This window comes from Chiloscyllium punctatum, chromosome 46, assembly GCF_047496795.1.
Source record: "Chiloscyllium punctatum isolate Juve2018m chromosome 46, sChiPun1.3, whole genome shotgun sequence".
In the NCBI taxonomy this organism is placed as follows: Eukaryota; Metazoa; Chordata; class Chondrichthyes; order Orectolobiformes; family Hemiscylliidae; genus Chiloscyllium; species Chiloscyllium punctatum.
In genome coordinates, this window is record NC_092784.1 from 31,964,315 (window position 1) to 32,036,403 (window position 72,089).

Genomic DNA, 72,089 nt, shown 5'->3' on the forward strand with positions numbered 1-72,089 from the left:
AAATGAATGATAATCAGAATCCAACCAATTCGATTCAACGGAATCAAATAAAACAAATTCAAAAGCCAATCAGTGCAATTCAACAAAATCAGTAAAAACAAAGTCAGAATCCAATCAACTCAGTTCAACAGAATCAAATAAAACAAACTCAGAATTTAATCAACAGAATGAAATATAGCACCGTAAGAAAATTTTATGACAGTTTCTAACCTGCTTGTCATTAGAAAAATTAACAAAATAAACAACAAAATGCAATCCTGGTAAGAACATTATGTATACTGGGAATATATTCAAGAAATTATTAATGATATTTTAGCACATTTTAATCATGTTTGCTAATATTTCAAACATCTTTAAATTATTATCATTTATTGTCGATAATAAAACTCACAGGAAGGGTGGCACTGACATTAAACATTATCTATACCTTCATGATTAAGAAACTTTAGGTGTTTCAAGAAACTCAGCCACACAGAATGTTCATCTGATCAGAAAAAAGAGATAAACCGAGCAACTGACTCCATCATCACCATTTTAGCTATTTGCTGAGCTTTAATTGAAGCCTAAAATCAGCTTTAACAAAAATCAATCTGAACCAAACCTAACTCAGCACGGAATCTGACTTTTATTTAATTCAGGAATTATTCACATGAATAGAACATTAAGAGACAAAGTCATTAAGAAAGGTCAAGGTTCTTACCTGAAGTCACCGTCGCCATGATCCCTTGGCCCCAGTCAGCAATACCCACTTCTCTTGCACAGTAATAGATGGCGTTGTCTTCGATCTTCAGGTTACTCATGTCCAACACAAAAATGTTGTTTGAAGTGTCTTTGGACGCAGTAAGTAAATCGACCCTTAATCGCTGGTGCATAATTATTGCTGGATGAACTATAGTCGGACAGCATCCACTCCAGACTTTGTCCGGGAACCTGTCACACCCAGTGCATGGAGCTGCTGCCAAGATTGAAGCTGCTGGTTTTACAGGTCAGTCTCAGGCTTTCTCTGGGACAGCCAGTCTCTGCCTCTGGCTGCATCGAAACAACCTCTGACTGGACAACTTTAAAAAGAAAACAAATAAACCTTGAGCATTAATGCTGATTTAATGAGGGCTGTGTCTTTTAGATTCCTGCGGTAGACTAACATTGAGATAGTAACAAAGGGAGACTTGAACAAAAATCACTCACATGATAAGAAAGTCAGTAACAAACTGAGAAAAATTGTCGACATAATCATTCTGATAACTTGTGGGAAACGGTTCTATCAAGATCTTTCTAAACAAAGCCCATCCAGCAGTGTTGAATTACGGTCCAGTGCCCAGGATTTATATGACTATCGGAAGGAGCAGGTTTACACATTCTGCGTGTTGGTGTCCTGCTGGAGGCTGAGACCAGATCCTGGTGTCAGCTCGCACAGCCCGAACACATGGGCCCATGAGGTTATGCTTAAACACAAGCATATACACATCGTGGAATATTTGTTTTGCTGAATTGCTTCTTTACAAGTTTTTTTTAATGGTGGAAGTAAAATTGATGTACCTTCAGGTCTGTTTCAGGTGATAGTTGCAAGTACTTTGCCAAAAAAAACGAAAACAAATTGTGCAGAATAAGGGAACAGGTGTTGCTTCTGCAAAAGTTTACATTATACAATTAGTCTGTGCATGCAAATACTAAACAGTGAGAAGTGAAAACAGGTAGAATTATCTATGACTAATAGGGCAGAGCGACCGTGTAGCAGGATGTAGCAGTAACAGAAGAATAGTGTGCCAGCTTCAGGAGGGATGTGGCCAACGGATGGAATTTAGTTTGGCAGGATGATCACATGAAGACAACAAACTATGCCAGGATTGTCACATATAAGGAATGAGATAACTAAGAGTAAGGGGCTACAGGCTTAGAGAAATGGGAGAAGTTAGACAAAGGTGGAATGAAGCTCGAGATTGAGATAGGCTACGCACTACAGCAAAAGTAACCAATGGGGTGAAAGGGGAGACTGAGAGATGCAGCTGAACAGCATAAATCAGATTGTAACCCTCAGATCGGGGTTCTTACTTGTTCGGCACCCATTCTTGCAAGTGCGTATCACTAAAAGTCGCTGCTTCAGAATTTGACTCGGACTGAAACTTATTAATATGTGAATTTTGTTTCTCACAGTTTGGGGGCTCGTCCGGGATGTCCATCATCACCAGTGGGGTAGGCACCATCGAAAGCTGGGAAGACACATCTCATTCCTTTTGGAACGGTCCTGTGTTCCTCGGCGGTGGGTTTCCCCTTCTGGATGACTGATTGAGATCCAATGGGAGTCTTTCTAAACCAGGCAAAAGGTTGTAAGTAGGCACAGGGAGCCAGGCAACTCCATGCATGGACCAAGGTAGGAAAAAAGATTTTTAAGTACTGCCTTGGTGGCTGGGATTGAGTCCTCGTAGTTAATAAGTGTCTAATGAAGGAACTCAATATGGGCTGTGCCGGGAGTAAAGTAAAAGCCTCTGGGGGAAATAAAATGGAAATGGAGGCGGGGTCCCTGACAACACACCTCCAGAAAGTTCATTGGGCAGGATGTTGTGAAATTGGAAAAATATTACTTGTACAAGGGAAAAAGATGATTAAATATTGCTGCTTTGTATGGACTAAGGAATCCATTCGTCATCCCGCCATCTTCTGGCCAAAGTATGGGTCTGACGAAGCCTGTGTTTGTAAATATTTGAATTTATATGTCAACAGAAGACAGCCTCTCTGTCAGGAGGGATCAGATTAAGCTTTGTGTTGAACAGGCTAGTAGCTGAAGGGCTACTGAGGATACACTTCGTAACTAAATCATGGCCAGACATCCAGAAAAGAAAATTCAGAAAATAGATCGGTGGAGTGAGAAATCACTTGATGAATTATTAAGTGAGGCACAGAGAGTGTTTGTAAAGAGAGAGGAAGAGAAGCCTCTAGAGTTGTTGTTGCGGGAAGCTCAGAAAGTGTCTATGAGATACGGTGTGTGTATGTGTAAGAGAGAGAGAGAGAGAGAAAAGAGCTGTACAGCTAATTGAAAGTTTAACCGTTTGTGATTCAGTTTGAATGCACATTTGTTTGTTGGTGATTGAATGTTTGTACTTTGTTCCCTGGAGCTGGAGATTCGGGACTGTTTTGAATCTGATTTCTATTATGGAAATTTAACATGATTTATTTTAAGGTTAAGGATTTTACAGTGATTATGGAATAAAATGTTAACTCCTTTGCTTTTGGCAGTTCATGACTGCCTTACTATCAGTTTCTAACTAATCTCATTTCACCTTACCCAAAAGCGATTTCAAATCAGCTTAACACGAAGGAAAACAACATGATCACCATTTTTTGTGTTTCAGACACATTTGTTTTCACTTAACTTTAAGCCGTAGCTTTATTGAGAAAGTTCCCTCCCTCAATGACAGTTGAAGTTTCAATTCAACATTAGTTTGTAACAAAACAATTCTATTGTTAATATCTGTGACCTTGGATTCGGCCATTATTCATGCTTTAGAAGATTTTTTTTAACTTGAATCGACAAATCCTTTTAAGACAGCTCTGGTTATTTCACGACCTATAGCATTGTAATTGAGCAATGACTGGTCAGGACTACTTAAGAAAAGAATTTTGGATGTAAATTAAGGGACTAAAACCGGGTCATAATAGGAGATTTCAAAGTTAGGAACTGTATGCATTTTACATTTTAAATATTAAATACTGAATTAAGAATTTATAAAATATAAATACATATTTCAAAGTAGGATTCCAAAATGTACAGTTAGAAGCAGTCTTTAAAGTAAGACAAGCATAAATTGATAAATTGGTATTTGAAGCTATGGGGAGCAAGAAATATTGCAATATTTCTTTTTTTAAAAAAAACAAGGACTAAACAAAATATTGGGTGATGAAGAATGGTCATTAGCTGGCCCTAAAGCTGTTCAATGGTTAAATCGGCTCAGCAATTGATCTGGCAATGTCACATGGGAGTGGGAACGAAAGAGTTAATTGGACTGTGGCGACAGTTTTGTGATGAGAAGCACGAAGAATCAGTTTTGTGCTTATGACAAGATACTGCCACCAAATTGGGGATTGAATTAACTGCAAATGGTGCTGTGGAATCTCTTGAGGGTCTTAAAAACGAATGTGCTCGAGCAAAACAATTACAGAAACAGGATGAGAAAGCACAAGTGACTGGTAAACAAACAGAACGGCAAATAACGGTTTTTAAAATGTTTTAGTCACTTGTTGCATTTCCATCCTGAATTACAGATAATGATTATTTTATTTATATAAAATATATAATTACGAATTAATAATTATAATAAATTAATTGTATTAGCCTGACTCAATATTAATTGGCAGGATTCCTTCACACATTCTCATTGACCTGTCATATTGATTTAAAACATGACAGCATTAATTCATTGTTAATTAAAGAAGGGAAAGCTACATTACTGGTCAGAGTATGTGCAGGCAGTGGCAGCAACAGCCTTATGGGAGAGGAGAGTCGGGAACTTACTTTTAGGGGAAGCCTTAATAGTCAATCAGAAAGCAGAGCGGTGGCTTACAGACTCTAGAATTCTAAAATATGAAGCAATTCTAATAGAGAGGGATGATCTTACATTGTTCACAGACATTTGTCTGAATCCAGCTACCTTTCTCTGGAAAGGGAAGGATGAAGCTCCCTCAGACCCAGAACATGACTGCCTTGACATTATAGAATATCAGACTAAAGTAAGAATGGACCTTAGAGATATCCCTCTACATGCAGGGGCCAGGCTGTTCATTGATGGGTCCTCCAGAGTGATTGAAGGTACAAGACACAATGGATATGCAGTAGTGGATGGAATAGAAGGGAGTGTTATTGAGGCGAGTAGACTACCCAATGATTAGTTGGCTCAGACTTGCGAACTTTATTCACTAAGAAGGGCCCTTAAGACCTTGGAAGGCAAAGAAGGAACTGTATCCCCAGATTCTAAGTCTGCCTTCGGGTTGGCACACACATTTGGGAAAATATGGCAGGAGAGGGGACTGATAAACAACAAGGGCAAAGAACTAGCTCATGAGGAATCGGTAAAGCAAGTATTGGAATCCCTTTTGTTTCCATAGGAAAGAGAAATAGTCCACATCAATGGAAATCAGCAGGGAAATGATTCTGAAGCAAAGGGAAATAGATTGGCGAATGAAGTCGCTAAGGAGGCAGCTCAGAACCCTCAGCCCACTACAATATATATATTTTGGTACCTATGGTGCAGGAACCTGAGGGGAGACCGATATTTAGCACTAAGGAAGAGAGAGAGAGTGAGAAGAACTGGGCGCTACACAGACAGTAGAGGGGCACTGGATGTTAACTGTTGGCCTGGTGATGCTAAATAAGATGATGATGCGAGAAATTATGGATGTCTTACACCCGGGGAGCCATGGGAGTGCAAGGAATGTGTGATTTGGTCTCAAGGAAATATGGATGCAAAGGGATCTATACACTAGCCAAACAGATATGTGAGGGATGTATAGCATGCAAGAAAGTCAACAAGAAGGTATTGAGGAAACAAGTCCCAGGAGGGAGAGAACCTGGGCTAAGACCATTTCAGAGCATTCAGGTAGATTATACCGAATTACCCTGTTTGCGAAGACGGACATATATGCTGGGAATGGTTGATCACTGATCTGGATGGGTGGAGGCGTATCCTTTAGCCACTGCCACTGCAAGTGGGGTGTCCAAGATAATACTTGAACACATAATTCCCAGATACGGGAAAGTGGAATGTATAGATTCGGATCAGGGAACTCATTTTAATTCCTGGGTACTCCAGGGAGTAATGAAAGGGTTAAGAGCCTCCTGGGAATTCCACACCCCTTGGCATCCACCTTCATCAGGAAAGGTTGAGAGAATGAACCAGACACTCAAAAAACAGTTATCTAAATTAGTAATAGAAACCAGACTCCCTTGGACTAAGTGTTTACCTTTAGCCCTTTTGCGGGTACGAACAGCCCCAAGGAAAGATATGGAGCTGTCCCATTATGAGATATTGTTTGGCCTGCCCTATCTGGGTCGAAAGGGGAACTGCCAACCCTGGAGACTAAAGATCTGTTCTTAAAGAAGTATATACTGGGCTTGTCCTCCTTCTTGTCTTCCCTTAGCAGACATGGATTACTGGCACAGACTCCGCCCCCTGAATTCGCCGTTTATCCCATCTGACCGGGAGATTGGGTCCTAATTAAGTCATGGACAGAAACTAAATTGCAACCAGATTGGGAGGGACCGTACCAGGCTCTTTTGACTACTGAAACAGCGACACGCACGGTGGAAAAAAGCTGGACTAACCAGGATTAAAGGACCGGTGGAATCCCCGGTTAAGAAAGAAGTCTGGACAGCTGCATCGACGGGAGAACCACTGAAACTCAGACTCAAAAGACTTTAAGTAACTGATTTTTATGTGGACGCGGGATAGTTTCTTTTTGATATCTATATATTGTTTTGCATGTTAAATCTCTCGGTCCTTTAATACTATTGTAGGATGCTGAGGATGCTTAGGATTACCATATTAGCTTTTTGAGCATTGGGATTGTGTCAAACGATGCTGTCATCTCCATATTTGTTGTTAATGGTCCCTGAGTCTGAATATCCGCAAGTAATAGAAGTCGATGCTTGCAGCTGAGTAAAATGCGCCGATGTAAAGTATCAGAGGGAGTATATTTCCTCCGGAATCCTTCTTATGACCCGACCAGACACAGGGTATGGTTCGCAAAAACCGCCACCTGGCATCACTATGCATAGAGCCCCCTTTCACCCAGCCCTAGACTGTCCTGACAAAAAGTGTCACCCGATATATCTCACCATTAAAAATACCTCCTCTGAAGATTCCTTTCGCCGTAAAAACGGGCCTTCGGTATACCAGTTACCTACATAGTCCCCTTTCCGTTTGGGTGGAACCGAAACAGGAAGGGCATGGAATGTATGATCTCTCTGTATCAGGATAAAACTGCACGGAATGATAGGAATTGTATATCCCTATCTCTAATGTTACCTCCCTTTGAGAAGACAGATTTGAAAGGTCCCCCTCTATTTTTTACCACGGTGAGGAATTACACATTTTGTATAAGCTTAAGGGTACAAATCAGTCTACAAACTTGGGGGAGCTGAGGTTATGTATAGAAACTCAGAATGACACCGAAACAGACAAAGGACGGAACTACTCAGCACTCTGGGTTCCCCGAGCGGATCTCTGGTGGTACTGTGGAGGCAGAATATTGCTAACTCCCCTACCTCCTGACTGGAGAGGGATATGTGCAATTGTAAAATTGGCAATTCCATTCACCTTGGCATTTGAGAAGGAGAAGGTGGTAGTAACAAAGAATGGGAGGAGTAAAAGGGCACATTAGATCCTTCCTTTGATGATAGGATTTATCTCGACTCTATAGGAGTTCCTTGAGGGCTCCCCAATCAGTTCAAGGCCTGCAACCAGATTGCAGCAGGTTTTCAATCGGCCCTGTTTTGGTGGGTAACAGTCAACAAGAATGTGGATTGGATAAACTATATATCTTTTTACAACCAGCAAAGATTCGTCAATTACACTAGAGATGCTGTCAAGGGTATTTCTGAACAATTTGATGCAACCAGCAGAATAGCCTGGGAAACAGAGTGGCCTTCGTTATGATCCTAGATGATAAAAGGGGGTGTATGTGTGATGTCAGGAGGGAGCTGTTGTACCTTTATTCCAAACAATACAGCACATGATGGGTCAATCTCTCGTGCCTTGTGAGGATTGACCATCTTGGCGGAAGAGGAGAAAGTGACGATAGTAGATGCTGGAGATCAGAGCTGAAAATGTGTTGCTGGAAAAGCGCAGCGGGTCAGGAAGTATCTAAGGAGCAGGAGAATCAACATTTCGGGTATGAGCCCTTCTTCAGGAAGGGCTGATGAAGGGCTCATGCCCGAAACGCCGATTCTCCTGCTCCTCGGATTCTGCCTGACCTGTGCGCTTTTCCAGCAACAAGTTTTCAGCTCTGATCTCCAGCATCTACTATCGTCACTTTCTCCTCTTCCGCCAAGTTGGTCAGGAATGGCACCGGATATCGTGGATGAGCCAACAGCCTCAGTGCTTCCATGGAAATGCTTTGTGGCTCTCAGTGACTCTATCGGGCTCAATGTGAAATGCCTCTGGATGAACTATGTTTGCTTGTGGCTTCATAATGGAGCCTGAGATCAATTTGTCACCAAGGGCCATTGCTTCCATCTGTGAACTGGCTCCTACATCCATCCCTGCCTCAGCTCATAATTGGCAAACCAGTCATTCATTCCATTGTGATCTCGGGACCCTCATATCCAGCGCCATATCAATCTGCGAGCAGTTTATAAACTCCAAACATTTGCTCGATCCGGATTTCTTTCTTTATCTTGATTTGCTTTCCCAACAAATCCTAATTCATAATCAATGCAGTTAATGTAATAACCATCCTCCTCCTCGAACCAAAAAAAAACTATGTGCACCAATTTGGTATGGTTACTACTTTTATTTTTTAATTGTCCCTTTGTGTGAGAAACAAAACTCACATATTAATAAATTTCAGTCCGAGTCAAATTCTGAAGCAGTGAATTTTATTGATACGAACTTGCAAGAACGGGTGCCTAACGCGTAAGCACCCCGATCTGAGGGTTACATTCTGATTTATGCTGTTCAGCTGCGTCTCTCAGTTCTCCCCTTTCACCCCATTGGTTACTTTTGCTGTAGCACGTAGCCTATCACAAGCTCCAGCTTCATTCCACCATTGTCTAGCTTCTCTCCGCCTCTCTTTACTTCTCCCATTACTCTAAGCCTGTCGCCCCTTTCTCTTATTTATCTCGTTCCTTATATGTGACTATCCTGGCATAGTTTGCTGTCTTTGTGCGATCATCCAGCCAAACTAAATTCTATCCATTGGCCACATCCCTCCTGAGACTGGCACACTATTCTCCTGTTACTGGTATATCCCACTACACGATCACTCTGCCCTATTAGTCATAGATAATTCTACCTGTTTTCGCTTCTGTCTTCCTATGCCTGCTGCATACTGCTACACAGTTGCTCTGCGCTATTAGTCATAGATAATTCTACTTGTTTTCGCTTCTCACTGTTTAGTATTTGCATGCACAGCCTAATTGAATAACGTAAGCTTTTGCAGAAGCAACACCTGTTCCCTTATTCTGGGATGATTTTTATCTCTTTGAACAATTTGCATATATGCTGCGGAGCCTAAATTGCTGCGCAAATGCATGTATTTATGCGATGACGCAGAAAGCATTCAGAGTCTAGTTAAGGTATGCCATAAAATATCCAGTGATAAAAATAATTCAATTGCTGAATGAATCCAAATAAATTAGAGCCAACATTAGACGCAGCAGATAATGGAACAAGGAGTCCATGTGAGGAAGGGACCGAAAAGAGGAGGAGGATTAGTACCATGATAACACTCCTTTTCAAATGGGCAAGGAATGACCATAAGGAGCAATAAGAAGATGACTGCAGTTGCAAAGTAAAGTGCTGTTAGCAATGAGCAACAGTGCATCGAGTGTTGTACAAAAAAAAGCATAACCGAAAGAGAAATTAGATAGGCCTGAAAAAAGACATTCATTCCAAATAATCACTTCTCAGACAGTGAACCAACACCAAAACAAAAAGATCTGAAGGAAAGTAAAATCATTCATTGCATGCCAATCTGGGAACAGCAATGATAGACTCCTGGACACTCCTGCTCACGGAATTCTCTGATGCGTACTTCCGGACGGAATTTAAGAATGCAAGAAGTTTCCCTTTATAAAGATTAAATAATATACTGTGAAAGATATCTGTGTGTTTTGATTATAAGTGTATTTTCAGCAATACTGGTGTTTCCAGTCAGTTCCCCCCGGCCTGATACTGATATCACTTCCTTTGTCATTCATTTCTTTCCACGAATCAGCTGCTGTGTTGATCAATAAGAATACAAGTTCCAATCAGAGAACACAGTAACAGATCAGATCCACAATAAAAAGTGACAGTAAACCAGACAGAACAATCAGTTGCTATGATGTTTAGGACATATGTAACACAGCAAACAGGAACGATGTCCAGGAAACATTATGGATAATAATAGTAGCAAAACAAACTAATTATGATGTCAAAGAAAATGAACAGTAGGTCAGACGCTGCCATGGCTAACAGATAGCAAGTGCTACATTTAGAAAGACCACACTTGCCCCAACATAGGAATATAATCGTCACAAGACTAACTGTTAGGGAGATAAAGGAAACGATAGAGACTTGAAGTCACTGATCAAATATTCTTTGGTTGAGTACAGACTGTAAGGAATGGTTTTCACACAATGATAATTGTTGTTCCATGCCACATCAAGATAAAGAATTATAACCACAACATCCAAGCTTCTGAAAATGAATCAAATGCACTTACAAAATAGATAGGGAAGACCATTTACAAGAATAAAATTTAGAATTATGGATTCCCGATATAAGGAAATATTAGAGACTTTAGGTTTGCTTCTTCTTGAAGAGAAAATTAAGAGGTGACCTTACTGAGGAATTCAAAATAATGAACACCTTTGACAGGGTAAAGAATGATATTTTAATCATTGATGTGTCAATAACTAGGGATCACATCTTCAGGATTGTCAGCAAGAGAGGTGGGAGTAAGATTAGGAGAAAGTTCTTTATTCAGAGTTGTTAGGATTTGGAATGTCCTGCCTGGGAGAGTGATGGAAGTGAATTCCATAGGAGCTGTCAAAAGGGAGCTGGATATATTTTTGAAAGCGATGAAATGAGAGCCCTACAGCGACGCGGATAGATTGCAGGACAAGCAGGGGAGCTCATTTGGGGGCCAGTCCAGACAAGGTGGGTAAAGTGGCCTCCTACAATTGTGTGATTCTTTACCATGAGCAGCAGATCAATCCCAGAAACACGGTCATGTACTGGAGGTTTATTGGGATCAGCAGTGGCTGATTTCTTCGACTATGAGGTGACTCAGAATGGCTGGAGATTCCCTTTACACCACCATCCACACAAAGACACTTGGATCAGTAAAATAAGAATGGGTGACACCTCATGCAGATATTGACTGTGAAATTTCTGCATTCAATTTTGGAGCCTCCACAGCTCAGATTCCCTCTAGAATTGCACATCTGCACTGGAGAAACTAAATGTATGGGGCACTGAAACACTCCACAGTGCCCAGAAATGGAGGGCCTCCACAAATGACGAGACATTGAGTTCATCCCTCAGAATATCCTGACAATCTGAACTGCAAGTATTCAGCAGTGAATACCACCACCATAGCTCAGATTGGATACCCAGTACAATCAGAAGAACTTCAATATTTGATATGGCCTTCTCTGCCCCACAGCCACCCTTCCCCACACATGTCCAAGACTGTACGCCATAGACCCAATTCAAATTAAATCTGAATCCGTGCAGCATTGGTTATTGAAACCTCCCAGTTGAGAAATCACACTCTATATCTGAGATTAAGCAAAGCTTTCTAACTGATGTCCAGGCTTATGCTCCGAAGCTCTTCTGTTAGGCCCCGCCTTGTGAATAGCGACCCCCTTCCCAGATTTGGAGCCCGTAACGTGGCTAGAAACCACCTTGTTTTAACCAGCATTTTCCGTGGAAATCACAAGAATTGGACAACAGCTTGTTCCAGGAAACCCCATTGTATCATTGCTTGGCATCAGGATCTCCTTTCTTGGATTCAGGCCAATGCTGAAGATTAGGGGAAACATTGATCGAATGGGCTTATCAAGAGATGATGAACTCACAGACTTGGAAAATGTACCAATGACAAATGGCAGAAATTGAATTGATGAAAATATGGACTTGAGAGTCGAATGACACCCATTAAACTGGTTCAGAGATATCCTCATGCAAGTGTGGAAATGGTGATTATTTTTAAAATGTGATCACATCATGGTTTATGGACTGGCTAAATATTCATTACCCAACTCTATTCGCCTTTCTGTATGTGCTGGAGATCTGCCTCTTTGAACGTCTGCATTATATCTTGGGGTGCAGGATACCCCACAGTGTTCTTGGACAGAGTTGCAGAATTTTTCCCCAAAATTTTCTGGGTGGTGGACATGGATTGGAGAGACAGGTTTAGAGTTAATTTTAGTAATACTTCCCGCAGAAAAGCTATGGGGTGTGGCGTTCCAAATGGCATGGGGAGGGTAATTGAAGCAGGAATACTCAGAACATTCAGAAACTGCTCAAATGGGCACTTAAAATGACCTAACATTGATGGTTACCATAGAACGAAGAACATTAAGTGCGTTGCAGGACCTATGGCCCTCGATGTTACACCAAACTGTGGAACCAATCTGAAGCCCACTTCTCCTTCAATATTCCACGTTTATCCAATGAACATTTAAATGCCCTTAAATTTGGCGAGTTTAATACCATTGCAGGCAGTTCATTCCACGCCCTGACTACTTTCTGAGTAAAGAAACTGCTATGATATCTGTCCTATATTTATCACCCCTGACCCCTCAATTTCAATCCCCTCGTGTTAGCTGTGACCAATGTCTCAATTAAGTCACCTCTCAATCATTTCTCTCGAACGAAACAAGCTCAAATCCCTCACCATTTCCTCATAAGTCCTTTCCTGCATACCAGGCAACACTCTACTGAATCTCCACTCAACCCTTTCCATACCATCCACACACCTCGTAAAGTATGGTGGTGAGAAATGTATGCAATACTCCAACACTGACCGCACCAGGGTTTTTTACAGCTGAGGCACGACCTCGTGGCTCCGAAACTCAAACCCTCTCTCAATAATAGCCAATAAAAGAATATGCTTTCTTAACAACCCTGCCAAACAAGATGACAACTTTCAGGGATCTATATACATGGACACTGAGTTTCCTCTGCTCATCCACACTACCAACAATCTTATCATTAGCCCAATACTCTTTATGCCTGTTGCTCCTTCCAAAGTGAATCACCTTACATGTTTGCACATTAAACTCAATTTGCCGACTCTCTGCAGCTCATCTATGTCTCTTTGTAAACTGCAACATCCTTCAGCACTATCCACAACTCCAACGAACTTTGTTACATTCACAAGTTTACTAAGCTATCCTTCGACGCCCTCATTTTGGTCATTTATAAAGATGACAAACCAACAGTGGCCTGAAAACAAAACCTTGCAGTATACCACTGTTAACTGAACTCGAGGATGAAAATTTCTCATCAACTACTAACCTGTGTCTTCTTGCAGCAAGCCAACTTCTGATCCAAACTAAGTAATCACCCTCAATCAAAATTGTTGTGTTTTTTTTGCAATAACCTACTGTGAGGAACCTTGTAAAATGTCTTACTAAAATCCATATACACCACATCAACCGCTTTACCCTCATCTGCCTGTTTGGTCACCATCTCAAATAACTCAATAACGTGGTGAGTCGCGACACACTTCCACAAAACCGTGTTGACAATACCTAATCACGTTATCTCTCTCTAGATGATTATAAATCCTATCTCTTATAACTTTTTTTCCCAAGAACTTACCCACAATCAAAGCAAGTCTCACTGAACTCAGCACCGCCTTCCTAACCTGCAATCTTCTTCCTGACCACTCCGCCCCCACCCCACTCTGGCCTATCACCCTCACCTTGACCTTCCTCCACCTATCGCATTCCCAACGCTCCTCCCCCAGGTCCCTCCTCTCTACCTTTTATCTTAGCCTGCTGGACACTCTTTCCTCATTCCTGAAGAAGCGCTTGTGCCCAAAACGTCGATTCTCCTGTTCCTTGGATGCTGCCTGACCTGCTGCGCTTTTCCAGCAACACATTTTCAGCTCTGATCTCCAGCATCTGCAGTCCTCACTTTCTCCTCACTGTCAATAATTACCAACATCGTCTCTATTCCCTTTGTTTAAAAATGGGATAACATTTACCATCCTACAGCCCTCTGTCACTAATCTTGTAGACATTGACGACACACTGAAAAAAGCAAAAGGCTCTGCAATCTGCACACTACCTTCCCATTGAATATAAGGATAATTCCTATCTGGCCCAAGGCACTAATATGTTTTCATATTTTGCAGAATTGCTAACACCTCCACTTTGTGAACCTCAATGTTGTGTAGGCGAGTAGCCTGTATCTCAGCAGTCTCCTCTACAACATTTATATGTTTTCCAGTGTGAATGCTGACTAAAAATATTCATTTATTGCTACCTCTACTTCCTCGGGCTTCACGCTCCACTTCCCACTACTATCCTTGATTGGCCATAATCTTTATCCGGTCATTACTTTATTCCTGACTTACCTACAGAAAACTTCAGGGTTTTTCTTGATTCTATTTGCCACTGACTTTTCCTGACCCCTCTTGGCTCTTTTTATCTCTCTTTTGAGGCCTTTCCTGTCCAGTGTGTAACTGTCATGCACCCTAACTGAGCCTTCACATCTCATCCTGCTTTGGAATTGTGACTACCAGCTGAACAAGAAGAAATAAAAACCTGGATGCATTATTTCTATTGACAAAGATTCAACTTCATTAGTAAACCACACGCCCTTGCTCGACCACTTCCTCGCTGCTGACAGATACATACTTGTCAATGACGCAATTGCTGTTCCTTGAATAAGTCCACATTTGAATGGTACCCAATCCCTGAAGTTTAATTCTCCATCCTATGCATCCTAAATCTTGCCTAAATGCATCATAATTGCCTTTCCCCAGGAATAACTCGATCCCTTTCCATTGCCAAATTAAACAAAACACAAGAGTGGTCACTATCACCAAACTGCTCACTTACCTCCAAATCTAACACTTCGCCTGGTTAATTACCAAGAAACATATCTAATTTGGCATCATCTCTTGTTGCTTGTGTTCATACTGTATCAGGAAACCATCCTGCACGCTTCTCACAAAAGCTGATCCATCTAATGTACTTGAACTATTATATTTCAAGTCAAACTTTGGAAACTTAAAGACTCCCATAATAACTACCCTGTTACTCTCGCTCCTATGCAGAATTGCCTTTGCTATCCTTTCCTCTGCATCCCTGCAAACATTCGGAGGCCTCTATAAAACTCCAAATAGGATGAACTCTTGTGTCCCGTTTCTAACATCAGTTCATATTACCACAGTAGACAAATTGTCAAATGTCCTTTCTCCTCCTGTAATAGTGTCCTTGACTAAAAATGCCACACCTCCCCCTCTTTTACCATTTCCTCTCTTCTTGCTGAGACATCTAAATCCAGGAACTTGCAGCAACCATTCCTGTCCCTACTCAATCTATACCTTCGAAATGGCCACAACCTCGATGACCCAGGTACCAACCCATGCTGCAAGTTCACCCACCTTATTCTGGATGCTCCTGGCGTTGAAGCAGACACAATTCTCACAATTTCCTGCTTGCTGGTGAGCTCTTGCCAAAAAGAAACTATGGTTCTGACTTCACAATTCTCAACTTCCTGAACACTGGAACTACAATTCCTACTGTCGAATTAGTTTAAACACTCCCGAATATCATTAGCAGATTCGAACCCCTACCCCCAAGGCTATTGGAACACTCTGGATTAGTGGTGCTGGAAGAGCACAGCAGTTCAGGCAGCATCCAACGAGTCGTGAAATCAACGTTTCGGGCAAAAGCTCTTCATCAGGAATAAAGGCAGTGAGCCTGAAGCATGGAGAGATAAGCTAGAGGAGGGTGGGGGTGGGGAGAGAGTAGCATAGAGTACATTGGGCGAGTGGGGGAGGAGATGAAGGTGATAGGTCAAGGAGGAGAGAGTGGAGTGGATAGGTGGAAAAGAAGCTAGGCAGGTCGGAAAAGTCAAGGAGACAGTAACTGAGCTGGAAGTTTGAAACTAGGACGAGGTGGGGGAAGGGGAAATGAGGAAACTGTTGAAGTCCACATTGATGCCCTGGGGTTGAAGTGTTCCGAGGCGGAAGATGAGGCGTTCTTCCTCCAGGCGTCTGGTGGTGAGGGAGCGGCGGTGAAGGAGGCCCAGGTCCTCCATGTCCTCGGCAGAGTGGGAGGGGGAGTTGAAATGTTGGGCCATGGGGCGGTTTTGTTGATTGGTGCGTGTGTCTCGGAGATGTTCCCGAAAGCACTTTGCTAGGAGGCGCCCAGTCTCCCCAATGTAGAGGAGACCACATCGGGAGCAACGGATACAATAAATGATATTGGTGGATGTGCAGGTGAAACTTTGATGGATGTGGAAGGCTCCTTTAGGGGCTTGGATAGAGGTGAGGGAGGAGGTGTGGGCACAGATTTTACAGTTCCTGCGGTGGCAGGGGAAAGTGCCAGAATGGGAGGGTGGGTCGTAGGGGGGTGTGGACCTGACCAGGTAGTCACGGAGGGAACGGTCTTTGCGGAAGGCGGAAAGAGGTGGGGAGGGAAATATATCCCTGGTGGTGGGGTCTTTTTGGAGGTGGCGGAAATGTCGGTGGATGATTTGGTTGATGCAAAGGTTTGTAGGGTGGAAGGTGAGCACCAGGGGCGTTCTGTCCTTGTTACGGTTGGAGGGGTGGGGTCTGAGGGCGGAGGTGCGGGATGTGGACGAGATGTGTTGGAGGGCATCTTTAACCACGTGGGAAGGGAAACTGCGGTCTCTAAAGAAGGAGGCCATCTGGTGTGTCCTATGGTGGAACTGGTCCTCCTGGGAGCAGATACGGCAGAGGCGGAGAAATTGGGAATACAGGATGGCATTTTTGCAAGAGATAGGGTGGGAAGAGGTGTAATCCAGGCAGCTATGGGAGTCAGTGGGTTTGTAAAAATTGTCAGTGTCAAGTCGGTCGTCACTGATGGAGATGGAGAGGTCCAGGAAGGGGAGCGAGGTGTCAGAGATAGTCCAGGTAAATTTAAGGTCAGGGTGGAATGTGTTGGTGAAGTTGATGAATTGCTCAACCTCCTCGCGGGAGCGCGAGGTGGCGCCAATGCAGTCATCAATGTAGCGGAGGAAGAGGTGGGGAGTGGTGCCGGTGTAATTACGGAAGATCAACTGTTCGACATAGCCAACAAAGAGACAGGCATAGCTGGTGCCCATACGTGTGCCCATGGCTACGTCTTTGGTCTGGAGGAAGTGGGAGGATTCAAAGGAGAAATTGTTAAGGGTGAGGACCAGTTCGGCCAAACGAATGAGAGTGTCAGTGGAAGGGTACTGTTGGGGACATCTGGAGAGGAAAAAAACGGAGGGCTTGGAGGCCCTGGTAATTGCGAATGGAAGTGTAGAGTGATTGGATATCCATGGTGAAGATAAGGCGTTGGGGGCCGGGTAAACGGAAGTCTTGGAGGAGGTAGAGTGTGTGGGTGGTGTCTCGAACGTATGTGGGCAGTTCCTGGACTAGGGGGATAGGACAGTGTCAAGGTAGGTAGAGATGAGTTCAGTGGGGCAGGAGCATGCTGAGACAATGTGTCGGCCAGGGTGGTCAGGCTTGTGGATCGACACTTCCACTGACACTCTCATTCGTTTGGCCGAACTGGTCCTCACCCTTAACAATTTCTGACACTCTCTCCCTATTTCTTGCCTCCCTTGCACGTGGCACAGGCAACAAACCAGGGATAACAACTCTGCTTGTTTCAGCACTAAGCTTCCACAAAACTTCCCTTTCCCTGCCTAGGTCGGTAGTACCTATGTGGACCACGACTTGGGGCTGCTCACTGTCCCCCTCAAGGACGCTGGAAACATAATACAAAATATCACTAACCCTGGCACCCTGGATGCAGCATCCAAACCGTGAGTAACTCTCGTTCCCTCTGAACCTCCCATCTGTCCCCCTAACTATGGAGTCTGCAATGCTCTGCTCACCTCCCCCTTCCCTTCTGAGCAACAGCGACAGACTCTGTGCCAGAGAACAATTCCCCATGTAAGCCGTCCCCTCCATCATGTCCAAAACACTGGATTTGTCACTAAGGGTAACGTTCTCAGTGGATCCATGCACTGCCTGCTGGTTCCCTTTCCATTCCCTGATAGTAACCCGTCCGTCTTTTTTCTTCCAGCTGAAATCTGACTACCTCCCTGCAGCAGCTCCGATTAAACTTCTCCACCTCCCGAATGATCGAAGTTCATTCACTCCAACTTCCGTTACCTGATGCGGTTTTCAAGGAGCAGGAGTTTGTGCACTTCTCGCTGATTAAGTCATCAGGAACACTAGTATTAACCCTTATCTACCACATTCTGCAGGAGAAACAGACAACTGCACAAACCGCCATTCCCACTGTTCTAAATTCTCAAACAGATGGTAGGAAAATAAACAATAAAGGAAACCTGTTACCCTTACCAATCTGGCACACAGAACCTTATTTTTAGTTAGAGGCGAAGGAAGGGTAGCTTATGTTAGCTAAGTAGTGTTTTGGGTAACACAACCACCCAAATATATTACTTGACTTCCTCAGCAACCCCGTTAAGTTGATATAATTTTACATTTACCATCCCTGCCAGTCTCGGGTCCTCGCTGACGTTCCTCCCACTACTGCTGCTACTGGCAAAATTAAGACAGTTCAACACACGTGGAATATTTCGATAATCTAAAATTTAATTTCTCAGCAGGGCCCTAGTTCTCACTGTTTTCCCTCTGACTGTTACTTCTACTGGCAAAATGGACACCGCTGAACACATGATGTAACTTTCTCTAAGTTTTTTTTGGTTATAGATCTCGTCCTGGAAAGAGTGATGAAAGTTTATTTAGCGTTGTTTTGGTTGTACGACTCAATGGGAAGAAGTGCTTCTTCTGCACTTGTGATGGTGTGATTCTATGATTAGAGCCAAGATGTATTCAATGTGACGATGTTGTCACTTTGAAAAGTTTATTTTGCCGATGGGTGTTTTGAAGTGAGGTTGCAAAGGCAGAGGTACCGAAGAGACTAGCTTTACGAGGCCCTTGGATTTTTTTCTCAGAAGGTTTAACAGTGGAAGGGGAGTAGCTAGTTCTCACATTTCGGGGTGCATAACGTTTTTTTTTCTTAGCTGCAGCTGTTACAAAGTATGTGATTTCTTATGAGTTGCAAACTTCAGTATAGGTTTGGACTGACTGTCTCTGAAATCTCTGTCTGCATACTGTTCTCTCCTCCCTGTAACAATATGATCGGATTTATCTTTTTGACAAGATCTCTGTTTATAACGTGTTACTGTATTTTACCAGTTAATTGCTAATACTCACTGTATTATGTCAATTACTTCTTCCAGTACATAATTCATTCTAAATTCTGCTGTATTTTGCTCGGGTTTCAACTGTTGTATTTAAATAAATTCCCTTTTGCTTGAATCTAAGTGTTTTGACCAGTTGCATCATAGCTGGAGAACCCATTTCAAATCTGCCTTTAAAATAAGGAAACGTTAGGGTCGAAGTGACATTCTTTGAGTGTCGGGTGTCTGTCCTGGACCATAACAGATTAGCAGAATAAGTCTATAATTCCAGGTTGTGTTTAGCATTGTTGGACTCAAAGATGGCAAGTGTTAGGTGTTAGTAACTTCTGTTTCGGATGTTGAATTCATTTGGTTTGAAGAATTTTCTGGGGTTGGAAGAAGTGACTTGAGGGTTTTTTACAAAATGTGACTAAGGCAAAGCTGTTGGAATTGCAGACAAGCTGGAGTTGGGGTGCCTTTATCTGTGAAAATAGGTGAGGTAATTGCAGTAATTAGATTTGCTGGAAATGATATCAGAATCTGTGGAAATGGCAAGAATTCAATTGGAGATAAATCACCTTAACCATGACAGGGGATTAAAACAGTTTGAGGTATGTTTAAAATTACAGCAAAGAGAGAAGGAAATAATTGTTATTACAGAATAATACACAAAAGAGAGAATCGTCCAGGCAGAACACAAAGAAAAAAAGATGAAGGTCCTCGCAGACGTAAGGGAACTAGAGAGAGAGAAAAATGGATAAATCAAAGACCGTGAAGTCCAGAATATGGCTACTACACAGGAAAGCCGACTTAAATGTACAAATGTTATCACATAGCCGGTCCTTTTTCTCAAAGCTGTACCTTTTCTCATGGATACTGTGTCTTTGACTGTTAGTCACAGGTGTCATAAGACCTTCCTGTCTCCAAAGTCACTAGTTTGGTACAGTGATGGAAAAGGATTTTGAAAGACCTTTTGTTTTTATGTAAACATATGAGTCTTCAGGCTAAACTGGTCGTGCTTTATAAGTAAGCTGTATAATGAAAGGAGGGTGGTCAACTCTCTAACTGAGCAGTACAGACCAGAACTGGTTGGGAGTTCGGCAATGTTGAAACAGGTTGTGAAACTCACTTTTCCCTTCTGCTCTTCTAACTTCAACCTGTCAAAATTTGTTCCATGTTTACTCTTTATTTTAAGGGGCTTTGCTTGTTGGGACTGTTGTGTATATTTGGAACAGCATAATTACATCTAGTTTGTAAAGACTGAGTTCTGTAGGCGTTCCTTACTCTCTTCTTCCTGCTTCGGTTCTTAACTTGTGAATACTTTTTTTTTGTTTGTTTTAAAACTTAGCAGTCATTTGAGCTAAATTACTCCGGGTAATTTTCACTGTCAACTTATTGAAACAAAGTGCAATGTTGTGGTCTTGGCAGCCTGCTTAAGAATGTTTTGAGTGTTTTGGCCTCGTTCATAACAGATCTAGCTAACACCCATTGTTACAGTTTACTGGAGAATGCAACTTAAAAAAAAGGCTTTGTGATTTCCACATGAAAGAAGTAAAATTATCATAGTATTCTAACAGATGAAAGCCTCAACAAACTGATAAGGTATTACTTAATGTATACTTTCAGTTACATCACACTGTAAAGTTTTGCTATATATTCTGTTTGACAATTGTGCCCTCCACAACTACCTGATGAAGGAGCGGCGCTTCGAAAGCTAATGAGTTTCCAATTAAACTTGTTGGACAATAACCTGGTGTTATGTCATTTTTAACTCTGTGCACCCCTGTCGAACACCGGCATCTCCCAATTAATGAGGAAAAAGGCATGCAATAGGGATAGGGTTGAGTAAATCCTTAGAAGAGTATAAAGGCAGTAGGAATACACTTAAGAGGGAAATCAGGAGGCAAAAGGGGGACATCAGATAGGTTTGCCAAATAGAGTTAAGGAGAATCCAAATGATTTTTCACAATTACATTAAGGACAAAAGGGATACTACGGAGAGATAATGGCGCCTTAAAAATCAGCAAGGCGGCCTTTGTGTGGAGCCAGAGAAAATGGGAGATATACTCAACGAGTATTTTGCATCAGTATTAACTTTGAAAAGAATATGGAATATATAGACTGTAGGGAAACAGATAGTAACACCTTGCAAAATGTCCATATTACATAGGAGGAAGTGTTTGATCTCTTGAAACACATGAAGTTCGATAAATCCCCATGACCTGATCAGGTGTACCCAAGAACTCTATGGGAAGCTAGAGAAATGATTGCTGGGCATATCGCTGAGATATTTGTATCATCGATAGTCACGGATGAGGTGCTGGAAGACTGGCGGTTGGCTAACGTGGTGCCACAGTTTACGAAGGGTGGTAAGGACAAGTCAGGGTACTATGGACCAGTGAGCCTGACGTCGGTGCTGGGAAAATCGCTAGAAGGAATCCTGAGGGACAGAAAGTACAAGCATTTGAAAAGGCAACACTGATTAGGGATAGTCAACATGTCTTTTTGGGTGGGAAAGCATGTGTCACAATCTTGATTGGTTTTTTCGAAGAAGTAACAAAGATGGTGATGAGGACAGAGCAGTGATGTGATCTATATGGACTTCATTAAGGCGTTCGAGAAGGTTCCCCATGGGAGACTGATTAACAAGGTTAGATCTCACTGAATACAGGGAGAACTAACCATTTTGATACAGAACTGGCTCTAAGGTAGAAGACAGAGGGTGATGGTGGAGGGTTTGTTTTTCAGACTGGAGGCCTGTGACTAGTGAAGTGCCACAACGATCCGTGCTAGGTCCTTTACTTTTTGTCATTTACTTAAATGATTTGGATGCGAGCATACAAGGCACAATTAGTAAGTCTGCAGATGACACCAAAATTGGAGGTGCAGTGGACAGCGAAGAAAGTTACCTCAGATTGCAAAAGGATCTTGACCACATGGGCCAATGGACTGAGAAGTGGCAGATGGCGTTTAATTCAGGTAAAAGTGAAGTGCTGAATTTTGAGAAAGAAAATCTTAGCCGGACTTATGCACTTAATGATCAGTTCTGAGGGTGTGTTGCTGGACAAAGAGACCTTGGATTGCAGGTTCATAGCTCCTTGAAAGTGGAGTCGCAGGTAGATAGGGTAGTGAAAAAGACGCTTGGTATGCTTTCCTTTATTGGTCTGACTATTCAGGACAGAAGTTGGGATGTCATGTTGCAGCTGTACAGGACACTGGGTATTCCACTGTTAGAATATTGCCTGAAATCCTGGTTTCCTTCATACCAGAAAGTTGTGAAACTTGAAAGGATTCAGAAAAGATTTACAAGGGTTGGAGGATTTGAGCAATAAGGAGAGGCTGAACAGTCGGGGGCTGTTTTCCCTGGCGAGTCGGAGGCTGAGGGGTGACTTTGTTGAGGTTTACAAAATTATGAGGGGCATGGAGAGGGTAAAGAAACAAAGTATTTTCCCTGGGGTCGGGAGGCCAGAACTATCGGGCATAGGTTTAGGGTGAGAGGGCAAAGATGTAAAAGAAACCTAAGGGACAACCTCTTCACACTGAGAGTGGTATGTGTATGGAATGAGTTGTCAGAGGAAGTGGTGGAGGATGGTACAATTGCAACATTGAAGAGAGATTTGGATGGATATATGAATAGGAAGGGTTTGGAGGGATAGGGGCAAGGTGCAGGCAAGTGGAAATAGATTGGGTTGGGTTATCTGGTCGGCATGGACATGTTGGACCAAACGTTGTGTTTCCTTGCTGTACATCTCAATGACTCTAAATAAGGTTTGCCAACATGACAGAGAATGGAGAGACTGCGAGTAGTGCATGCGTCACCACTTAGAGGTCATTTGGCGTGAGGAAAACACTGCATAAATCAAAAAGATATCTTGACTGGCCTGGACTACACGAGAACGTAGTTGAATTTTTCCTGACATGTCATACATGTCTGCTAATCGGAAAACCACATGCTGTAATAAATCCTGCACCTTTAATTCCTTTTCCAGCATTTGAGGAACCTTTCACAAGGGTCCTGATTGATTGTATAGGTCCCCTACATCACACAAAAAGTGGTAATAAGCATTTAGTAATAATGATGGATATGTCAATGAGATTTCTAGAGTCAATCCTGTTGCTCAACATCACAGCTAAAAGCGTTGTACAGGAGTCACTTAATTCTTTTTGAGATTGGATACGGATTGTCAATAGGGACCCAGTCAAATCAATGATCAAACTTCACATTCAAAGTATTTTAGGAGATTATGGGTAAAATTCGCCTCAAGCTATTCAAGGCTACTGCGTACCATGCAGAAACGCACAGACCATGACAGAGATGACATCAAACACTAACAACCATGTTGAGGACATATGTTCTGGAGTATAAATCTGATTGGTATAAGGGGGTTCCGTTTCATTTTTAGGGATCAGAAATGCGCTAAATGAATCGTCAAATTCAGTCGATTTGAATTAATTTTGTGGCATGAAGTAAGAGGACCATTACAATTTATTACATAGAAAATAATATGTCAGAATTCAGACACATTTGGAATATGTGTAAAGTTTTATAGAAGGATTAAATAGAGCTGGAGAGTTGGCTGGACAGACTTTCGAAGTAACACAGCATACAATGAAACAAGAAGTGAAGAGGAAATCAAAAATTTCCAATTTTGTAGTTAGGCTTAAGGTATTGGTGTTACTCCAAGAAACAGTTGAGCCTTTCAAAGCAATGTTTCTGGGCCAAAATAAAATCGAGAGGATATTGAGTGAGTTGAACTACTTGACAATGACTGCAGACAGGAATAAATCTCACAGAGTGTGTCATGCGAATATGCTCAAAAGTTATTTTCATAGGGAAGGAAAGCAAGAGGAGAGGGGGTTAATGATTACAGCAGGAAGAACCAAGTTCAGAGGATTCTGAACTGGACATTCCTCAAATAAAATTGGACAATGAGGAAGTTAACAAAATTGGGATAAATTATTGAGGTACATTTCACAAGAACATCGAAATGACCTGAAAGAGTTATTAATATCACAAGGGGAGATATGTGAAAATAAACTTAGAAGTACTAACGTAATTCTGTCTGATGTAAAGATAGAAGATGTTGTTCGGATTAAGCAACATTCTTACAGGGCATAACCCTCTAAACATTGCCACAGGTTCAGAAGGAGATAGACGGCATGCTCCAATAATGCACAATCGAAGTGAGGTACATTGACTGGAGCTCACCCATCGTCATGGTGCCAAACTAAGTTGGTACCCAACGGTTATGTGTGGACTATCGCAAAGTCAAGGCAGTTACAAAGACTGATGCATATCAAATTCCACGGTGGGAAGACTGTGTCGAAAAAGTGGGAAAAAAGGAACTAACCTTTCGAAGTTGGACTTGCTCAAGCGATACTTGCAAGCACCTGCCAGAGATAGCAAAGATGATTTTAGTTTTCGTAATGCCAAATGAACTGTATCAGTTCAAAGTCATGTCATTTGGTATGTAGCCATATTTCAGAGAGTGACTAATAGGGTCATTGCCCACTTACCCCATTGTGTTGTTTACATTCACAGAACATAGAAAAGTACGGCACAGAACAGGCCCTTTGACCCATTAAGTTGTGCGGATATTCAATCCTAATGTAAACTATAGTAACTTAAACTAACTCACTGTTATCTATGTGCATATCCAGCAGTCGCTTAAATGTCCCCACTGACTCTAATTACACCAACACAACTGGCAAAGCATTCCAAGCATTCACAACTCTCTGCGTAAATAACCTACCTTTGACGTCTCCCTTATACTTTCCTTCTAATATCTTCAAACTATGATTTCTCATTCCAGTCGATCCTGCCCTGGGGAAAAGTCACTGGCTATGACTCTATCTATTCCTCTCATTATTTTATGTACGTCGATCAGGTCTCCTCTCTTCCTCCTTCGTTCCAGAGAGAAAAGTCCAACTTATTCAACCATTCCTTATAAGGCAAACCCTCCAGTTCAGGTAGCATCCTGGTAAACCTTCTTTGCACCCTCTCTAAAACCTCTGTATCTTTCCTATAGTAGGGCGACCAGAACTTTACACAATATTCAAATGTGGTCTCACCAGGGACCTGTAGAGCTGCAGCAAAACCTTGCGGCACTTAAACTCGATCACCCTGTTAATGAAAGCCAAACACCATATGCTTTCTGAACAATCTTATCCACTTGGGTGGCAACTTTGAGGGATCTATTTACTTGCACACCGAGATCCCTCTCTTCCTCCACACTGCCACGAATCCTGTTTTTAATCCTATAGTCAGCATTTGAGTTCTACCTTCCAAAATGCATGACTTCGCATTTATCCAGGATGAACTCCATCTGCCATTTCTAAGCCCAGCTCTGCATTCTGTCTATGTCACGCTACAGACTGCAGTATCCCTCCATACTATCGACGACACTTCCAACCTTTGGGTCATCGGCAACTTTACTAACCCACCCCTCAACCTCCTCATCCAAGTCATTTATAAAAACTATAAAGAGCAGAGGCCCAAGAATATAGCCCTGCGGGAACCCACTCAACACTGACCTCCAGTAAGAATACTTTCCATCTACAACCATTTTCTGCCTTCTGTCAGCCAGCCAATTCTGAATCCAGGTAACCAAATCTCCCTGTATCCCATACTTCCTGACTTTATGAATGAGCCTACCATGGGGAACCCTATCAAATGCCTTGCTGCAGTCAATATGCACCACATCTACTGCTCACCCGTCGTCGACCTGTCTTGATACCTCCTCAAAGAACTCAATAAGATTTGTAAGGCATGACCTGCCCCTCACAAAGCCATACTGACTACCTTTAATTACACTGTGCTTTGACAAATAGTCATAAATCCTATCCCTCAGAATTCATTCCAAAACTTTGCTCACCACAAGTGTAAGACTGACTGGTCTGTACTTGCCAGGGATTTCCCTATTACCCTTCTTGAAAAGAGGAACAACATTCGCCTCCTTCTAATCCTCCGGTGCGACACTTGTGAAGAGTGAGGAGGAAAATATCCTCATCAACGGCTTAGCAACCTCCTTTCTCACTTCACGGAGCAGCCGAGGATAAATCTGTTTTGGCCCTGGAGATTTAGCAATTTTAATGTTTTCCAAAATTTCTATCTCATCAACTTCATCAACCTTGATCTGGTTAAGACTGTATCCCAGATCCTCTAAGCTTTCATTTACAACAAGTTCCCTTTCCTTGGTGAAAACCGAAGCAAAAATCTCATTTAGGGTTTCCCCTATCTGCACAGACTCAACGCACAAATTCCCTATGCTATCCCTGATCAGTTCTAGCTTCTCCCTGATCATTCTCTTATTCCTCACGTACGAGTAAAATGCCTTTGGGTTCTCCCTAATCCTTCTTGCCAAACCTTTTTCGTGCCCCTTCCTCGCTCTCCTCGGTCCAATTCTGAGCTTCTTTCTAGCTAGCCTGTAATCCTCTAAAGATGTGTTGGATCCTGGCTTCCTCCACCTTACAGAAACTGCATTCTTCCTTTTGACTAGAAGTTCCTCTGTCCTCGTCATCCAAGGATCCTTAATGTTACCCTTTCTTACCTGTATCAGGGGAACAAATTTGTGCATCACTCGCAACAACTGCTCCTTAAATAGCCTCCACATGTCTGCTGTGCCCTTCCTGTGGATCAATTGTTCCCAGTCTGTACTTCCGAACTCCTGTCTGATAGTGTCATAATTTCCTTTCCCCCACTTAATGTCTTCCCTTGGTAACTGCTCCTTTCACTCTCCAAGGCTATGCTAAATGTGAGGCAGTTGTGATCAGTTTCACCAAAGTGCTGTCCCACCGCGAGATCTGACACCTGTCCTGGCTCATTGCAGAGCACCAAATCCAAAATTGCCTCTCGCCTCATTGGTCTGTCAGGCATAAGCCCTTCTTCAGGAAGATTCAGGAAGAAGGGCTTATGCCCAAAATGTCGATTCTCCTGTTCCTTGGATGCTGCCTGACCTGCTGTGCTTTTCCAGCAACACATTTTCAGCTCTGATCTCCAGCATCCGCAGTCCTCACTTTCTCCTCCAAGATGAAATCACCCATAACACCAATTCTGCTACTTTTGCATTTTTCCAGAATCTGCTCGCCTATGAGATCTTCAACCTCTCTATTGCTATTAGGAGGTCTGTAGAAAACCCCCAATGTGTTGGCAGTTCGCTTGCTATTCCTAACTTCCACCCATACTGATTCAGTAGACAAACCTTCCTCAATCACCTTCGCTTCTGTAGCTGTGATGCACCCTCTGATGAGCAATGCTGCACCACCTGATTTTTTTCACCCTCCATGTTCTTTCTAAACGTTCTAAACCCTGGAACGTCAAGCAACCATTATTGCCCCTGTGAAACTTACGACTCTGTTATGGCTACAACATCACAGACCCAAGTACTGATCCATGCTGTAAGTTTATCACTCCTATTTTGGACACTCCTTGCATTAACCGATCCCTTTGTTTCATCGCGTGACAAAACTTCCTGATTGATTCAAGAAATCCTGTCACTGTCCCGTCTGCAACTGACCCCCTCTTAACATATGCCTCTGATTTCCAACCCCCTGCCAAATTAGTTTAAACCCTCCCGAATCACACAAGCAAATCTCCCACCCATGACATTTGTGCCCCTCCAGTTCAGGTACAACCTGTCTTTCATGTACAGGGCCCACCTGCCCCTGGAGTCATCCCAATGGTTAAGGTATCTGAAGCCCTCCCTCCTGGACCCGCCTCGTAGCCACGTGTTGAGCTGCGTTCGCTGACTGTTGCATATCTCACTATCTCATGGCTCTGGTCGCAAACCTGAGATCACTGCTCTGCTCGTCCTGCTCTTCCGCTTTCAACCTAACTCTCTGTAGTCACTTTTCAGATCCTCAATCCCTTTCCTGGCTATATCATTGGTGCCAATATATGCCATGATTTCTGACTCACCCACTTAAAAAATTATTTTTAAGGTTAGACACACCTTCCCAGAATTTCTTCGCTCCTCCCTCTCATCTCTCGGCAAATGGAGGCTCCGACGCCTGAAGTAAGTCCTTTAAATGGTAGACTCACCTTCCCAGAATTCCTCCGCTCCTCCCTTGAACCTCTCGGCAAATGACCTGGTGATTTTTAGTCTCGCGTGGAAGTTACATATATGGCATTTGTCAGACTTGCTGGATCAACTTTGGAATGTAGACTTGCTGGTAAATCTAGCTAAAAGTGAAGTATCCAAAGCCCAAGTCACCTTTCTGGAACATGGTATTGAACATGGACAAACGGCCCAACGGGATGCCTCAACGAAAGTAATTGGGGAATTTTCTACATGTCGACGCAAAACACTGTACTATGGATCCTGGGATTGAGTGGGTTTTCCCAGACGTTTGTGCTGAATGTTAACAATGTGGTTGCTCCGCATGCTGAATTGTTAAAATAAGAGCAAGAAGTTTCAGTGGATAGGAGACTGTCATAAGTCATTTGACAGTCTGAAAACTGTGTTAACCACTGCCCAATTATTACCCACACCTGATTATGTAAGTCTTTTAAAGTGGTTATCAACGCCAGTGATGCGGGGGTCGATGCACTGCTCCTGCAGGAGGATGGCATGGGGATAGAAAGACCCATCGGATATTTTTCCAGAAAGTTGATCGTTCGTCAACAGGAATGTTAAACGGTGGAGAGACAGCCTTTAAGCGTGATGTTGTGATTACAACATTTCACTGTTTTTGTTACTAACAATTCTTCATTTGTGGAAAAACTTAAGAACAAAAATGCTAGACTGTTTAAATTGAGCTTGTTGCAGCCATTCAATTTGACAATTGTGCATGCGGCAGGTCTTGAAAACGTGATTGCTGAATTGCTGATGTTTTATTGAGACTCGAATGACATACGGGGGTATTCGGTAGTGGGTGTGCCACGGCCTGAATTCGCATGTGATGGCGCATGTTTGCTTGTGTATTATTAGAAGAGCATACATGTGCGTTTTAGATTACTAACCAGTTTGTTGTTGAAGGTTTTAAAAATGAAGGCATTTTTGATAATGATTATTCTTTTTTTGAAAGGGGGAGATATCATTAAGACGGTGTAATTTCTCAAAGCTGTTCTTTTCTCAAAGATGCTGCGTCATTGATTTTTTCAGGGGATCATTAAACATCCCTGGCTCTGACGTGTCTAGTTTGGTACAGATATGAAAAAAGGATTTTGAGAGACCTTTAGTTGATATGTAAACAGATTAGAATTGTTGCCAAAGTGGTAGTGTTTTAGAAGAGACCTGTATAATGAAAGGGGAGCGGTCAGATTTCGATGTTAGCAGTTCAGTCCAGAGCTAGTAGGATTTCAGCTGTGGCAAATAGGCTTCGAAAGTGTCTCTCTCTCTCTCCATCTGGTCTTAGAACTTCAATCTACAAGCATCTGCTCTATTTTCACTGTTTAGATTTCATGGAAATTGCTTATTGGCACAGTTCTGTACATTCAGAACAGCACAATTAAGTCCAGTTTGCATAAACTGAGTTCTGTAGGGGTTCTTTATGATGCTCTTTATGTTTCATTGTGTAATTTTCTGAATAGATTTTTGTCTGTTTTAAAACCTGGTAGTCAAATGAGCTAACTTACTCCAGGTAATTTTCACTGTACATCTGCTGAAACAAATTATCAAGTTATTGTCTGGGCTGCCTGCTTAAGCATGTTTTGAGTGGTCAGTCCCAGGCCATAACAAGGCAAGGTAGAAAGTAGGCTGAGTGAGAAAGGTAGTGATGATAAGCAATTCCAACTTTTTAAATATATCCAAACATTACCTTATTTTGATGACAAGAATTTCGAAGACGTTTTCATCTCACTTGAGACTGTGGCAAAACTAATAAAGTGGCGAGTGATCATGTGAGTACTGCGATCCGAAAAACGTGGTAGTGAGTGCGGATGACGTATTTGCATCACTATCAGGGGGAAAACTGGTCAAACGAATATTGAAAGAATAAAACAAAAGTTTTCATAGGTGAAAAGGGGTATTGAACACAAATTAAACATATGACGTTGTTCACAAGATGATATTTTGGAGAAGTTAAAAAAAATCGCTTCCTGTTATAGTGAGAACTCATGTGGAAGAGCAAAGAGTGAAAACGGTAAGACTGGCAGTTGAAACTACTGATGATTGATGAAACCTTGGCTTCCAGTATCATTTTCAATATGTATGGGGCAGAAATTGGGAAAAGAGAAATACACAGGTGGTGAGGGAAAAGTAGATCACTGCGAAGATAATAAAGATCGCTTTTTCAGGATAACAAGAAAACCCATGAAGGAGAAAGAGAAGATAGAAGGCTCAGGTGTTTTCACTGAAATAAAGTAGGTCACATGAAGTCAAGGTGTTGGCTTTTAGAAAAATGACACAAGGAAGACGAATGTAGGAAAACAGAGTAGAACATAGAACATAGAACAATACTGCACAGAACAGGCCCTTCAGCCCACGATGTTGTACTGAACATTTGTCCTAGCTTAAGCACCTATCCATGTACCTATCCAATTGCAAACCAGCGAATTTCATTAAAATGGTAAAGGAAAGCACAGTGAGACTTCAAAAGCTCCACCAGAATGTACTGCCTGATCGGACATTAGTTTAGATGAAGTGTCACATCTTCTGAAAACATTTCCTTCCAAAGACAAGGCTGATACACTGAGGCGGAGAACAACAGGTAAAGAAGATACAATATTAACAGATCCGGGATCATGTCAATATTTGATGATGAGAGATGAGGATACATGTAACTCAGAAAGGCTATCACCAGAAAAAATAAATGCAGCTAAGTTTAATTCATAGTGAGACAACAAGAGCTCTATTATGGAGAATGAAGTTGAAGTATTTGGTGAAGAGTGGAGTAGTGGGTGGAGGAATACTGGAGAAACTATCTGCTCCAGGAATAAAGTTTATCATGTGTAACAATATAGCTGGATCAAAGGTAGGAGAGCTGAATACTATTTTTGAAAATCCAGTGTAACAACGGGCAACTGAGGTATTACAGGAAGTGTATCCTGAGACTTTCCTTGACTATGAGAATACGAAGTCACCAAGCCATCCATCGAAACAGGAGGGGAATTCAAAGAATACAGTTACGCAATTGATGGAGAATTATCAGAGGTCATGTCTAATCGAATGTTCGAACATAGCAAGAACAGGTGCAGGACGAAGTGGATATATTAAGTTCAGAGAAATTAACTGAGATACTGCAGAAAGATGTGTTCTGAAAAACTGAAGGAAATGTATTGAAAAGCATACACGGAGGAGAAATCAGAGTGCACCCACAATGTTAGTATTTTAAAAAGCTATTACACAGTATGGCAGCGAAAGGATTGTAATAAGAAACTCAAATTTTGCGCTCAATACGAATTACTCAGAGATATACAATTAGATCAAAGGTGAGATTTTACATCAAAGTAATTCAGAGAAGTTATCGATTGCTGAGGAATGAAGCAATTCAAATTAACTGGATACCATGCAGAATGGAGAGACCATTATATAGGTGGCATGAAAATTTTAAAACGATGTTGAGGGCTCATAGTCAAAGATTACCCAGACGATTGGGATGAAGGGATTACGTTTGTACGTTTTACCATTAGATGCACACAAAATTAATCAAACAACTTCAAGCCATTTGTATCTATTTTGTGCATGAAGTGAGATGACATGTGATATTACTTAAGGATAAACTAATGAGCTACAATTTAGAGGCCATATGTTTGGCCGACATGACCAATTTTAGAGAATGATTAAATACAGTGGTGAAGTAGGGTCAACAGCCTTTAAAATATCACAGCATAAGATGAAATAGGAAGCAGACAATAAATCCGAAACTCACAATTTTGCTAATACAGAAAAAGTGTCAGATTTATTTTCAGTGATAGGTACACCATTTTAGAACAAGTTTTAGTGGACTTTATCAACTCGAAAGGAAATTGAGTCATTTGAATTATTTAACAAGTACTCGAGATATAAAGAAATGTTACAGAGCGTGTCATGTGAATGTGCTGAAATGATATTTTGACATGAGAGGAAACAAAAAGGAGACTGTGTTCCTGATTACAACCACAGAGTGAAGAATCAAGTTCAGTGGATTTTCAATTGGACATTGTTCAAACTAAAATAAAAAATGAGGTAGTTCTCAAAGGAAAGGAATCAGTTGTTCAGCTCTCTTCCAGAGGAAATTCCAGATGACATGAATGAGTTATCATATGGACAGTTATGTTGAAATATGCTGGGAAGTACAAATCTAATTATGAATATGTAGATTCAGAAAATGCTGCTCCAGTAATGCACCATCCTTAACCCTCTAAAGTTGGCACAGGTTCAAAAGAGATTCAATGCATGCTCAAAAACAGTGTAGTCGAAATTAGTTGCAGCAACTGGAGCTCACCCATGGGAGTAATTAAAGAAAGCACAATGGTGCCCCACGGTTATGTGTATACGATCACAAAGGCAATGCAGTTACAACGTTTAATTAATATCTGATTACTTATTGGAGAGTTAGTCAGACCATCGACAAACAGAACCTTATGACAATTTCTGCTATTGAGTGGGTTTATCAAACAGTCACACATAATGTTGGCATTGTGGTTGATCAACTGAATGACTTATTGCAGAAGTGCACAATATTTCAGTGAATGGCACAGTGTCAGAAGCCACTTAACAACCTGAAAGGTGTGTTAACAACTTCCTCAGTAATAGCCACGCCTTATTTCATGAAATGAATCAAGTTCACTATCGATGCAAGTGATGTATTCTTCCAAGAGGACTATGAGAAAATACGAAGTTCAATCTCGGAAATTAAACATTTATCAACATAAATATTCCACAATTGAGAACGAGTCCTCGAGCTTGGTGTTGGTGCTGCAAACTTTCAACAGTATTTTTGCCAGCAGTACTGATGAGCCAATTGTATGTACTGATCATGAACCATTGAAACTTTTTTTGTCTGAATTATACTCAAAAAATCTTGAATTAATGGACTTATCACTGTAGTCATTAATTTCAAAATTATGCACATGTCAGGATGAGAAATTGTTATGGCTGAAATGTTGACAAGACTAGGAGAGAAAAATGCAGAGGTGTTTCTTGGCAGAAGTAAACAGACTGAAATAGAATATAGTGGCAAATATTTGGAATAATGTAATAGTTATGTATGGTCGTGCTTTAATAGTGTGAGACTGAGGGTTTTGAAAATAAGCTATTTTAAAAGCTGAATGTTCTTATTTTTAAGGGGGAAGGTGTGACGATGGTGTCAGTTGAAAAAGGTTATTTTATAGCTTTTCTTCAGAGAGGTTGCACAGGCAGAGGTGTCAAAGAGTTTCTGGTTTTTACCAGTTTCACGTTGAAAGGGGAGTGAGCATTTCTCACAGTGCAGGCTTTATAGTTTTTTTTTGCTGGAGTAGTCACGAGTTGTATGAGCGCTGGAGCTTCAGTAAAGGATTCCACTGTCTTTCTCTGATATCTCTCTTTGGATGTTGTTCCTTCCTACGTGTAACAACCTGTGATTGACTTTACCTTTTTGGCAAGAGGGGTGTTAACAGGATGTTACTGCATTGGAATTGTCAATTAGTAATTTTTTATGTATTGGATCGAAAAATTTAAACGAGCTTAGCCGGGGGATGGGAAACGTTGGTGGAGTTCCACTGCCCCGAGGATGTGAGCATGGAGGGCATGGGCAGGATTTCATGGCAACAGGTGTATGCTGGCACATAGCAAACTGGTTTAAAGTGTGTCTACTTCAACGCAGAAGTATCCAGAATAAGGTAGGTGAGCTTGCAGCATGGAAAGGTACCTGGAATTTCGATGCTGTGGCCATTTTGGAGACTTAGATAGAGCACGGTCAGGAATGGATGTGGCAGATTCCAGTGTTTAGATCTTTCATTAAGATTAAGGAAGGTTGCAAAAGAGGGGGAGGTGGTGGCTGTTGTTCAAGGACAGTATAACGGTGTCTGAAATAACTTTAGACAAAGACTCATCGACTGAGGTAGTATGGGCTGAGGTTAGAAACAGGAGGGGAGAGATCACACAGCTGGGATATTTTTATAGGCCTCAGCAAAGTTCCAGGGGTGAGGAGGAGAGCATTGGAAAAACGATTCTGGGTAGGAGTGAAAAGAACAGGGTGTTCATTATGGGGGATTTAACTTTCCCAACATTCACAGGAAATGTGATAACTCTCCTATGGAGTTATCAGATGGATTTTTTTTCCAGTATGTGCAAAACGGTTTCCTGACACAGTATGTAGAAGGGCCCACAAGAGGGGAGGCCACACTAGATCTGGTACATTTTAATAAACCAGGCGAGGTTCTTGATTGAGTGGTAGGTGAGCACTTTCAAGCGACTTACCAAAGTTTGGTTACATTTAGTTTAGTGATGGAAAGGGATAGGTACATACCACAGGGCAAGAAATACAGATGAGTGAAGGGAAGTAATAATGCAATGAGGCAAGACTTAGGAGGCATATAAAGGAGTAGTAAAATACAGGAATTGGCGAAAATCGAAATGCGAAGCTGATTTAAGGAACAGATATTGCGTGTTCTTGATACCTAGTCCCTGTCAGGCAGGGAGGAAGTGATAAGCTAAGGGAAACGTGGCTTACTAAAGAAATTGTAACTTTTGTTAAAAGGGATGCTTATTTAGCGTTAAGACAAAATGGTTCAGAGGAGGCAATGGAGAGGGACAGACTAGTTGGAAGGATTTAAAAAAAAGTAAAGAAGAGCAAGGAGGGAATATAAGCAGTCTTTAGCAGGTAGAATGAAGGAGAACCCTAAAGATTTCTAAAGGTTTGTGAGAAATAAAAGGGTGAATGGGATAGGAATTGGGCCAGTCAGAGGAAGAAGTGGACCCTATAGACATCAGAGTGGTGCGAAACAAATATTTCTCATCTGTTTTCACTCAGGAAAAGGAGAATATTGTAGAGGAGAAGACTGAGATGCGGATTATTAGATTAAAAATGAATAGGTGTTATCAATTCTAGAAAGCAAGCAACTAAGTTCCCTGGGCTGGATAGGATTTAGCCAAAGATTCTCTGGGAAGCTAAGGAGGAGTTAGTGGAGGCTTTGGCCTTGACCTTTGAAACGTCATTTTCTGCAGAGCTAGTACCAGAGGACTGGAGGATTGGAAACCTTGTGCCCTTGTTCAAGAAGGGCAGTAGGGATGACCCAGGTAATTATAGACCAGTGAACCTTTCGTGTGATGTAGGTAAAGATTTAGAAATGATCATAAGAAATAGGATTTTTAGACATCATGCAAGCAATTATTTGATTAGAGAGAGTCAACATGACTTTGTCAAGGGCAGGTCGTGTTTCACAAACCTCATTGAGTTTTTTTGAGAACGTGACCAAGCAGGTGGATGATGGTAAGGCAGTTGATGTTGGGTACATGACTTCAGTAAAGTCTTTGATAATTTTTCACATGGTTGGCTGTTGGATAAAATGCGGAGGAAGGGGATCAAGATGATTTAGCAGTTTGAATTGGAAACTGAATGTTTTTAAGAAGGCGGCGAGTGGTGGTTGACGGAAAATACTCAACCAGGAGTCCTTTTTGCTGGTGGTATTCCACAATTATCTGTTTTGGAACCACAGCAGTTTTTCATTTTTACAAATGATTTGGAAGCAGGCAAAGGAGGATAGGTTAGGGAGTTTACAGATGACACCAAAGTCACTGGAGTAGTGGGCAGTGTTGAAGAATATTTCAGATTGCAGTGGGATTTGGATAAACTGTAGAATTTGGCTGAGAGATGCCAAATTGAGTTCAATGCAGATAAATGTGAGGTGATTCACTTTTGGAAAACTAAGACAAAGGCAGAATATCAGGTCAATGCAAAGACTCTTGTTTGCGTGGAAGTGCAGGGGGATCATGGTGTCTGTATGCATAGATGTTTGAAAGTTGCCACCCAGGTAGATAGTGTAGTGAAGAAGGCATATGGTATGTTTGGTTTTCTTGATGGAGTGATTGCGTTCCAGAGCTGTGATGTCATGATGCAATGGTACAAAACAACTAGTGCGGCCTGAGTTGGAACGTTGTGTACAAGTCTGTTCGACCTTTAATGGGAAGGGTTTGGAAGCATTAGAAATGGTACCGAGGAGATTACTAAGGTGTTGTCTGGTCTGGAGGGAAGAAAGGCTGAGGGACTTGGGTCTGTTCTCATTGTAGGGTTGAAGACTAAGAGGGATTTTAATAGAGACATTCAAGATTATCAGAAGGTTAAATCGGGTGGACACTGGGGGTGTTTTTTTTCCTGGGATGTTGACGTTGGATTTTATGACTGGGCATGGCTGCAACTTGCGGGGTGATAGATTTGAAACAGATTTCAGAGGGAGCCTCTTTACTCAGAGAGTTGTACGGGCATGGAATGCCCTGTCTGCCAGTGTAACTCAGCCACATTCGGGGCATTTACACAATCCTTCGATAATCATATGTTTGATGATGATGGGATGAATTGGCGGATAGGCTTATGTTTGTTCAAAGGATAGCCTAATTTTGAGAGCCGAAGGTTCTGTTCTACGCTGTAGTGTTCTCTGCTATATGCTATTTTAATTGCTGCTTTCTTTTGTTCGTGTTTGAACTGTAGTGTTCAGATAAATCATGTTTTGCTTCAAGCAGAGTGCTTTGAACAGTTGCATCAGGTTACTGTCTTGAAGTATTTTGTGAAGGGTCTATCCTGGTCCATAACAGATTGGGAACTCGTCAGGGATGGTTCTGTAATTCCAATTTGGCTTTAGCATAGTTGGACTCAAAGGTGGCAAGTGCTGGGTGTTTGCATCTTTTGTTTTGGGTGTTGAATTTGGTGAGTTAAAACAGTGCTTTGCATAGTAATTGTTAATTCAGTCACTTTCTTGGTTTGGAAGAAGTGATTTTGGCAGTTTTATCAAAGGTGAGCAAGGCAAAGCTGTTGTAATTGGCAGACGACCTGGAGTTGCAGTTGCCCTTATCTATGATAAATAAGATAGGTAATTACAGCAATATCTTGACAATTAGATTTGCTGGAAATGCAAACAGAATCTTTATAGATGGCTGGAATTCAATTGCAAGTAACAAAAAGTGAATTTCTACTCAACCTTCTTAAAATACTTTGAGGAATTTGGCCTTATCAATAACATATTCTGATTAATCATTTTTACCCAATAGGAGAAGGCCATTTTCATCAGGAAGATGAAAACTCAATCACTTTCTCATGTCAATGAACTTTTCTAATCTCATACATATTCATGTGTGATAATCGCACCCTTATTATCATTTTTTACTGATCTAATATGTCTGATCACTTCAGTTTACAATTGGAAATTGGTAAACAGATACCAGAGTGTTTAAGGCAATTGAAGTTAATGGGGCTGCACTTCAAGTCATTTTGGCGGCACGGTTACTAGAAGATCAAATCTGGGAATAAAATATGCAGAGGCATGTGACATTTCCATCAAAAAGGTTTGAAGTGAGGGTTAGTGCAAAAGTACGGTTCATATAAGTTGGAATAAGTATGAAAACAATATCTCACTATCAACTGAATGATGTCGAAAGAACCTTGATCAAGTAAGCAAAGAATAAATGGTTAAAGACACTTGGGACCATTCGGTCTAACAGTAGTTGTCCTTTCGGATAGAGATTAAATCAGGAGATAATTAATTCATATCAAAGGATGTACATTAACTGCGGGTTCCTTTAATGTCCACTTGGATTGTGGAATCAAATCAGAAAATCGTAGCTACACTAAAGACTTGTCGGACTGTACTCTGCCATAATGGGGTGACATTCAGGCGAGATAGATAGATTTTTAAACAATCAGAGATCAATGGTTATGTGTATAAGGCAGCCAGTTGAAGTTGAGGATAAGCAGACTGCCATAATTTCATTGAATTCCAGATCAGGCGAGTCGAGCTGTGTCCCTGTAACTGTTCTATAACCTCCGGTGTTATGATCTGATTGAACTGTGAAGAGCAAATTAACCCAAATGATACCCCTTTTCATCAAAGATCTCAGCAACTGACACTCCTTCGATGAGAATATTTAAACAGCTGAAAAGAACATCAATACCTCCAATTTGAAACTCAACTCCTGTTTAGAGCTTTGATCTACCAGCTGCCTGTGTACATTGTTCAAGGCTCTTCTCTGTCTGTGACTTCCACACAAAGAGTAACATTTCTCCAAACAAAAATCAAATGAAGTGTGCATGCTGTAAATTAGAAAAAAAAACAGAAATTGATGTAAAAGTTCAGCAGATCTTGTAGCATCAGTGAAGTGAAATCAAAGATAATATTTCCGGTGCACTGATCCTCACTCATTCCTGATGATCCTCATTCCTGATGTTTTTGTTTGTGAATAAAATGTGCCTACTTCCGTCCTCCTTAAAATAAAAGGCAAAAATTCCATTAATGTCCCAATCTCCTGATCGATCTGTAACGTTTTGTTGTGATTCTTGCACAAGAATGCACAAATGGTTCCCTATCACATTTTTAAAACCTTTTTATATTTTACTCTACTCCTACCACCTCCACCATCAGTCAAGTGAATAAATGCACATTTTCCTAAATTACATGCCATGTGAAGAAAGAATTGTGGCCACTCAGCTAATGTGTCTTTATTCTTTTGCAGACTCTCTAACTTCTCGTAACAACTTACCTGCTTAATTGTCTGAGTGTGATCTATAAAAGGTTTACCATATCGTTGGCTTCAGAGCCAGGTCAAGTATTTAAGTGACCCTGCTCTGATCGTTTAAGCAACTCGCTCTAGAAATATGCCCAACACGAAAGAGACTGATTTATCTCTCCTTTCTGTTTCTTTTCTGTTCGCCAATCACGGGATAGGAAGTTGTTATTCTTTGATTTGGAGATGCTGGTGTTGGACGGGGTGTGTAAATTTAAAAAGCACACACTATGTTATAGTCCAACAAGTTTAACGGGAAGCACGAACTTTCAGAGCACTGCTCATTCATCAAGTGGAGAGCGTTTCTGTTGTAGACCAGAACGTTTATGAGATCTTGAACTTTATCTTTGTAACTTATCTTGCCTGTGACGAGGAGAAGGCTTTAACTTGTTCGTAACTGCTTACTCAATTTCCAAAAAAACAGTGGTAATTATCTATTGATAAGCTGATCTGTTCTCAGAATGCTTTGTTGAATAGCATTGATGAGAGAAATGCATATGAACAAAATAATTTCAAGTAATCATTCAAACCATCAATCACATATTCTGGTGCAAGCTGAGTTCAGTTCTTCATGTGATGTATTTGACTGCACTAAGGTTTCTTCCAATAAGGAGAATATAACAGATTGGAATTCTTTGACAAAAGTGTTTGTGGTGCACCGAGGCTGTTGACAATTAGAACTTCTCAGATGAAAATTGAAAACTTTGCTCGACTTCCTATGAGCAAATTATTTGTAAAGTCTGACTTGAGAGTTTTGGTAACTATCTTCGTTCATCGTCTTAATTAATAGAATGTATCCTTGGAAATGCATTTCAAAATAATAAGTATGAGGAAATTCACATTGAACTTACAGTTGAACAATAGTCGCCAGGAAACACAAAGACAGCAACTAGAACAAGGAACATTACAGCATAGTACAGGCCCTTCGGCCCTCAATGTTTCAATGTACTGTGAAACCAATACGAAGCCCATCCAACCTACACTATTGCATTCTCGTTATTATGTCTATCCAATGACCACTTAAATGTCTGTAAAGTTGGCGAGTCTACAACTGTCGCAGACACTGTGTTCCATGTACACACTACTCTCTGAGTAAAGAAACTACATCTGACGTCTGTCCGATATTTAACACCCTTCAATTTGAAGCTGTGCCCCCTCGTGCTGGCCATCATCAATCCGAGGAAAAGTCTCTCACTGTCTATCGGATCTCAACCATTTTCTCTCGAATAAAAACAGCCTCAAGTCCCTCAACTGTTCCTCATAAAACTGTGCATCCACACCAGGCAACACTGCAGTAAATCTTTTTGGAACCCCTTCCAACCCTTCAACATCCTTCCTACAATGCAGTAACCAGAACTGCACACAATAATCCAAGTGCAGCCACACCAGTTTTGTACAGCTGTAGCATGATCTCATGGCTCCGAGATTAGATCGATCAACTAATAGAAGTTACCTGCATGCCTTCTTAACAATCCTATCAACCTGGGTGGCTACTTTGAGGGATATATGTACATGAACACCAGGATTTCTCTGTTTGTCTACATTGCCAAGCCTCTTGACATTCGCCCAGTACTCTGCATTACCGTTAATCCTTCCAAAGTGAATCAACTTACCCTTTCTGCATTAAATTCTATTTTCCAACTCTCAGCCCAGTTTAGCAGCTCATCAATGTCCCTCTGTAACTTCCAACGTACTTTGGTACAATCCACAAGGATTGACCTTGGCGTCATCTGTAAATTTACTAACCCATGCTTCTAGGAGAAAGTGAGGACTGCAGATGCTGGAGATCAGAGCTAAAAAATGTGTTGCTGGAAAAGCGCAGCAGGTCAGGCAGCATCCAAGGAGCAGGAGAATCGTCGTTTTGGCCATACTCCCTTCTTCAGGAAGAAGGGCTTATTGCCAAAACATCGATTCTCCTGCTCCTTGGATGCTGCCTGACCTGCTGCACTTATCCAGAACACATTCTTTGGCTCTAACCCATGCTTTTACACCCTCATCCAAGTCGTTCATAAGAATGACAAACAGCAGTGGACCCAGAACAGATCCTTGTTGTGCACCACTATTAGCGGAACTCCAGGATGAACATTTCCCATCAAACACCACCATCTGTCTTCTTTCAGTGAGCCAATTTCTGATTCAAACCCATATATCGACCTCAATCCCATGCCTCCATATTTTGTGCAGTAGCCTACCATGGGGGGATCTTATCAAATGCCTTACTGAAATCCATGTACACCACATCAATGACCTTACCCTCATCCACCTGTTTGGCCACCTTCTCAACGAAGTCAATAAGCTTTGTGAGGCTACTAATCACAAAATCGTGCTGACTATCCCTAATCGACTTTTTCTTCTTGAGATGATTGTAAATCCTATCCTCGAGAACCTTTTCCAACACTTTACCTACAACCAATGTAAGGCTCATTGGTCCATAATTTCCAGGGTTGTTTCTAATCCCCATCTTGAACAAGGGAACAACATTTGCTATCCTCCAGTCTTCTAGTCCTATGGATATACACAATGACGAGATTAAGTTCAAAGCCAAAGGCTCTGCAATCTCCTCCGTGAAATCCAAGAGAATCCTAGGATAACTCCCATCAGACAAAGGGGAGTTACCTATTTTCACAATTTCTAGAATTTCTACTACCTCGTCCTTGTGATCCTCAATCCCACCAGGTCTCATAGCCAGTATTTTGCCAACAACATTGTGTTTTTGTGAATTCTAACGAAAAATATTCGTTAGCGCTTCCCCTATCACCACTGACTTCAAGCACAACTGCCCACTGCTGTCCTTGATTGACACTAATCTTTATCCAATAGAAATCATTCAGGTTTTCCCTGACCTTATCCATGAACCACTTTTTGTGTCCCCACCTCGCTTGTCTTCGCTCTCTCTTTTGGCCTTTCCTGGCTACCTTGTAACTCTCAGTCGCCCGAAGTGCACCTTTATGTGTCATCCAAACATAAGCCTTCTTCTTCCTCTTGACAAGAGATTCAACTTCTTTCATAAAGCACAGCCCCTGTGCTCGACAACTCTCTTCCTTGTCAGACAGATAGATACTGATCAAGGGCACACTGCACCTGTTCCTTGAATAAGTTCCTCATTACTATTGTGCCAATCCCCTGCAGTTTCCTTCCTTATCCTCTGCATCCGAAATCTTGTCAAATCGGATTGTAACTCTGGTAGTTCAGTGAATGGATTAAGGTCAGAATATTTTACGAACATTCAAAGTGTCATAGTTTTCTGGAGCAGTGTGCCATAGAGCCAAAATGGAAGTCTCTCTTGATCCGGTAATTGGCAATGAGGAAGGTTTATTAAATGACCTCTGACAAAAATGCAATGAAGTTCTCTTCATCATAACGCGACTGAATTTAGTATTAAGTAGCAGAGCGAGTAGCTCGAGCTGAAAATTGAAGTTTTTGAAAAAGAAAACACTTGAATGAAGGGAATTACAATTAAAAAATGACAATTTTACGTAAAGTGAAATGGGATTAGACATTAACAAGAATTATACTAAGCAAGCTGTGGCAGTGTTTTAAGAATGTAATCCATTGAAATATGTTCCTGTAAAGATGAAAGATTTTAAGAGAGAACTAAATTAAAAATTGTTAACCAAGGAAGTTAGGAGTGTATTTTTGTGAAAAAGAAAGCAGTGAAGGAGGTCTTGTGACAAGTACCCTGAACATTGGAATAAATTAGAAATCCGGCAAAGGAGCACTAAAAAGATAAACAAAGACAGACAAAATGAGCTCCGAAGGCAAAGTGATAAGGAAAATAGGAACTGATAGTAAGAGTTTTATTTTAAATACATGAAAATGTGAAGCGAGTGGTCAAAATAAACATAGCCACCCAACAACACCTGAACTTAATGTGGAAGATTGTTTTCAGCTACAATGCAAGAGAAGTTGAGCAGACATTTCTCATCAGTATTTGAGGTGGAAGATATTTCAAACAAGCCAATAATGCTGAAGAATATGAGGGAGGAATCAAATACCATTGACATGACTAAACAGGTAGTATTAGAAATCTTAATGTGGTTACACACAAAAATTCCTCCTGGCTCTGATAGTGACCTGGATCGATAAAAGCTCAGTAAATTGCGAAGTACCGGAGGAGACGTGATGTACTCATTATGGGAGAAATAATTTTCAATAAATAATTCTATGAGTGAGATGAAGACAACGTATCATACAGAATGTTAATGGTCTAATTGTGCATGAGGATCAAATGTATTGCACAAGGCACACTATTTTGTGTTTCTTACAGATCAGTTCGGCCTCCAAATAATTATGAGGTAGGAATCAAACTTTCTTGCTCAAAGCTCTTTCTTCTTTCGAAAGGCATAACTTAAGCAGTGAGTTACTGAGTTTGTGTACCGACTGCCGAAGGAGATAAAGCAGTTCTCTGATAATTGACATCAAACACATTCTGGCAAACAACTTCCACAAATGTTGATTTGTTCAAGGTGGCATCAGTGGAGCAAGTGACCTCCTAACAGAGAAAAGTATGAATACATTCAAGAAAGTACTTCATGTATCTCAGCTGCAACATATCCCTGTCAGAAGGAAATCTTCTAAGAGAGTAATAAATGGGCAATGGATAACTAAGCAAATTAAGGAGACATTATGGTGAAAGGAAAATAATATATATACTGTATAAGGAGGCCTTACAAGGATCGCCTTTAAGGTCTGACTTACTCTTTGCTGTTTTGGTCACTAATGATTTGAAGTGCAGAATTTAGTTCCAGACTGTTTTGAGAATTTGCACGAATTTGATCTTTCGTATTGGAGATTCTCTTCTGAGCAAAGATTAATTAGTTTGGAATTCTACTTTTTGGACTTCAGGACAATGAGCGGTGATCTCTTTGAAACATAGATGACTGTTGAACGGTTTGATAGGCTGAATGCTGAAGGACTATGTCCCTTCATGGGAGAGTCTACGACCAGAGAAAAGACGAGTCTTAGAATAACGAGGAGCCAGTTTAGACTGAATGCCTTCTTTCAGAGAGGTGTGAAATTTTGGCAATATTTGGTAGTGGCGTTGTCGTATTATCCCTTGACTATTAACGTTCAGGGGAGTTGGGTCCTCGTCCCACAACGGCACATGATGAAATTTTAATTCAATGCACATCTTGAGTGAAGAATCTAATGATGGCCACAAACCATTTGTTGATTGCTGGAATTTCCCACCTGGTTCATTAATGTCCTTTTGTGAACGAAACTGTCAACCAAACTCTGACCTGGTCTGGTCTTCCCATAGCTCCACACCCACAACAATGTGGTTGACTCTGAATTGCATGTATCTCAGCTGCAACATATCCCTGTAAGAAGGAAAGCTTCTAAGAGAGTGTTAAATGGGCAATGGATAACTGAGCAAGTTAAGGAGACATTATGGTGAAAGGAACATAATATATATACTGAAAAAGGAGGCCTTACAAGGATCGCCTTTAAGGTCTGGCGTACTGTTAGCTTAGAATGGGCGGCGAATGCTGCAGAACCAACGTTACCTTCATCCTGTGATTGAATCAAGGAATAACATCTTGCCACATCTAAATTATGGTGATTGTTCTTGTATATGTATAAGGTCAGCATGAATTGTTTTTGATCAGTAGGGGAATTAAGCATTACTGGGGAAAGGCATGAAAGTAGAGGTGATGACTTTCGGGTAAGGTGTGTTCATGCAGATTGGTTGAGCAGACTTGTGGGGATGAACGACCAAGTCATGTTTCTATTTCTGTGGTGTTAGGGGTCTAGGGCACAGAATAGAACAGAGATAAAGAGAGCTCCTGAGGATAGTGTCGAAGCTGTACTGACGAATTCGAGAGTCAATGTAATCATTCATACAGATATTGGCGATGGCAGCACAAACAGAAATATATATACAGACAACAATTTCAGTATTCACTTCTATAAATATGTACCTGAGTGTGTATGATTCGCTTAACTCGGGTCATAAATAATGATGAACAAAGTGAGAGAAATCTTCGCCTAAATTTGACTAATCGTTTTGCTTTGTAGTCTTCAAACCTGAAGAGGATGTAAACAGGGCAATGTGAGTAGGAAGGAATGTAGTGCTGTCTATTGGTTTTGAATGACTGCATTGCAATTGTTTCCTTAAATGAAGTCAAACACACTTTCTTTCAACTGGTATTCGCACTCAGTTAATTAATAATATTATAAGATCTTTATCGAAAACCAAGATTAGATTAGATTCCCTTCAGTGTGTAAACAGGCCCTGTGGCTGAACACGTCCACACCAACCCTCTAAAGAGTAAGCCACCCTCCTCTGACTGATGCACATAACAACTATGGACAACTTAACATGGCTGACGCATCTGCACATCTTTGGAATGTGGGAGGAAACCAGTGCACCCAGAAAAAACGGGGAGAATGTGCAAACACTATGCAGTCAGTCATCCAAGGCTGGACGTGAACCTCGGACCCGAGCGCTGTGAAGCAGCAGTGCTAACCACTGAACCACCATGCCACCGACCCGGCCGAATACTGAAATAAAAAAAAGATATTCGGGGAAACATTTAAGAATTTTTGAATAAGTCCTCTTGTTCTTCCTTCGATTACGGTTTTGAAAGTGCTCAATATGGTAATGAATATCCTCCATTTTGCTCTGCAATTGCCACATGTTCTGGATGTCTCACTTTGTTAAAAGGATGATAGCATGGCAAACACATAAGAGCAGGTGATTAAATAATGCTATATTTCTTAATTTGTGCAGGTTATTGGTACCTGCAAATTTCATGACCTGTACAGAGAAGAAAGCTTTTTCAGTAGCTTCTGTACCAGCCATTAATAAAGTAATTAATAAGTCGTGTCAAATGAGATTCCCCAGAGTAAGTTCAATGTCAAACATTAAATCTCGGTTCTCCAAGGGCTTACACTTCTGAATAGTAGCAACATTAATATTCTTGCCGAGCACATGCAATGTTTGGTGTAATCGGTATGCCTCTATCTAATTTTTTCTTGTCACCTTTTAATCTGTATATCCTTGCATGTGATGATCTGTCTGTACTGCTTGTAAATATTTTTTCACACGTGACAATAAATCAAACAATGAGTCAAATTAATCATTATTCATGTTACTTTCAGACTCAATCTATTTTTTCCATGTTCGTAGGTTATATTTATCAATCATTTTTACTTTGATTAGGCCTATAAATCTGATTTAAAAATCACGCAACATCAGGTTATTGGCTAACATGACCTAATGAATGAGCAGTGCTCTGAAAGCTAGTGCATCAGAATAAACCTGTTGGACTATAAACTTGGTGTTGTGTGACTTTATACACCACAGTCCAACACCTGCGTGTCCAACTTATAAATGTGATAGTACATCAATTTTAAACTTCGTAAAATCTTTACATTCGCCAAATGAAATATATCTAATGGAAGTCACGACAAACCTCAAATTACTCTTCATAAAAAGCACGCATTTTTCCATTGAACTGCTTGTTTCATGAATGAATGCTAATGTCTCATGGTGAGCAGAAGTGAGTGGAATAAATTTGAATGAATTAGCATGAGAACGTTCTCCTGATGATGTGGATTTTTCGCTGTTTCAGCAGGAATAATTAACGGGATAATTGCTTCATGCTCTTGAAGAGTGCCAGTAAAGTCCCCATTTTGGTTCTGTTTACTGAAATGCCAGGCATCAAGTTGTCAGGTGTAAAAGTTCACGGAAAGTTTGGAGCTGTGGTTAACAGGCAGCAGGGACGAGCAGGCGAGACAATCGTAGTATGTTGGACTGGAGAATGGGTCCACCTCAATGTGGCTTTAGCTGTGCTGAAACACTTGAAATGCAAAATACAGCCAACAATGTATTTTGGGCAATTGAGTCCTCGGACAACAAGGAGTTGAAATGGGCCAATCTCGGGAGGATGTGAATAAACATCTTTGGCACTGGGAGAGAACAATAGACCAACCATCCACTCGTCTCTAATGACATGGGAAGTTAGGACATCTTAAAGAGCTTCCTGTATTGCTTCAAGAACACTGCCCATCGTGGACCAGATAGGGACACTGCCCACATCCCAACGTGGACCAGACAGGCAACTTCTGATCTCCATTCTGAAAGTGAACTTGAACTATACATAAAAAAACACACAAATTATCTACGATCTTGTTTCATACATTTCAGACTGAAATTGGTTGGAATTTTAACAGTGATCACAAATCCAATTATCAAGTAGTATATGAATCGAAATATCTCAGGGAATGGGACAACTAAGGTAGTTTTCATAATTATTGACCGTTGAGAAAGCTGGCCAGTTGCAAATCGTTTGAGCAGCAGTACCTGTGCCAATATCGTTGCAGTTCTTTCAAAATTCAAATCAGAATTTTCTTTAGAGGCATCAATGCTAATACAACAGTGATGGCCATCTACTTGGCTGTGTTGTTAATTCGCCTGACCTTCGTAAATCTTACTGTAAACGTTTAATATTCAGCTATCAGCATTAAGTACGATATTTCAAGTGAATTGGTGCAACACTAGATTGTGCACACATCTGGAATCAGTCTCAGGGATGCGTTTGCCTCTCTGCAAAGATAGCGCATGACAACTACTCTAATATGTGGCACACTAATGAGAAGGTAGTTTGCAGGAATCCTAGATTCTTCTTTGTCTTTGATGACGTGTGATGAATAAAATATTTAGTTTCTCTCTCAGATTGAAGAAAAGATTGATGAAAACTCAAACAATTGCCAAGGAGTGGAGGAGATGCAATGTTCTTGTCATCCTCAAGTGCATGCATGAAGTTTGAGGCAGGAGAAATGAGATGCCATAAGTCATTTTATTGGAACGATGAAAACGGTGTTTCAGCCAGAATGATCATGATGGGCATGGGGGTCGAGCGTACTGCACAAGATGTTTTGTTTTCATGTTTAGCACAACTCACTTCGGCCTCCAAATGACCACCAGTGAGGAATAAATGCTCCTTGCTCAGAGCATTGAACAGTAAACTCAGAATGAATGCGAGTGAAGGGAATAAACTGGCCCGAATCAATGAGTACGCAGCCAATATTGAGGAACTATAAACTACAGACTTTGCATCACTGAAAGCGGGCATAATGTTAATTATGTATAAAGATTCATGTGCGAAATATAACAAAGAAATTTCAGATGGGCTAATATGAATTCATGTTATACAAACCATGTTGTTACTTTGTTTGTGCAGCATTTAGTTTTAAACCTTTTGCAAGAAATGGCAAAAATTCAATCAAAGGTGAAAGCAACAACTACCCAAGCTGAACGATCAAGTGCTGCAGTATTAAGGCAGCCTAGAACCTGAAAATTGGGGTTATAGAGAGGAAACCGGGTGCAAACAAAGGTTTGAACAGACTTACTATTCTGAAAGTATCTCTGAGAAGACGAATAATACTGAGTCTTATTACTAGACTGATAGCCATCAGCGAGGGTTGTGCCATAACAATGGAGACCAGGTAAATATTGATAAAAGTTGAGAGATAACAAAGGCTTTGAGAAAGGATCACAATCACAGTCAAGTTAACTGGAAGAGAAGAAAAGAAATTGAATAGGAAACAAAAGAAGCACATGAGAAAGAAAAAGAACAGGAAAGTCTGCCTGCCAACAAAGCATTGTACACCGTTTGAGATGTGATTATATCTTTGAAATTCTCTTTAAAATTAATCATAGTAACATTTTTCCGTATTCAGCACAAAAATCATTGAAATGCAAAATAGAACACAGAACATAGAACAATACAGCGCAGAACAGGCATTTCATCCCTCGATGTTGTGCCAACCTGTGAACAAACCTAAGCCTATCCCCTTACAGTATTCCATCATCATCAATTTGCTTATCCAAGTACTGGTTAAATGACCTCATATGGTTGAGTTAACTATATTGTCTGGCAGGGCATTCCACACCCTTAAAACTCTCTGAGTAAAGATACCACCTCTGACATTTGTCTCAAATCTATCATCCCTCAATTTGCAGCCATGCCTTCTCGTACAAGCCAAAGCCATCATCCTCGGAAAAAAGACTGTCACTGTCCAGCGTATCTAATCATTTGATCATCTTGTATGTCTCTATTGAAACCACTCTCAGCCTCCTGCTCTCCAATGAGAACAGAACCAAGTCCCTCAGCCTTTCCTCATAACACCATCCCTCCAGACCACACAACATCCTCTGCATCTTTTCCAATGTCCATCGTGTAATAGGGAGACCAAAACTGTGCACAATATTCCACGTGAGGACACAATAGCGTTTTGTACAATTGCAGCATGACATTACGGCTCTAGATATCAATTCCTCTCCCAATAAAACCTAACACACCATATGCCTTCTTTATAGCACTATCTATCTGGATGTAAACTTTCAGGGATCTATGGATCTGTACACCAAGTGCCCTCTGCACATCCACACTATCAAGAATCTTTTCCATTGACTCAGTATTCTGTCTTCATGTTATTCTTCCCAAAGTGAATCACCTGGCATTTATCTGCACTGTACTCAATTTTCCACCTCTCAGCCAAAGTCTGCAGTTTATCCAAGTCCCCTGCAACCTGTAATATTCTTCCATACTGTCCACCACTCCACCGACTTTAGTATCATCTGCAAACTTACTAACCCATCCACCCATGCCTGCATCGAAAAATGATAAGCAACAGAGATCCAAAAACAGATCGTTGTGACACACCATTAGAAACCAGACTCCAGGTTGAACATTTTCCACCAACCACCACTCGCTGCCTTCGTACAGAAAGCCAGTTTTTAATCCAAATTGCTAAATCTCCCGAGATCCCATACCTCCGCATTTTCTCCAAAAACCTACCATGTGTAACTTTTTCAAAGGTTTTACTTAAGTCCACGTATACCATGTTATCTGCCCTCTTCTCATTCACATGCTTGGTCACCTTCTCATAAAACGTAATGAAGTTTATGAGACATGACCTGCTCTTGATGAAACCATATGGACTACCTCAAATCAAATAGTTGCTTGCTAGATGATTAGAAATGCTATCTCTTATAATCCTTGCCAAAATTTTTCCATCAAAAGACATAAGTTTCACTGGACTATAAGTATCTGGGTCATCTCTACTGCCCTTCTTGAACATTTGCAATCCTCTAGTCCATTGGTACTATCCCTTTTTGAAAATGACGAATCAAAGATCAAGACCAAAGGGACTGCCATTTTGTCTCCATCTTCTCAGAGAATCCACAGATAAATCCCATCCTGTCTAGGGGACATAACTACTTTCACATGTTCTACAATTGATAACACCTCCTCCTTACTAACCTCAATCCTTTCTAGTCTAATCGCCCGAATCTCAGTATTCTCCTGCAAGGTATTCTCCTTTTCTTGAGTGAAAACAGATGAGAAATATTTGTTTAGCATCTCTCTGATCTCCACAGGGTCCACACACAACATCCCACTTCTGTCTTTGACTGGCTCTATTCCTATCCGAGTCATCCTTTTATTCCTCACATACCTATAGAAACCTTTAGTGTTCCTCTTTATTCTACCTGCTAAAGACTGCTCATGACCCCTCCTTGCTCTTGTTGACTCTCTCTATAAATCCTTCCTAGCTAATCTGTAACTCTCCATCGTCTCCTCTGAACCTTTTCATCTTAACGTCGCATAAGCCTCCATCTTCCACTTAAGAATCGACATCATTTCTCAAGTAAACTACGGTTCCCTTACCTTATCACTTCCTCCTTGCCTGATACAGACAGATCTGTCAATGTCACACAATATCTGTTCCTTAAATCAGCTTCACATTTCAATTGTTCCTATTCCCTGCATTTGCTACCTCATTCTATGCCTCCTAAATCTTGCCTAGTCGTATTATAATGGCCGTTGCACCATCTATAACTCTTGTCCTGTGGTATGTACCTATCCCTTTCTATTGCTAAAGTAAATACAACTGAATTATGGTCAGTCTCTCCAGGTACTTACTTGCCACTAAGTCAAACACCTGGTCTGCTTTATTACCAAGTACCAGATCCAGTGTGGCCTCCTTTCTTGTTGGATCTTCAACATATTGTGTCAGGAAACCCTTCTGCACACATTGGACAATAAATGATCCATCTGACTCCTTTCACTCTGACCCAGAATCGTTTTAGCAATGCTCTCTTCAACGTTCCTGGCACTTTGCGGAAGCCTATTAGAATCTCTCAGACGTGTGATCTCTTGCCTCTTGATTCTACCCTCAGTCCATACCAAATCGGTAGACGAGTCCTTGTCAAAAGTTCTTTCACCACCGTTATACTGCCCTTGACTAACAAAGCCACTCCTCCCTCCGTTTTACCACCTTCCCTGATCTTAATGAAATATCTAAACCCTGGACTGTGGAACCTTCATTCCAGACCCTGATACATGCATGTCTCCGAAATTGCTACAATATCGAAATCCCAGCTACATATCCATGCTGCAAACTCACCTACATTATACCGGATATTTCTGGTGTTGAAGTAGGTACACTTCAAACCAGTTTGCTGTCTGCTGGCACATTCCATTAACCATAAAAACCTTTCCATGTGCTCCGTGCACGCATCCTTCACCAAAGGTTCCTTCCCCCTGCTGAGTTTGCTTAAACGTTTAGAAAACTTAGTCGATCTGAGAGATTAAGTATTACTGATTAGCAATTCCAATGCAGTGACATCCCGTAAACACCCCTCTTGCCAAAAAGGTAAACTCAATCACACGTTGTTACACGTAGGACGGAACAACATCCAAAGAGAGAGTTCAGAAAAAGACAGTGGAATCCTTTACTGAAGCTCCATCACTCAAACATCTCGTGATTGCTATAGCAAAAAAAACCCTACAAATCCTGCATTGTGAGAAATGGTCACTCCCCTTTCATTGTGAAACTAGTAAACACCCTAGACTCTTCGACATACCTGCTTTTACAATCTCTCTTAAAAAGGCCAAAATAACAGTTTTCAAGTGACACGATCATCAAACCACCTCCCTTTCAGTCTGTTTCCTTCTGCCAATAAACACCTTTGTATTTTTGCATCCCAGTCTTGCCAACACTTCGGTAATTGCATTTCCTCATCCTGATGTGTATAATATTGAAATTACTGACTGCAGTGCTAAGTTCCGAAAATCAAGTATTTTTCTCCTAAAATTACTGGAAAAACCTTTAATGTGTCATGACCAGTACAGACAATTGTCTCAACAGTCCTGCTGGCAATAAAATTGTTGAGACTTTGCAGCACCCAAACCAACCCAAGGACTCGTTTAATTTGTGGAATATTTCTGTCGATGAAAATTTTTTTTTAGGGAAATAGCCGATAAATCTTCCTGTCTTCTCGTTGCCCGCTTGCAAGAGTGCAGCAGGGACATCCACATCACTCGCATCGATAGCCACTTTGATTCACTTTTTATATGTAGGCGTGACTAACACTGCAGCAGCTACTAACACACGTTTCAGGCTGTGAAATGTCTTCTGATAGTGTGCTATGCACTGAAATATTTTGTACTTCTGCAATAGATTCAATTGATAATTCACAATGCCCAAATTAAGTATGATTGCTTAAAAAAACCCAGTCAATTGCAGAAATTGTTACAAGGTTCTTTTCGTCGACGGTATGACGAACTCTCCAATAAGGAATCAGATATTGATTAACCTTTGTAACTGCATTGAGTTTGCGATAGTGCACACATAACCGTGTGGTATCAGTGTGATTTTATGCTACTTCCATGTGTTATCTCCAATTGCTGCAACCAATTTCGATTAAATTGCCTTTTGAACCTGTGCCAACTTTAGAAGGTTCAGGATGTTGCATAATTGGAACTGCATTTCCTGTATCTATGTCATTTGTAATTAGACTTGTGATTCCCAGGGTATTCCCACATATCACCCCATATGTTAACTCTCTCATATCATCTCGAGTTTCCTCTGGAAAATAACTGAACGACTTATTCCAGGTATTATTGAGAACCACCCCATTTTTGAATTTAATTTGAGGAATGTCCAATTCAGAATCCACTGAACTGAGTTCTTCACTCTGTGTTGTAATCAGTAACTCATTCTCCTTTTCTTTTCCTTCTGTGTCAGAATATTGTTTGAGCAATAGACAATAGACAATGGATAATAGACAATACACAATAGACAATAGGTGCAGGAGTAGGCCATTCAGCCCTTCGAGCGTGCACCGCCATTCAATATGATCATGGCTGATCATTCCTAATCAGTATCCTCTTCCTGCCTTATCTCCATAACCCTTGATTTCACTATCTTTGAGAGCTCTATCCAACTATTTCTTAAATTAATTAAGAGATGGGGACTCCACTGCCCTCTTGGGCAGAGCATTCCACACAGCCACCACTCTCTGGGTGAAGAAGTTTCTCCTCATCTCTGTCCTAAATGGTCTACCCCGTATTTTTAAGCTGTGTCCTTTGGTTCTACTCTCACCCATCAGCGGAAACATGTTTCCTGCTGCCAGAGTGTCCAATCCTTTCATAATCGTATATGTCTCTATCAGATCCCCTCTCAGTCTTCTGAACTCAAGGGTATACAAGCCCAATCGCTTCAGTTGTTCAGTGTAAGGTAATCCCGAATTGATTCCAGGAGTTGACCTGGTGAACCTACACTGCACTCCCTCAATAGCCAGAATGTCTTTCTCAAATTTGGAGACCAGAACTGCGCATAGCACTCCAGGTGTGGTCTCACCAGGGCCCTATACAGCTGCAGAAGCACCTCTTTGCTTCTATACTCAATCCCTCTTGTTATGAAGGCCAGCATGCTATTAGCCTTCTTCACTACCTGCTGTACCTGCATGCTTACCTTCATTCACTGGTGTAAAAGAACACCCAGATCTCTCTGGACTGCCACTTTACCTAAATTGATTCCATTTAGGTAGTAATCTGCCTTCCTGTTCTGGCCACCAAAGTGGATATCCACATTAAACTGCATCTGGCATGCATCTGCCCACTCACCTAACTTGCCCAGGTCACCCTGTAATCTCCTAACATCCTCATCATATTTCACCCTGCCACCCAGCTTTGTATCATCAGCAAATTAGCTAATGTTATTGCTGATACCATCTTCTATATCATTAACATATATCGTAAAACGCTGCAGTCCCAGCACGGATCACTGCGGTACCCCTCTGGTCACTGTCTGCCATTCCGAAATGGAGCCATTTATCACTACCCTTTGTTTCCTATCAGCCAATCAATTTTCAATCCAATCTAGTACTTTGCCCCAATTCCATGCGCCCTAATTTTACTCACTAACCTCCTGTGTCGGACTTTATCAAAAGCTTTCTGAAAGACCAGGTATAGTACATCTACTGGATCTCCCTCGTCCATCTTCAGAGTTACATCCACAAAAAATTCGAGAAGATTATTCAAGCATGATTTCCCCTTCATAAATCCATACTGACTTTGTCCTATCCTGTTACTACTACCCAGATGTGCCGTAATTTCATCCTTTATAATAGACTCCAGCATCTTTCCCACCACTGAGATTAGACTAACTGGTCTATAATCTCCTGCTTTCTCTCTCCCACCTTTCTTAAAAAGTGGTGTAATATTAGCCACCCTCCAATCCTCAGGAACCGATCTGAATCTATCAAACTCTGGAAAATAGTCACCAATGCATTCACGATTTCCCGGGCCACCTCCTTCAGCACCCTGGGATGTCAACCATCAGGCCCCGGAGACTTATCAACCTTCAGACCTAACAGTCTCTCCAACACCAAATCCTGGCAAATATAAATTCCCTTAAGTTCAGGTCCTTCAGCCACTGTTACCTCAGGGAGATTGCTTGTGTGTTCCCCAGTGAACACAGATCTGAACTACCCATTTAATTCTTCTGCCATTTCTTTGTTCCCCGTAATATATTCCCCTGGCTCTGTCTTCAAGGGCCCAATTTAATCTTAACAATTGTTTTGCCTTGCACATAACTAAAAAAGCTTTTACTATCCTCCTTTATATTATTGGCCAGTTTACCTTCGTACCTCATTTTCCCTCTGCATATTTCCTTCTTAGTAATCCTCTGCTGCTCTTTACAAGCTTCCCAGTCCTCAGTTTTCCCACTTATCTTTGCTATAATTTTTCTCTTTTAACTTTATATGTTTCTTAACTTCCCTCGTCAGCCACGGCCGCCCATGCCTCCTCCTGGGATCATTCTTCCTTTTAAGAATGAACTGATCCTGAATCTTCTGCATTATACACAGAAATATCCGCCATTGCTCCTCCACAGTCATCCCTGCTAAGGTATTGCACTATTGAACTTTGGCCAGCTCCTCCCTCATAGCTCCATCGTTCCCTTTATTCAACCGAAGTACGGTCACTTCCGACTGTACCCTCTCCCTCTCAAATTGCAGATTGAAGCTTAATGTATTATGGTCAATACTTCCCAATGGCTCCTTCACTTCGAGATCTCTGACCAATTCTGGTTCGTTACTCAATACCAGATCCAGAATTGCCTTCTCCCTGGTCAGCTCCAGCACCAGCTGCTCTAAGAATCCATCTCTGATGCACTCCACAAAGTCTCTTTCTTGAGGTCCAATACCATCCTGATTCTTCGAGTCTACCTGCATGTTAAAAACCCCCATAACAACTGTAGTAACATCTTTGCAACAGGCCAATTTCAGCTCCTGATTCAACTTACATCCAACATCCAGACTATTGTTTGGGGGCCTGTAGATGACTCCCAAGAGGGTCTTTTTACCCTTCGTATTTCGCAGCTCTATCCACACTGACTCTACATCCCCTGACTATCGGTCCCCCCGCGCAAGAGACTGAATATCCTCCCTTACCAATAACGTCACCCCACCCCCTCTGCCCATCTGTCTGTCCTTACGATAGCACGTGTAGCCTTGAATATTCATTTCCCAGACCCTGTCAACTTGAAGCCACGTCTCAGTTATCCCCACAATATCGTATCTGCCAATTTCCAAAAGAACCTCAAGCTCATCCGTCGTATGTCTAATGCTTCGTGCATTCATGTATAGCATTTTTAATTTGTTACTGGCCTCACCCTTCCCATCAACCCTTATTTCACTCAACCTTACAGCATGATCATTTCTGAGTTTTCTGCCTCATTGATACAGTTGTATTTCTTGACTTCTCTTGTTCCACCTTTCCCTTCAATTTCCTTTTTAAACATCCACTTTGTCCCCTCTCCCCCCCCCCCCCCACCCCCCACGCGACTTAGTTTAAATGGAGCGGTGTTGCAGTAGAAAACCTGCCTGCCAGAATGCTGGCCCCTAACCTATTAAGGTGCAAACCGTCTCTCTTGTAGAATTTATGCTTACCACAAAATTTACCCCAGTGATCCAAGAACTTAAATCCTTGCTTCCTGCACCAGTTCCCCAACCACACGTTCAAGTCCATTATCTCCCTGTTTCTGGCCACACCAGCCCGAGGAACTGGAAGCAAACCGGAGATAACCACCTTGGGCGTCCTGCTTTTCAGCATTCTTCCTAGTTCTCCGAAGTCCCGCTGTAGTATGTTCCTCCTCTTCTTCCCGACATCATTTGTGCCGACATGTACCACCACCTCTGGCTCTTCACCCTCGTCCTTGAGGATTTCCTGCACTCTGTCCGCTATGTCTTTCACCCTGGCACCAGGAAGGCAACACACCATCCTTAAATCCCGTCTGCTGCCACAAAAACCCCGGTCAGTTGCTCTCACGATGGAGTCCCCTATTACCACGGCTCTGTGCGATGTCCGACTCTTCCACTCTGCCTCTGCGCCAACTTTTGATGGACAGACCTGGCCGCCTTGCGAACTGACAGTGTCATCAGTCTCTAATGTTTCCAAAAGCTTCAACTTGTTCCTGACAGGTACTTCTCCCGGGGTCTCTTGCACCTGTCTCCTCTCTGCCTTCCTCATCGTCTGCTCTCTTCTGCTCTCTTCTAGCATGTTTGGTCTAATAACCTCGCTGAAGGTCTTGTCCTGAAAGATCTCGTTCTCTCGGATGAGCCTAAGGTCCTCGAGTTCTTTCATCAGCGCTGCAATATGCTTGGTCAATAGTTGAATGTGCTCACACTTTCCACACATATACGAGCCAGACACACGAGAGTCGTTGACCTCCGACATCAAGCACGTAGCACACTGAACCAGCTGGGCAGTCATGTCTTCACCCTCTTCAACTGTGGCGTAATCACTTCACTCAACCTCCTTGTCAAAGATTCCTGAGCTGAAGCCTCACTCTTCGATCCAATCTTCATTAGACCCTCTTTTTCTGGCAAGTCTATGGACTCTTAATTTGGGTTAGAGGAGGAGGGAGGGAGACCCTACTTTGTAGGGCCTGGGGTTGAGAGCACACCCACTCTAACAGCAATCACTTACCTTCCTGACTGGCTTTGGGCTCCGCCTGAACTTCTGCCCAGCTCCCGCCGCTCTCTGCCGCAGAAGCGCATGACACACTCTGCAATACTTCTTTATGTCTACAGTTCTTATCAAATAATTCAAATCACTTAATTTCATTTTGACTTGATATAGTCTACTAAAACTTGTTCGAAAAGGTTTACCTAGCACTGGACGTAAATCTGACACTTTTTCTCCATCGTAACATTGCGAGTTTCTAATATCTTCCCAGCTTCCTGTTTCAACGTATGCTATTATAATTTAGATACTGCCGACCCAACTCGCCTATTGTATTTTATCGTTCTCTAAAATTGTTTATGTAGTCCAAATATGTGTTTCCAAATTCTGACTCACTAACTTCACTTTAATTGATTTCAGTGGTCCTCTCACATCTTGACAAACAATAATTCAAATGGATTGAAGTTGTTCGATTCATTTGGTATGCCCCTAATGCCAAAATCTACGAATGGAATCCCTTTACCCTAATAATTTGGATGATCTTGACTATTAGACCTCAACATCATTGTTAAATTTAATGGCACCTGTCTAATGGTTCCTGCAATTCTGCAGGGCAGGCAGTTAATTTAAATTGTTTTATTCCCCAGCAATTGACAAATTCCCTAAATTATTTTGATGTAAAATCTGACCATTGATCTGACTCTATATCTCTGGGTAGTTCGTATTGAGCTCAAAATTTGAATAGCTGTTTTAGAATCGTTTTTGCTGAGATACTGTGTAATAGTGTGGCTTCTGAAAATCCTGTGGAATATCCATTATCGTTCATGAATACTGATGAATATATTTTGTTTGAGGTCGGTATCTTCCAAATTCAATTAATAACCTTGTAAAAGTTTTCCCAAATGCAGTTTTTGGCAATATGGATGCCGGTTTTATCATTTCTTAAGTTTTCCAATTACTTAACACTTCTGACATGTCCCGTCAGATTCAATTGCATCCAATTCAAAAAAAATATTTTTGCGTTTTTGCTTGAGATTTCTTTTCCCTGTGTGACCTCCCATTGGTAATTCATGTGCAAACCACAAAACTTCCTTTCTATTACTCACTGGAAATGCAACTTCATGGACTTCTGCCCATTCCGATCGATTTGAATATGTCATGGTATCTATTTCGTATTTACAACATAATTTTTAAAGATACTATCATTGTGGGATGCGCTCAGATTTCTCCTTTGTGTACCTTTTTCAGTCAATTTGCTTCAGTTGTTCAGAACACATCTTTGTTAATTTGTATCTCAGTTAATTTGTCTGAATAAAGTATAACCACTTTGTCCTCCACCTGTTCTTGTTTTGTTTCAAACATTCGATCAATCATGACCTTTCTTAATTCTACATCAACTCCTTACCTGTATTCGTTGAATTCTCCTCCTGTTTCAATTGATGGCTTGGTGACCTTGTAATCACATAGTCGAAGAAAGTCTCAGGGTATACTTCCTGTAATACCCCAGTTTCCCGCTTTTTCACTGGATTTTCAAACACAGTAGACAGCACTCATACCTTTGATCCAGCTATATTATTAGAAAGGATGAATCGTATTCCTGGAGCCGATAGTTACTCCAGTACTCCTACCACCACTACTCCACTGTTCACCAGATACACCAACCTCACTCTCCTTAATGGAGCTCTTGTTGGTTCAGTATGAATGAAAATTACCTGCATTTTTTCTGGTCATAGTCCTTCTGATTACATATATCCTCATCTCTCATTATCAAATATTGACATGATGCCGAATCTGTTAATATTCTAACCCGTTGCTCGTGCTCTCTGCGCGTGCTCCTTATCTTCAGAAGTAAATGTTTTCAGAAGATCTGGCACTTCCTTCTGAACTAACCTTCCATCTGGCAATGCGTTCTGGTGCAGTTTTGTACTTCCACTTTTCTTTCATTTAATAGTTTAACGAAATTCACCGCTTTATCCTGTTTTCCTACATTCCTCTTCCCTGCACTTTTTTTCTAAAACATCAACACCTTGACTTCATGTTGCCTACTTTATTTCAATGAAAACAACTGAGCCTTCTAACTTCTCTTTCCCCTTCATGAGTTTTCTTCTTAATCTGTGATAAGGGATCTTCATTATCTTCATCGAGATCTTATATTCCCTTACGACCTGCGTTTTTTTCTTTTCTGATTTCTATGCCTTACGGATTGAAATTGATATTGGAAGCCAAGTTTTCATCAATCATTGCTAACTTCAACTGCTATTCTTGTTTTTTAACTCTCTGCTCTTCCACATTAGTTCTCATTACATCAGGAACCGAATTTTTTACATCCTCCAAAAAAATCATCTTTGAACAATGTCATATGTTTGATCTGTCTTCAATCTCCTTATCCACCTATCAAAACTGCTTTGACTGATTCTTTCAAACTCAATTTACTTTGACTCAGGGTTCCTCCTTAGATTCCTGAAACGCTGTTTGTAGTCTTCTGGCGCAAGATCATATGTGCTTAAGATTGCTTTCTTCACCTCCTCATAGTCTACAGATACCTTCTCTGAGAGCGATGCAAATATCTCACTAGGACAACCTACCACCATTTACAGATCAGCAAAACCCACATGATCACTGGTCACTTTATGAGCTTAGCGACTGTCTCAAATGTCATGAAAAAGTCTTCTGCATTCTCCTCATCAACATTAGGCAATGGTTGAATATAATTAAACACATGGATTTACTTCTCACCACTCTTTCTCACTCAGCCGACTTTGATCTTTGCCTTGTTATGGACGGGACCAGACCATTCAAAACATTCTTAAGCAGGTAGCCTAGACAATAACTTTGTACTTTTTGTTTCAGCAGGTGTATAGTGAAAATTACCCGGAGTAAGTAAGCTGGCTTGACTACTAGGTTTTAAAACAAACAGAGATCTATTTATAAACTTATACAATGAAACACAAGGAGCATAATAAAGAACCCCTGCACCACATGGCCTGTCCAAACTGAACTTAATTACGCTGTACCGCACATACACAAAAGTCTGAATAAGCAAACACCGCGAATAAATAGTGAAAATAGAACAAATATTTACAGGTTGAAGTTAGAAGTGCAGAAGGAGAGAGACAGAGAGACAGACAGAGACAGATACAGAGAGAGACAGATACAGATAGAGACAGAGAAAGACAGAGAAAGAGAAAGAGACAGAGAGAGAGAGGTAGAGATAGATAGATAGATAGATAGATAGATAGATAGATAGATAGATAGATAGATAGATAGATAGATAGATAGATAGATAGATAGATAGATACATGCGTACGTGTGCAGCCTGTTTCCACCCAACGGAACGCCTACCTAGGTCTGGGCAGAACGGCTCCACTAGTGAGCCGACCATTCTCATTTCATTATGCAGATCACTTCTAAAACATGACCGGTTTGGCCTGAAGTCAAATCTGTTTACATGTAAACAATCGGTCTCTCAAAATCCGTTTTTCATTTCTGTACCAAACGAGTCACCTGGGAATTGGGACGATTTAATGAACCTCAGGAAAAAAAAAATCAAGGACACATTTTCCTTGAGAAAAGGAACAGTTTTGAGAAAAAGGGCCAGCTTTGTGACACCTGCTCACTCAAGTAAACATGAGCCATCAATGTCAAAAGATGGCTTCATTTTTAAAACCTTCAAAAACAAGCTGGTTAGTTGTTTAAAACGCACATACACACTATAATAACTGTACGTATGGAAACATGCACAACCACATGCGAATTTCGGCCGTGGTCCAGCCGCCACTGAACGCTCCCATATCTCATTCACGTCTCGATAATGTACCAGCAATCGCGTTTTCGTGACCTGCTATATGCACTATTGTCAAATGGAATGGCTGCCACACAAGACCATTTTGAACAGTCTGAGATATTTGCCCTTAATTATTTTCCAAAAATGTCTGAGAGTCATGATCAGTGAATAAGGTTGTCTCAGGTTACTTGCTGGTAATATTAACACAGTCTCTTTAATATTTGAATGCAGAGTATTAATCAAAACGATTTCAAAATTCAAAGTTTTCCATCATCGAATCTTCTGTTCCAATTGTTCTGCTGCAGTCAACAGGCAATGGCACAGCAACGGAAACCCATGTGAAAATGTGATATTATACCGACAGTTCTGATTGCAGTGACAGAACAGGACCTTAATTACTACTGCGTTAATTGTTCCAGGTTAGATAAGAAAAATGATTTCCACTTTCATAAATAAACTCCATTTTTGCGATAGTATTAATTTGATGTTTTGTACATTTTGCTGTAGAAAATGCATCAATTGAACTTAATTAACACTTGAACAACAGAGTGTCTGTTGCCAAAAACCGAAATTGAACCTCTGAGGAAGGGTCACTTAACCCGAAATATTAACTCTGATTTCTCTCCAGGGATACTGCCAGCCTTGCTGACTTGCAAAATGTATCTTTGTCACTGATTTAAGGCATACACAGTTTATTCGTTTATGATCAATAAATACTGACATGATAGCTGTTGCAGGAGCGTACTAGACAGTTGAAAAAGGCAAGTCATACGTGAAATCTAAATTAAATATGCTTAACGAGGCTTGAAAAGACAAAATTGAAAAACTGTCCAAAATGGCCAAGATTAGAATATTTGAAATAATAATGTTAAAGAGAATAAAATGCTGTAAATGAAAATAAATTGTCCACTTAAAGAAAATACTTTATACCAGTGAAGAATAAACATTTTATCATTAAGTAGATGATAGAACATCTGTCGAGTGGACAAAACTAGGCATGTCACGTAGCTAAACAAAAATATTCACAGCTATTTCCAGACTGAAGTACGTTACACAGAGCTCCAATTATTGCAAGAACGGTTAGCACATAACAAACAACAGACAATTGAATTGGCTATACATTTGAATTTGATACTGTAGGCATGTTCTCAAGCTCCATGAAAATATTCAATTTAACAGTCTTGTCATGCTCTAAAAAATACATTGATTTGAATTGTTTTGTGCAATACATTTATTGGAACAAATATATTTAACCAACAGTTGTTTTCTGGTAATGCTTACTTGGAACAGAATGTGTTCCAAGCTTCGAAATCAAAATGGCCATAAACTGAATTATGATGCCAGTATTTTTTCATGTAAGAATACAAAAAAAAGTGAATTCCCGATTTGAGGATCAGGCCAATGCAATGAGTTTCACAATTAACCACGTAAAGAAATATAATTTCTTTGCAGAAAGAATCGAAACCACTCACGATCAATACTCTGTCCTGTTGAACACTAATCATGAGCAACGACAGTTCAAATAGTTCTCAGATTACGCACTCATTGTATTAAACCAGCCTGAGAAACTATGCTAAGCGAAAGTGGGCACACCCACATCTACCTGGCTTGCACCATTTCCCAGACTATCTCCTGCAAAAACGTTATATTGTATTCCCAATTCCTCCACCTCCGCCAGATCTGCTCCCAGGAGGACCAGTTCCACCACGATACACACCAAGTTGCCTTCTTCTTTAAGGACCATAATTTCCTTTCCCACATGATTGAGGATGCCCTCCAACGCATCTCACTCATGTTCCACACCTCCGCCCTCAAACCCCAAACCCCTCCAACTGCAACATGGACAGAATCCTCCCGATCATCACCTTGCACCCTATCAACCTCTGCGTAAACAGCATCATCCACCGACATTTCCACTACGTCCAAACGGACCCCACCACCAGGGATATATTTCCCTCCCACCTTTTGCTTTCCACAAAGGCCATTCCCTCCATGACTACTTGGCCAGTTCCACGCTCCCCATCAACCACCCTCCCCTACAGGCACCTTCCCCTGCTACCACAGGAATTGCAAAACCTGCGCCCACATAAAGGAGAACCCTAAAGCTTTCTATAGGTATGTGAGGAATAAAAGGTCGATTAGGGTAGGAATAGGGCCAGGCAAAGACAGAAATGGAAAGTTGAGTGTAACTCTGTAGAGATCAGAAAGGTGCTGAATGAACATTTCTCATCTGTGGTCACTCAGGAAAAGGAGAATATTGTAGAGGAGAAAAATGAGGTATGAGAAATTAGACTAGAAAGGATTGAGGTTAGTTACGCACAAGTGTTACTAATTCAAGAAGGAGTGAAAGCAGCAAGTCCCCTGGACCGGATGGGATTTATCCGAGGTATCTCTGGGAAGCTAGGGAGGAGATAGCGGAGACTTTGGCTTTGATTTTTGAGTCGTCATTGTCTACAGGTTTAGTACCTGAGGACTGGAGGATTGCAAATGTTGTATCCTTCTTCAAGTGTTGCAGAGATGACCCAGGTAGTGAAAGGCCAGTGAGCATTACTTATGTTGTGGGAAAGGTTTTGGAAAAGATTGTAAGAGATAAGATTTATAATCATCTAGCAAGCAACAATTTGATTTCATACAGTCAACGTGGTTTCGTCAAGGGCAGGTCGTGTCTCACAAACCTCATTGAGTTCTTTGAGAAGGTGACCAAGCGTGCTGCTGAGGGTAGGGCAGTTGACGTGGTATACTTGGACTTCAGTAAAGCCTTTGATAAGATTTTACATGGTAGGCTGATGGAGAAAATGCAGAGGCATGGAATTGAGTGTGATTTAGCAGTTTGGATTAGAAACTGAATTTCTGGAAGACGGCAGCGAGTGGTGGTTGTTGGAAAATACTCATTCTGCAGTCCAGTTTCTAATGGTGTTCCAGAAGGATCTGTTTAGGAACCACTGATCTTTGTCATTTTTATATAAATGACTTAGACGCACGCAGAGGTGGAAGGATTAGTAAATTTGCAGACGACACAAAAGTCGGTGGAGTAGTGGACAGTTTGGAAGAATGTTACAGGTTGCAGGGGGATTTGGATAAACTGCAGAATTAGGCTGAGAGGTGGAAAATGGAGTTCAAAGCAGCTAAGTGTGAGATGATGCACTTTGGGAAGAATAACAGGATGGCAGAGTACTTGGTTAATGGAAACATTCTTGGCAGTGTGGATGTGCAGAGGGATCTTGGAGTCCATGTACATAGATCCCTGAAAGTTGCCACCCAGGTGGATAGTGCTGTAAAGAAGGCATAAGGTGTTTTAGGTTTCATTGGTCGAGGGATTGTGTTCCCGAAACACAATATCATGCTACAAAACGCTGATGTGACCACACTTGGAATATTGTGTACAGTTCTGTTCGCCCCATTACAAAAAGGATGTGGAAGCTTTGGAAAAGGTGCAGAAGAGATTTACCAGGATGATGCCTGGTCTTGAGGGAAGGTCTTATGAGGAAAGACTGAGAGACTTGGGTCTTTTCTCATTGGAAAGAATAAGGATAAAGGGGGATTTCATAGAGATATACAAGATGATCAGAGGATTAGATAGGGTAGCACAGAAAGACATTTTCGTAGGCTGATGACGTCAGATTGTACGAGATGGCATAACTACAAATTGAGGCGTGATAGATTTAAGACTGATGTCAGAAGAAAGTTCTTTACACAGAGAGTAGTCAGGGCGTGGAATGCCCAAGCTGCTAAGGTAGTCAACTCCACCACATTAGGGAGATTTGAACAATCCTTACATAAGATCATGGATTGTTTTGGGATAGTGTAGGGGGACAAACTGAGAAAAGTCGACATGTCAACGCAACATCGAGGGCTGAAGGGCCTGTTCTGCGCTGTATTGTTCTATGTTCTATCTCCGCCCTCAGCTCCATCCCAAGGGCCTAAAGGAGCCTTCCATATCCATCAAAGTTTCACCTGCACATTCACCAATGTCATTTGTTGAAATTTTGTTGCTCCCGATGTTGTCTCCTTTCCATTGGGCACACTGGATGCCTTCTCGCAGACCACTTTAGGGAACATCTCCGGGACAACTGCACCAATCAACCACCGCTGCGTGGCCGAACCTTTCAACTCCCCCTCCCACTCTGCCGAGGACATGCAGGTCCTGGGCCTCCTCCACTTCCACTCCCTCACAACCGACGCCTGGAGGAAGGATGCCTCGTCTTCTGCCTCGGAACACTTCATCCCCAGGGCATCAATGTGGACTTCTCCAGTTTCCTCATTTCCTCTCCCCTCACCTTACTCCAGTTTCAACCTGCCAACTCAACACCATCGTCATGACCTGTCCTATCTGCCGATATTCCTTCCCACCTTTCTGCTCCACCCTTCTTTCCGACCTATCATTTTCATCCCCACATCTATTGTACTCTTCAATACCTTCTCCCCAGCCCCACCCTCCTCTCATTGATCTCTCCACCCTGCAGGCTTCCTGCCTCATTCCTGATGAAGGTCTGTTGCCCAAAACATCGATTTTCCAGCTCCACGGATGCTGCCTGATCCGCTGTGCTTTTCCAGCACCACGCTGATTTACAAAGCGGGTACTGCAAATGCTGGTTATTAGATTCAAGGTTAGAGTAGTTCTGGAAAGGCACAGCAAGTCAGGCAGCATCCGAATAGCAGAAGAAGTGACGTTTTGGGCAAAATCCCTTCATCAGTAAAGCCTGAGGAAGGACTTTTGCCCAATCGCCGATTTTCCTGCTCCTCGGATGTTGGCTGACCTGCTGTGCCTTTACAGCCCTTCTCTAATTTTGAGAAACTATGCTGCTGACTTATTATCCAGGCAAGGTATACTGTGCTTGCCTTTCTGTAAAAAATTGAAGCAGGTTTTTTTTTCTGCTTTGAAAATATTGCCAATATTTGATGTTGGAAAAGAAATAAAACAATTCCAATCAACTGTTTTGAGAAATTTTGTTCAATTTCTGTTTATCCTGATTTTCAGCGGAATTGCCATGTACAGACGGTAGCTGTAACGAAGGGACAGCTTGATTAAATCATTCTGCTTTGCTTGTTTGAGTTCAAAACCTACTTTTGTCACATTTCTTTTTATTCATTCATTGGATGTGAGCATCTTTGGTTAGATCGGCATTCATTACCCAAGCCTAAATCCCCAGAGAGCATTCAAAAGTCAACCGCATTGCTATGGGTCTGGAATTTGTTTCTTGGTCAGGCGAGGTAAGGATGGCAATTTCCTTCTTTAAAGGGCATGACTGAACCAGATGGACACTGTTCGACGCTTAATGTTTATTAAATTCAAACTCCAATATTTGCTGTACCAAGATTCGAACCCAGATTTGCAGGTCATTACCTGGGTTTCAGAATTTATAGTACATCGACACTATCACTTGCCCGACGTCTCCTTACAAATGCTAACTCAGGGGTCCGTCTGTAAGCTTGTCTATTTCCGGTATGCGTCTATTCTTGACTGTATTTCTCAGGAAAGCGCCTGGAAATTTTGGTCCTTCGGCAATATAAAGACCATGAACTCGTTCATGTCATGAACATTTGTCAGAAAATTGATTCATTTCCATTTCATGAAAAGCGTCAGGAATTTCTCTCCCTTCTATTTATTATAATTACTTTTAATGGAATTACATCAATGAAAGGAAAATTAACAGCAAATACGCAGACAACACAAACACAGGATTATCCTCTGAAAAGGGTTGACAATTTGCCCTTTCTTCGTAGAATAAATGGAGCCAGATACATTTTGACATTCCTATTCAAGTTAAACTATTTCTTTTCAAATCATGGCGCTTTACTTTTTGTCCTAGAGAAGGGACTGGTGAGTTGTCCCAGAGAAGGGACTATTCGCTGAGTTGCAATCATCCTACTTGTGACACAGCCACTGTGCTGTTCATAGGAGAAACCTAATCTAATGGAGACTATGATTGGCAAACTGTACTTGTTGTTTTTATTTATCTTTTTATTTGAACACTAACTAGAAAGTGGCGCTGGAATAAGGCTTCAGCCGCATTGCAGGCGCAGTTTTTATTCCTCCGGCTACCTGTTGCATGTGTAGTTCGTCATTCAGACTTCTTAACCTGTCTCACAGTGTTGCGATGGTCATGAGGTCTGCCATGTTGACATCGTAGAATCTGAGTTCTCTGATTGGGGTGTTAATCAGGTCCAATCACGTCACCTCACAGCGCCAGAGATCCGGGTTCAATTCCCGCCTCAGGCGACTGACTGTGTGGAGTTTGCACATTCTCCCCGTGCCTGCGTGGGTTTCCTCCGGGTGCTCCGGTTTCCTCCCACAGTCCAAAGATGTGCCGGCCAGGTGAATTGGCCATGCTAAATTGCCCGTAGTGTTAGGTAAGGGGTAGATGTAGATGTAGGGGTAATGGTGGGTTACGCTTCGGCGGGGCGGTGTGGACTTGTTAGGCCGAAGGGCCTGTTTCCACACTGTAAGGAATCTAATCTAATCTAATCTAATCAGAAGTCTCTGCCTGACAAGCATTAAAAAGAAATATCACACGTTCTGTTCACTCTCAGAACTGGCTCTGACAAAGCTGGATCAGTGTTACTGGCACTCTACATGTAAGTAAAGTGCGATATTTTGACAGATACTGACCTCTCTGGTGTTATGTCAGTTACATGGTGTAACCACGCAGATGCACTTACGAGCTGAAGAACAACTGGACTTCAGACAGGCAACACAACTGTCTCTACCATTGGAAATGTGGCAAGTCCATCATTTGAGTTGCAGGGTATTCTAATGAAGATGGACACATTCACCAGTCTGAATGTGCTTGGGGAACACAACTTGAGTGAAGGCAATTGTATAGCCTCACTCCGAAATGAGGAAACTTAGGTCATCCCTCACATAAATCCCAAAACAGAACCAAGCTCTGGCTAAACTGTTAGAATTTTCCATATGATCTGGGCTAGAAAGCCATTGCAGTTGCTGCCGTTGCGCAAACTCAAGACCGCAAAGGAGCCCCACTGTACTTACGTTGATTATGAAAACACAATGGCCAGTATCCAGGATAGTGCACACCATGGAATGTAAACAGGCATCTGTTTTGGAGCAGTTCAATTACTTCACAATATCCACATCAGAAACAAGAAAAATAAACGTCTGGTTAAATGGTCACCCAGTCCTAATGGAGATCAACATTAGCAAGGCTGTTTCAGTGACCATAGAATCAGTAATTAACAAAATTCACTGTACACTCCAACACTTAAGTTTGCATAAAACCTCTTCCAGACTGAGAACCTACACAGAGGAATCTTTGCAAAAGAAGGGAACAACTTCAGTTCTGGTCTATTACCAGAAGCCGCTGTTTCAGTTACTGTTGATTGGAGTGAACGGCTTGGGCCCAAACCTAATGGGGTGAGAATCATTGCAACAGATTAACCTAGATAGGCTGGATATTTTACGATTTGAAATTAACTGTTGCGCGAAGTCATAATAAAACGCTTGGAAATTTTCTGGGAGGCCTAGTGACTATAAAATGAGCTAAGATCAGCTTATGTATTGTCCAGGAAACCACTCCACTTTTCTCCAATGCCCGTTCAAAGCCATTTGGCTGACAGACGAAAGCAGATACAGACTGCAGAACGCTGGAAGACGAAAGACTCAGTCCAGTTTGTGAAATGGGCAGCACCACTTGTACTGATTGTGAAGGTCGATGGTGGGTTTGCCTTGAGGGATATTTAAACAAATGGGGAACTGCTATTCTCAGCTGCTTAAGTAAGCAATCCCTCGGATACAGGATTTGTACTCAAAGCTGTCCTTTACGGTGCTGAACATGATATCATAGAATTATCGAATCCCTGCAGTGTGGAAACAGGCCCTTTACACCAACAAGTCCATACTGACCCTCCGAAAAGTAATGCATACAGACTTGTTCCACTATATTTAACTCCTGACTAATGCTCCCAACCTACACGTCCCTGAATTCAATGAACAATTTGGCAAGGACAATTCACTGAACCTGCACATCTTTGGAAACTTCACACAAACAGTTGGCTGAGGCTGGAATCAAACTTGGATCCCTGGCGTGATGAGGCAACACCTCTAATTACTGAGCAACCGTGCCACAAACCCTTCCGATGGTTTGGAATTGATGGATTAATTGGCTCCTGCATGCGCCTGACTATTTGTATTGACTGAAGACCTTTCGCCTGTTCCTGGAAAACTCCATTATTATTTGAATGATATATTTTTTTGTTTTATCTCAGTGGTAGAGCAACCAAGTAGACTACCTGTGCTTTTGTATGACAGATTCCAATAGTTGAATGGCTTATTGGTGTTCATTGTAACAGGTTCGAGAAGCCAAATTGTCTCTTCATGTTCCAATACAACAGCTACGAGAGGTGAAATGGCCTCCCCTGTTTCTGTGCAATGTGGTCTATAGTCTGAATGGCCTCCTTCTGTTCCCGTGCAAAAGATTCGAATGATTGAATAATATCTTCCTGTTCCTGTGTATCAGACTCACGAATCTGAAACGCCTCCTCCTACCCCTCTGTAACAGGCTTGAGAGGCTGAATGCCGTCCTGCTGTTCCTGTTCATCAGACAAAAGAGGTTGTATAAACTCCTCCTGGACTTGCACAACCGGCCAGAGGCATTAAATGACACAGCAATCCATGGATGTTGAGGAGCTAGCAAATTGTATCTGACGGAGCTCCCTCCCTTCTCAGCTACAGAAATGCAAACAATACAAGTTACTCTGGATGTCCGCTCAGTAACGCAGTGTGCAGCTGCAGTAACACTTCTCTATGTTTTAAATAATTCCCTTTGCAAAATTTGCCGGCGTTCCAGCTTTCCACCACTTCATGGTTTAATAAGTGAAAGTGGGCTGAATGACATCCACTGTAACAGGCACATGGGGACAGAGTTTCTTTCATTTGTTCCTGAGCAGCTTTTGCAATGTTCTGGATAATATCTTATGTTTATGAAAGGATTTGAAAACAAGGCACTGACTATTTGGATCAGCATTGGTCAAAGTCAATGGACAACACATATTGTTAACCTGACTTATGTACTCGAGAAATAGCCCTCCAGTCATTTTACGCAACTGGCCAGTTATTTTTCTCCCTGTCTCCTTTTATGAACAGCGTGGACCACATGCAATCCTGCAGTGTTCTGGCACTACTCCCACGAACAAGAAAACAATGTACCAAAAAAAAGGAAGAAAAATGGTTAAACCCTCATCAACCCTTATATATTCTTTCCAGTCTGAGTAAATATTCCCTTTTATTGTGATCGGTAAAGTGATTTCAGGAAGGAGTTAACTGAACGTCTTTGGTGACTGTGATTAATGTCAGTCTCCATGGATTCTAATTATCCCAGTGGAGGGTTGCCACCTTCAATTATAAATACGCTCCGATTAATGTATTATTCTATAGTGTGAGTGGGAGCATCACCGACGGCACTGACAGGGATCAGCAGCTCCAGAGAGAGGGGGAGGAGAGAGAAAATCTGAGAACGTTAGACTGCCATGTTTCAACAATGCACAGGAGCTTATCCTGGGATGCTTGGTATATTTCTACGTATTTTGAGGTTTTGCCAATATCAGGGCGGATCCGATATGCGCTTTACCTTATTCAATATTTTTATTATCCTATCCTGGCTATCGTTGGTGTCCCTGGTAAGTCTAACTGTCAATTTATTATTTCTATAAACCTTGTATAAATGTGTTCCTGTTCTCCTCATTTACTCTGTACTCGCTGCCTTCATCATGTTTCCTGCTGAGACTCCGAATTCAGATATTCACACTTCAAACCATTGCTATCAGCAACAGGGAAATTCTTTTTACACTCTCTACTGGTTTGCTTCTGGCAGTATCCTTTGTGGGTCTGTTTGTTCACCTTGTTCTGTTTCAGCTGCGAACCACAATTCATTGTGTCACTGCCCGTATTGTTTAAATAGTGGGATCATGGAGGTCACTTTTTGCAAACTGCATTTACTTCATCTTGCTCCATCTTATCGCCGGCCAATATCTGAATCTGAAACAGACGAGTCACAGCTGTGGTTATGCCGTTGGCCATGACCTCATTCCAGACACTATTTCCTGACCATTCCTAATTTTCAACACGAACATCACCATAATATCCTTCACTGGCTTAATCCACCTGCTGCTTGAATCTTGAATTAGAATGCAGTCTCAATAATTTCAATAATCTGCCTCTTAGCTTCAAATCTGCCGAAGCAAATCTGAGTTCAAACGCGACGCAGTGTATCTGAATTCAGAACAAAATTCCATACATTTGTCATTCCTGCACACACTGAACTGTATTGTTGTTGTGTGTGGAAATGCCGTAATTTAAAAATTTTTGAAAACATTATCTCATCTGTCTATGGCATGTTTCTCAGGCTGTCGGTAGATTTCCTGAACGCCTGACAGTAAATCAAATTTAAACCAATTTCCTCCATGTGTGTCCCCCCTCAAACAATGAGTTTACCATATAACACCTCCCGACGCCTCTCTCTCTCTCTCACACACACACGACACACGACATGAAAGCCACATTTACTGTCACACAAAACATCGGCTGTGAATTTCCAAATATCAGCCAGTCATCTTGTTCAAGTACAATGCAAATATACTGGCCAAGATTACAATGCTGTTTCTGTAAGGCAGTTTCATAATTTAATTCAGGTAAGCATTTCCACTTATCTGGCAATACCTTCATTCAATGTTTTAATCCTTGGGATTTGGACCATCCACCGTGACACTCCTCCAATTATTACCACACATATCTTTTTACCTCTGCCTTTCCACAACATGTTCTCAGGTAATTGATTGTCTGTTTTATGAAAATCTTTAATGAAATCTATCTGTTCATCTGTATCTTTCTGAGACATTGGATTTTGCGTCGATTTGAGTGATGCTGCAAAAGCACAGCAGTCCAGGCAGCATCCAAGGAGCAGGAAAATCGACGTTTCAGGAAAAAGCCCTTCATCAGGAATAGAGGCAGAGTGCCTGCAGGGTGGAGAGATAAACGAGAGGAGGGTGGGGATGGGGGGAAAGTAGCATAGAGTACAATAGGTGAATGGGGCTAGGGATGGACTTAATAGGTCAGGGTGGAGGATGGGGGAAGGTAGCAAAGAGCAGAATTGATTAATGGGGGTGGGGATCAAGGTGATAGGTCAGAGAGGAGGGTGGAGTGGATAGGTGGAAAGGAAGATAGGAATGTAGGACAAGTAATGGGTACAGTGCAAATCTGGAAGTTCGGAACTGGGATGAGGTGGTGGAGAAGGGGAAATGAGGAATCTGGTGAAGTGAATATTGATGCCCTGCGGTTGAAGTGTTCTGATGCAGGAGATGAGGCGTCCTTCCTCCAGGTGTCGGGTGG